General features: G+C 53.1%; 1 protein-coding gene across 3 annotated transcripts; it reads right to left on the bottom strand.

Annotated features, from left to right (window-relative positions):
- Positions 1–13,606: 13,606 nt before the first annotated feature.
- Positions 13,607–64,579, bottom strand: ARHGEF10L (Rho guanine nucleotide exchange factor 10 like). Of its 3 annotated transcripts, none has more exons than XM_056508037.1 (27): positions 64,443–64,579; positions 57,030–57,090; positions 55,798–56,010; positions 55,144–55,171; positions 54,507–54,592; positions 53,399–53,482; positions 50,082–50,266; positions 44,681–44,789; positions 39,048–39,154; positions 37,799–37,876; positions 37,444–37,623; positions 36,457–36,573; positions 36,285–36,377; positions 33,775–33,948; positions 32,801–32,946; positions 30,516–30,739; positions 29,565–29,680; positions 28,184–28,311; positions 26,862–26,917; positions 25,520–25,641; positions 24,775–24,861; positions 23,572–23,792; positions 22,607–22,761; positions 18,670–18,812; positions 17,717–17,891; positions 16,225–16,347; positions 13,607–14,679 (listed from the first exon to the last, which is right to left on the bottom strand). In XM_056508037.1, exons 2-27 carry the CDS (start codon positions 57,055–57,057, stop codon positions 14,189–14,191), a joined length of 3,669 nt encoding a protein of 1,222 aa, XP_056364012.1. In that variant the 5' UTR covers positions 57,058–57,090; positions 64,443–64,579; the 3' UTR covers positions 13,607–14,188. The 3 variants fall into 3 exon arrangements, with proteins under 3 accessions (XP_056364012.1, XP_056364011.1, XP_056364013.1); XM_056508036.1 differs by having other exon boundaries at positions 13,609–14,679; positions 26,862–26,962; XM_056508038.1 differs by lacking the exons at positions 44,681–44,789; positions 50,082–50,266; positions 53,399–53,482; ... (3 more) ...; positions 57,030–57,090; positions 64,443–64,579 and adding an exon at positions 41,159–41,331 and having other exon boundaries at positions 13,733–14,679; positions 26,862–26,962.
- Between the last annotated feature and the right edge of the window lie 6,758 nt (positions 64,580–71,337).

Genomic DNA, 71,337 nt, shown 5'->3' with positions numbered 1-71,337 from the left:
GCTCGGCTGGGATCGTGTCCTGGAGCCACCACGGGGCTCCCCGCGCTCTGACTCCGCCGCGATCCGGGACCGACGGCACCGATCCGGTCCCTGACCTGTCACGGAGCCTTAAAATCACCCGGGGGCGGCTCGGGGACACGGAATAATTGATGGGAGAGGATCCGGGAATGGGATGGGAGCGCTCACAGATCCCTCGGAAAAGGGGAGAGGTGGGAAAGGCTCGATGCTAATTAATTAATTAATTAAGATAAAAACGGGTTTGGCGTTGCTCTGCTTCACAGAGGTGTCCTTGTCTCCAGCCTTTCTTCCCATAAGGAAAATTCCCATGTTTTTGTAGGATTGTGAGGAATGGGGAGGTGGATTGCGAAAAAGAAAACCCAAAAAATCCCCCAAAAAGAGAGAGGAGACACTCAGCACAAGGCAGAGCAGGACCAGCCCTTATCAAGGGATTATTCCCAAAAACCACAAGATTTCAACCCAAATCTTCCCCAGACCCTCTCAATCCAGGAAAAGCCATGAAAATTCCACTTGGAACGGGAGGAAAACGGCCTCGAGTGAGGCTTTGCTTCTACTTGAGGGTTTCCCAAACTCACTGGAATTTATTTTTCCCATTTTCCCAGCAAATACAACCAGGAATGGCACAAATCCCAACCCAGTCCCAGTTTGGGACATGGGGATGGAATAAATCCCATCTCAATCCCAGTTTGGGATGAAACAAATCTCATTGCAATCCCAATTTGGGATACCACAAATCCCATCCCAATCCCAGTTTGGGACACAAGGATTCCATACTCTCTCTGAAAATTCCCGATTTTTTCTGAAAATTGCCTCCACGAAATTCCTTTTTCCTGTACAAAACTCCTTTTTCCTTTAGAAAATTCCTTATTCCTTGTGCAAAAATCCTTTTTCCTCGTGCAAAATTCCTTTTTTCTTTAAGAGATTCCTTAATCCCTCTGCAAACCCCCAGGGACACTCCATGGAGGGGCTCCAGCACTGAGAAAATTCCCATCTTTTCCCAAACTTGATGGTTCTGGAGACCTTTTCCAAGCTCTGTGTCTCCAGCAGGGAGCAATTCCCATTTCCCAGCGCCTGGAATTGCAGATAAGGACGTTTCCCTATTCCCAAGGCTCCTTGGCCGAGCTTTTCCTGCTGATAACAGGAATGGAGGAGTTTAATTTAATGCAACAATCCCTGCGTTTATTCCCTGCCAGAGCCTGGAAATGCCTGGGATGAGCAATTCCATTAAAATCAGAGGGAGAAAGGGGGAAAAAAAAAAGACGGAAAATCAGAAACGATGGCGGGTTTATGGTTGGATAAATCAGGAATTCATGGGAATTGGCTCCACCTGGATCTAAATATCCCTGTGCTGATCCAGCAGCCAGGAGAGAACATGGAAATCCCTGGAATAAAAAAGATAAAAACAGAAGAGGGAAAGCACAGAGGGGGATGGGGCTGGAAATGATTCCAACAATTTTCCCGGGGTTGGTGGAAGAATAAGAAATGAGGGAAAACATGGAAAAATCCAATTCTGGGGTGGGATTTGTGGATTGGGTGGGAAATTGAGAAGAGGGAGAAGGATTCCCAAAGTAACCAAATTCCATCCATCCCGGAGAATCCATAATTTACCTGCAGAGCTGGAATTTGGGGAGGCCAAAATCCGGCCTTGGGAGTGGGAGGCTCAGGGATCCTCATCCCATCCAGGAGCTGGAAAATTGGAGCCAAGCTGGGAAACTCTGGGATGGGAGGGCAGGAGAGAACAATTGGTGATTATCCTTCAAAAAATAGGAATTTACCCCAAAATATCCCCAAAATCAGGCTGGAATGGGAGGGCAGGGAAAGGAAATTCCAAAAATTGTAGTTGTCCTTCAAAAAACAGGGATTTATCCCAAAATGCCCTAAAATACCATAAAATATTCCAAAATACCCTAAAATTTCCTAAAAGCTAAGCTGGAATGGGACAGCAGGGAAGGGAAATTCCAAAAATTGTAGTTGTCCTTCAAAAAACAGGGATTCATCCTAAAATATGCCAAAATATCCCCAAAATCAGGCTGGAATGGGAGGGCAGGGAAGGGAAATGCCAAAAATTATTATTATCAACACAAAAAATGGGGATTTATCCCAAAACATTCCCCCTAAGCCAAGACCTGGAGTCAGGGGGATCCAGTCCCAGTTCTCCCAGTTCATCCCAGTATCTCCCAGTTCTCCCAGTTCCTGCTGCTGTTCCCTGCTCCGACTCCGCGGTTTTTTAGGGAAAAGGAGATTTCTGGATTTCCCTTTTCCTCCTTTGCAGCCTCATCCAGGCCTTATTCCTCGTGCAAAATTCCTTTTTCCTCGTGCAAAATTCCTTTTTCCTCTTGCAAAATTCCTTTTTCCTCGTGCAAAATTCCTTTTTTCCTCATGCAAAATTCCCTTTTCCTCATGCAAAATTCCCTTTTCCTTGTGCAAAATTCCCTTTTCCTTGTGCAAAATTCCTTTTTCCTCGTGCAAAATTCCTTTTTCCTCGTGCAAAATTCTTTTTTCCTCGTGCAAAATTCCCTTTTCCTGGTGCAAAATTCCCTTTTCCTGGTGCAAAATTCCTTTTTCCTGGTGCAAAATTCCCTTTTTCCTGGAGCAAAATTCCTTTTTCCTTTGCAAGATTCCCTTTTCCTGATGCAAAATTCCTTTTTCCTGATGCAAAATTCCTTTTTCCTTTGCACAATTCCTTTTTCCTTTGCAAAACTCCTCGTTCCCTCTGCAAACCCCCAGGAACACCCCAAGGAAAGGCTCCAGCACTATGAAAATTCCCATCTTTTTTCCCAAACTTGATGGTTTTGGAGGCCTTTTCCAAGCTTGGTGGCTCCACCAGGGAGCAATTCCCAATTCCCAATTCAAGATTCCCAAACTGGGAATGTGGCATTTTCCTCCTTTCCAGCCCTATCCAAGCTGGAATTTTAATCAGTGCAATATTCCATGGAATTTTTGTTCTGTTTCCTCCACCCCAGCAGGGTAAAAATGAAGGAAGAAAATGCGGATTTTTTGGTTTTTTTCCCCCAAATTCCCAAATTCCAGGTGTTTCACAGCTGTTGGTGCAATGCAGCACCAAAACTTCCCAAATTACTGCCCTAATTCCAGGCCCTGCTAATTAAAGCCCTTCCCAGGCCAGAGGAAATGGAGCAGATCCCAAATCCAGGACGCTGCTGGCGACCCCAAAAAAGATTTTTGGGACGTCAAAGGTGCCCCCAGGGAGGCGTCCCCCATTCCAGAGGCTTGGAAAAGCTCCAGGGCAGGTGGGATTTATGGAGCAGCACAAGGACAGGATGAAATCCCAGTTTGGGACACGGAAATGGCAAAAAACCATCCCAGTCCCAGTTTGGGGTGATAAAAATCCCATCCCAGTCCCAGTTTGGGGTGATAAAAATCCCATCCCAGTCCCAGTTTGGGGTGGCAAAAAAATCCCATCCCAATCCCAGTTTGGGGTGGTAAAAATCCCATCCCAATCCCAGTTTGGGGTGACAAAAATCCCATCCCAATCCCATTTTGGGGTAGCAAAAATCCCATCCCAGTCCCAGTTTGGGGTGGAAGAAATCCCATCCCAATCCCATTTTGGGGTGGCAAAAATCCCACCCCAATCCCAGTTTGGGGTGATAAAAATCCAATCCCAGTTTGGGGTGGAAGAAATCCCATCCCAGTCCCAGTTTGGGGTGATAAAAATCCCATCCCAATCCCAGTTTGGGGTGATAAAAATCCCACCCCAATCCCAGTTTGGGGTGGAAGAAATCCCATCCCAATCCCAGTTTGGGACATGGGCATGGAACAAATCCCATCCCAGCTGGGAATAGTCAAAAAAGAGGGAAATTGGGAAAAAATAAAGTGAAGATCCAAGAATAATGGGGAAATTTTAGGGAAGTAAAAGGAATAAAAGGTGGGGGAGAAATTGGTGGGAAGAGAGGGGAATTCCAGAAATAATGGGGACATTTTTTAAAAGGGGAAAAAAAAGGGCAAAAATGGAAAAAATAAAGGGAAATTCCATAAATAATGGGAATTAAAAAAAAAAAAAAAAAAAAGGAAAAAAAGGTGGAAATTGGAGAAATATAAAGGGAAATTTTAAAATTACTGGGAAAAAAATTTAAAATAAGAGGGAGAAGGGAAAATCAGGAAAATTAGGATAATAATGGGGAAATTGAAAAAAAATATGGAAAAGGGAGGGAAATTGGAAAAAATAAAGGGAAATTCCAAAAATAATGGAAAATTTAAGGAAAAACTTTAAAATTTAAATGGAAATTGCCCAAAGCAGCTGCTTCCTGCAGGAAAAAATCTCTTTTTTGGCTCCTTGGGGAAGGATTTGTGGCTCCTGCTGAGGTCAAAGCTGGGTTTAAACCCAGCCTAGGCCGAGCTTTACTCCCTGTCCCCATTTCCTGCTGCCAATTTTTTTTCCTTTAGAAAAGGTTTGAGTTGAAAGGATTTGGAGGCAGCTCCAAATCTGAGCATCCTAAAATCCTCTGGAATACAAAAATCTCCCCATGATGAAACTTCAGCACCCCAGAAATCCCCTGGGACGAAGAAAAGCAGGAAAACACAGAATTCCCAGGGGAGAAATGGATTTTTCTGTTTTCCCTCCTCTTGCAGAGCAGAACTTGCAAAATTTTCCAGGAATAAAGAGAAGGGGCTCAGCAGAGCCTGGATTTTCCTGGACACATCCAGAGGGAATTTTGGCCCATTTTTCCCAGACTGGCTCCTGGATGGAAATGGGAGAAAAACGGGAACAAATCGGTTGCAAAACAAGGAGTGGGATTTCCTCCCACGGCTCTTCCCTCCTCCCTGAGCGGCTCCAAAATCCAGGATCCATCCCAAATCCAGGCATTTATTCCTTATGAATCACCGTGGAGATGTTTAAGTGCTCGGCTGGCCGGGATTCAGGGGGAATTTTTAGCTTTTGTGGGGCTCTGGGGAATCCAGGGGAGGAGTTTTTTATCCTTGGATGGAGAAGGGGAACATCAAGGGTGGGGGAAATCCAGGGAGGGTCTCAAGGGAGTCCTGGAGAAGGAAAGTCCTTGGAATGAGGAAATCCAGGGCAGGAATATTTGAATTATATATTATAAATCAAGATTTAGATATGGATGGGAATAAATCCAGGAAGGAAAGGGGGATAAAACCAAAATTTTTAGGCAGAGGAGACCCCCCGCCCAAGGTACCAAACACATCCCAAAATTCCTTCTTTTATCCCAATCCATTGGGATTTTAGCTCCATCTTGGAGCCTTCAAAAGACAGAAAATCCTTTTTCTCATTATTTGCAGCTTTTCCTTTTCTCTCTTTTCTGGTAAGGCCCTGGATCCCAAATTTTCCCAGAAAAAAAAAAAAAGGAGGAAAGGGCCAGGAGCTTCCCCAAATGAAGGGAGTGGAAAATCTCAACATTCCCACTTTTTATTTTTTCCTCCCACAAAAGGGTTAATCCTGCTAAGAAATCGAGAAGGGATAAAAATCCACTCGAGCTGTTCCATCCCATAAATGCAGGAAAATTACCCGGAGCAGCTCCGTGACCCCGAGTTGTTTCCAGGCAATTTCGGGGGATAACGGTGATTTATGGGCAAGAACAAGGAAGGGCAAAGGATTCCAGATCCTGGATCCTGGATGCTGGAGCTGAGCCTCTCCTTCCACAGGGAATTCCAAACCTCTGGAATTATTCCCTCTGTTTAGAAATCTGGTGGGAAACCCGAGCCTTGGGCGTGAAGGGGGAAATTGCTGGAATTCTGGGGGGTTTGGGAATGTGTTTCCATGGATTGATTCCCTGAGCCAGACCCATTCCTCAGCTCCAGACCCAATTCTCGCTTTCCATAAAAATCAGCTTTTATTCCAAATCCCTTTTCCTGGAGAATTGAAGATATCAGGACTTTTTTTTTTTTTTTTCCCCTCTGGAAAACCCCTCTGTATCCAAGCCCAAGGAAATGGGAGAAGGTTGGGATGGGACAGGGAATACAGGAAGCCAAGGAAAACCTGGAATTTTGGAACACTGCCCCCTCCCCTCTCCTGCTTCCTCCAAATCCCCCACAGGGCCTCTCCTTTGGATGGTGGAATTCCCTCATCTCCCTATCCGAGGAATAATTTAATTAACTTGGAGAAACGTAATTAATTTTAATCGTGGGCGATAATTCATTGTTTCATGGGATATTAATAATTATATTTGGGAAATCTGAGTGTCTGGGAAGTGCCCTGGAACATCCTAATTAATGGCTCGGATGGGAAGCGTTTAATTGGAAACGTTGGGAAATTGGTTCTGCTCCTCAGGGCCGGAATCCGTGACCTGAGGCATGGAGAAGGAGGAGGGAGGAGATTGGGATTCTCCTGCTGCTCCCCAAATCCCAAATCCACCCGGGCTGGGCAGTGACACACCTGGATATCCATTTTTCCCAGGGTTTTTGGCTCCCAGCTGGGAATCCTGCATGTGGGAAAGGTTCTTTTTCCGTGTTTTTCTCACAACTGCCTCAAGCACCTGAATTTCCATCAAGGAATCACAGCCTCGGAATTTCCAGCAGCCTCAAAAGCCAGGAAGGGCCCCCGTGGAACTGGTGCTGTTCCTGCAGTGGGATCAGCCTCAGGAAGGATTTGTCCTCTAATTGCTCCACTTAGGGAAGATGTGATTCCAGCCAGGCCTTGGCTCAGGTTCTCCCATTCCTCCTTCATTTTTCTCCTGCCTGGGAGGAAAACTCCACAGTTCCAGGTCCTGATGTCTCCCTAATCCAGGATTGGGGTGCTCACACCCCCCAAATCCTGATGTCCCTTAATCCAGGACTTGGATATTTGGACAACTCCAGGTCCCAGAACCCAGAATCCCTCCAGGCCAGGGTTGGGATGCTCAGACTCCCGTGTCCCAATGTCCCCCCAATCCCAGTGTCCCCCCAGTCCAGAACCTGGATTTTTTGGCAGATCCCAGAATCCACCCCCCACCAGGCCAGGATTTGGATGCTCAGATCCCCCAGGTCCCAGTGTCCCCCCAAATCCCAATGTCTCCCCAAATCCCATTGTTCCCCCATCCCAGGACATGGGATGCTCAGACCCCCATGTCCCAACGTCCCCCCCAAATCCCAGTGTCCCTACAGTCCAGGACCTGCATTTTTGGACAACCCAGATCTCAGAATTCCCTCCCACCAGTCCAGGATTTGGATGCTCAGAATTCCCCCCCCAGGTCCCAGTTCCCCTAAATCCCAGTGTCCCCCCAAATCCCAGTGTCCCCCCAGTCCAGAACCTGGATTTTTTGACAAACCAGATCCCAGAATCCAACCCCCACCAGTCCAGGATTTGGATGCTCAGAATTCCCCCCCCCAGGTCCCAGTGTTCCCCTAAATCCCAGTGACCCACAAATCCCAGTGTCCCCCATCCCAGCACATGGAAGCTCAGACTCCCCACTCCCAATTTCCCCCCATCCCAGGACATTCAGGATATTCAGACCCAAATGTCCCAATGTCCCCCCAACCCAGAATTCAGTTGTTCAGACCCCTCCAATCCAAATCTTCCCCTCCCACCCAAGATTTGGGAGCTCAGACCCCCCCAGTCCCAATTTTCCCTCACAGACAATATTTGGATCCTCGGATCAGCCAGATCCCAATCCCATGGAAATGTCCCCAAAAATCAGGACGGGCCCCAGTCCCTTGGAGATCCCCCCAGAAATCAGGACCTGCTGTTCCCAAGCTGCAGAGCCAAACTGGGGACACAGGGCGACAATTTGGGCTGAGGATGGAATTCCCTGGACGTTTTTTCCAGCAGGGAACGAGGATTTGGGAATGGACAATTTGGGGTAGTGTTGCTGCACTTGGAAAAGTCATTGCTCCCAAGAACATCCATGAAATCCTCACTGGATTTGGGAAAAAACCATCCCCACCCTCCCTCCCCAGAGCCCCCCACGGCCAAGCCACATTCCATATGGAAGGGGGAAAATCCCTTAAAATCCAGTGGGGTGGTGGAAGAGCAGGATCTTGGTGGCTCCACCAGAGGCTCGTGGACACCTCCCAAATCCTCATCCATGGGGATGGGAATGGGATGGATCCATGGAGAATTGTAGGGATGGAGTTAAGGAAGGGGGGGAAGTCCCTTAAAATGCAGTGAAATAATGAGGGGATTGTTTTCCTTGGGAATGGGAGGAAAGTGGGAGCAGCAGGACACTGAAGGGACTTTTTGTCCTCAAGCTCCTTGAGGAATTCTGGCAGCTGTACCTGGGACTGATGGATCTGCCAGTGTCTGGACAGGCTGATGGATGCAGGACCGAGCAGTGGCTCCCAACTCTTGGGAATTCATCAAGGAAATCTGGGAATTGCTCCATAAACTCTTGGAGTCCCCAACAACAACAACAAAAATATTCACTGATGGCTCTGCTGTGTAAACACGGCCAAGAAAACCAGGATCGGGAATGGGGAGGGGGAAATGATCCCACATTGCTTTTGTTTTCCTGCTTTTTTCCCAGAAAACAGCCCCAAAAAACCCAGGGAAGGAGCGATGCCTTCCAGCCACATTCCAGCCTCATTCCAGCCACATTCCAGCCTCATTCCAGCCACATTCCAGCCTCATTCCAGCCACATTCCAGCCTCACTCCAGCCACATTCCAGCCACATTCCAGCCTCATTCCAGCCACATTCCAGCCTCATCCAGCCACATTCCAGCCTCATTCCAGCCTCACTCCAGCCACATTCCAGCCTCATTCCAGCCTCATTCCAGCCACATTCCAGCCTCACTCCAGCCACATTCCAGCCTCACTCCAGCCACATTCCAGCCTCATTCCAGCCTCATTCCAGCTCCGTCTCCCGCAGGAGAAAGGCGAGGGGGGTTTATCTGAAATCCCTCTCCTGCCCTAATCCATGTGACACTAATCAGGGATCCGGCCCCTCGGGAATCAATGATTAATGGAGTTAAATTTAGCGGGAGCTTGCCAGAGTAAAATTAGGCGCCATGCATAAAACATCAACGCTCCTCGTTAGGGCGGCTAATTACGCTAATGGGGGGCGCTCACGCGGCTGGAATTAGGGATGGACCTCCCGACCTCCCCCAGCTGCCCAAAGCCGGGAAAGAGCCCGGCCCGGAGCCCTAATGAGAAGGTAATTAGCGCACAATTAACGCTCAAGGGTGGGTGAGGGGGGCTCAGACATCCCGGGGGTCGCGGGTGTCCCACAGTGCCGAGGATTGGGATGAGGGCTGGTGCAGCACGTGGATCCTTGTCCCAGGCTGCTCCAAGCCCCGTCCTGCAGCATTCCCATGGAAACAGAGCCCTTGGAATGCTGCCCCAAATCCCAGGAAAGCCCCGAAGCCAAAACCAAGGAAACCACGGCCATTCCTATGGGATTTGTTTCCAACATCCCACCATTCCAACACCCACCATTCCAACACCCATCACTCCAATATCCATCATTCCAACACCCACCATTCCCACACCATCACTCCACCATTCCACCATTCCCACACCCCCATTCCCACACCCCCATTCCCACACCCACCATTCCCACACCCCCATTCCCACACCCCCATTCCCACACCATTCCCACATCCCCATTCCCACACCCCCATTCCCACACCCACATTCCCACATCCCCATTCCCACACCCCCATTCCAAACACTCACCAACCCCCATTCCAAACCCCCATTCCCACACCCCCATTCCCACACCCCCATTCCCACACCCCCATCCCACACCCCCATTCCCACACCCCCATTCCCACACCCCCATTCCCACACCCCCATTCCACACCCCATTCCCACACCCCCATTCCCACACCCCCATTCCCACACCCCCATTCCCACACCCCCATTCCCACATCCCCATTCCCACACCCCCATTCCCACACCCCCATTCCAAACCCCCATTCCCACACCCCCATTCCCACACCCCCATTCCCACACCCCCATTCCCACACCCCCATTCCCACACCCCCATTCCCACACCCCCATTCCCACACCCCCATTCCCACACCCCCATTCCCACACCCATTCCCACACCCCCATTCCCACACCCCCATTCCCACACCCCCATTCCCACACCCCCATTCCCACACCCCCATTCCACACCCCCATTCCCACACCCCCATTCCAAACCCCCATTCCCACACCCCCATTCCAACACCCACCATTCCAACACCCCCATTCCAATACCCCCATTTCCACACCCCCATTCCCACACCCCCATTCCCACACCCCCATTCCCCACCCCATTCCCACACCCCCTTCCAATACCCCCATTCCCACACCCCCTTCCCACACCCCATTCCCACACCCCCATTCCCACACCCCATTCCCACACCCCCATTCCCACACCCCATTCCCACACCCCATTCCCACACCCCCATTCCCACACCCCCATTCCCACACCCCCCATTCCCACACCCCCATTCCCACACCCACCATTCCCACACCCCCATTCCCACACCCCATTCCCACACCCCCATTCCCACACCCCCATTCCCACACCCCCATTCCCACACCCCATTCCCACACCCCCATTCCCACACCCCCATTCCAAACCCCCATTCCCACACCCCCATTCCCACACCCTCATTCCCACACCCCCATTCCACACCCCCATTCCCACACCCCATTCCCACACCCCCCATTCCCACACCCCCATTCCCACACCCTTCCAGCGTGGCCATCGCTGTCACCCCAGCCCAGCTCCCGGAATCCCGGAATCCCGCAGTTCCTGCCCCTGCTGCTTCCCCATCCCCTCCCAGCCCCTGGCCACTCATCAGCTCCAAGGGAAGCGATTTGGGGCCCAAACCCAGCAGGGGAGGGAGGAGCAGGTGAAGCCGTCAGCGTTTCCTCAATCCCGCACAGGAACACAAATCCAGCTGTAATTAATCCCATTATCCTGGGAAGAGGGAGCTGCGAGCGCTCCGAGGCTTGTCAGAAACTGGGAATCCGGCCGGGATCAGCCTCTGGGGGAGTTTAAGCTCGGACAGGCACCAGCTCTAAGCTGGTTTTGAGGGAGATGGGAGTGACAGGGAAATAAAGACAAGAAGACTCCGGCCTGGAGAAGGAAAATCCAGGAATGATTCATCCACCGCCCTTTTCCTTAAGGAATGAGACCAAAATAACCCAAAAGGACTCAGCAGCAGCTCCGGGTTGTTGAATTCCCTGCAAAGCTCATGGCAGTGGGCAGGAGTGGGACGGAATGTCAGCTGTCCAATGGAGTGTGGGATATCTGATGGAAAATCGGAGATCCAATGGAATTTGGGGTATCCAGAGGAATGTGGGGTATTCACGGAATGTGGGATATTCATGGAACATGGAATGTACCATGTCCATCTTTTCCATCCCAAATCCCACCACACCTGGAATGTTTCACATCCATCTTTTCCATCCCAGTTACCAGAACACCTGGAATGTTCCATGTCCGTCCTTTCCATCCCCAGTTCCCAGTGCATGGATGGAGTCAGAGAGGAATTTGCATGGAAGTGCTTCCTTGGGAAGAGCAGCCAGGAAGAAAACCCTTGGAATTTCCTCTGCATCCCTGGGGGAGAAATATTCCTAGATTTCCCCTCTAAAATTTGCTTTGCTTCCTGTGAACCCACACTGGAAACCCTGGGAAGCTTTTCCAAACGGGATGAGCTCCCACGAGTTACAGACACTCCAGTTTTCAACCTTTCCTCTTTGCATGGAATACACAGAAGTTCTGCCCACAGTGGGGGTGAAATATTCCTGAATTTCTTCCCTAAAATCGACTCCGCTCCCTGTTTACCCACACTGCAAATCCAGGGGAGGTTTTCCAAATGGGATGAACCCCCACAAGCCACCTGGAATGATGAACCCCCAACCTCTCCTCATGTGGAATATTAATGGATTTCACCTGCAGGATTGTTCCCTAGGAACCACCACTGTAAATCCTGGGAAGTTTTTCCAAACAGGATGAGCCCTCCTGAGTTATGGATGTGCCCCTGCCTTGCACGGAACGCACGGAAGTTCTGCCCATTTTGGGGGTGAAAAATTCCCGGATTTCTCCCCTAAAATACGCTCTGCTCCCTATTTACCCACATTGGGAATCCTGGGAAGTTTTTCCAAACGGGATGAGCCCCCAGGAGTCTCAATTCCAGCCCCTCATCCCAGGGGATTCCCAGGAGCCGCTCGTCGATCAGCCCCGGATGCAGCGAGCGTTGATTATTTTTAGCCGGGGCCGCTGCGGTGTTTGTGCTCAGGAATCAGACCATGAAATCCCTGGATCCGGAGCATTCCCGGCTCTCCAGCGCCCGGAGCAGCTCAGCTGTGCTGGGGGGAGATGTTAAAAGCCTCAGAGTGTCACTTGGTGCCACCTGATGTCCCCAAGGCGGGCGCCGGTGTTGAGGCAGGAGCGGGGCCTGCCCTGAAATCGACCTGGCCCAAATTCCCAGCCTGGAATGGGAAATCTGGGAGAAGAGGCGCTGGCCTCAGAAAATCCAGCTCGGTGCCCGGCTCGGAGAGAGTGGGAGCACAGAATCCGCTTTTCTTTGGGATCACTTCAGCCCCTGGAGCTGGACCAGCCCTGCAGGGGCAGTGGCTGCTCCATGGATCCCAAAGGTGCAGCAAGGGCTGGGACAAGGAGAGGAAAATATCCCTGAGAGATTTGGGATGAGGATGGAATATCCCTGAGAGGGTTGGGATGAGGATGGAATATCCCTGAGAGATTTGGGATGAGGATGGAATATCCCTGAGAGGGTTGGGATGAGGATGGAATATCCCTGAGAGAGTTGGGATGAGGATGGAATATCCCTGAGAGGGTTGGGATGAGGATGGAATATCCCTGAGAGAGTTGGGATGAGGATGGAATATCCCTGAGAGGTTTGGGATGAGGATGGAATATCCCTGAGAGGGTTGGGATGAGGATGGAATATCCCTGAGAGGGTTGGGATGAGGATGGAATATCCCTGAGAGAGTTGGGATGAGGATGGAATATCCCTGAGAGGTTTGGGATGAGGATGGAATATCCCTGAGAGGGTTGGGATGAGGATGGAATATCCCTGAGAGGGTTGGGATGAGAATGGAATATCCCTGAGAGGGTTGGGATGAGGATGGAATATCCCTGAGAGGTTTGGGATGAGGATGGAATATCCCTGAGAGAGTTGGGATGAGGATGGAATATCCCTGAGAGGGTTGGGATGAGGATGGAATATCCCTGAGAGAGTTGGGATGAGGATGGAATATCCCTGAGAGGGTTGGGATGAGGATGGAATATCCCTGAAAGGTTTGGGATGAGGATGGAATATCCCTGAGAGAGTTGGGATGAGGATGGAATATCCCTGAGAGGGTTGGGATGAGGATGGAATATCCCTGAGAGGTTTGGGATGAGGATGGAGTATCCCTGAAAGGTTTGGGATGAGGATGGAATATCCATCAGGAAGCTTCCAAGGCTCAGGAATATCCATCCCATCTCTGGGATGCTCCCCACAGAATCCCATTGGAGCCCATTCCAGGCAGGAATGGCAATGGATCCAGTCCTGGGATGAATTCCCAACTCCCGGGGATGGGATTTCTCTGGTGCCGATGGAGAGGGCAGAAGCAGAGGAAGGAGGGGAGGATTTTCCCTCCATCCCGCCCCATTCCTAGTGGGAAAAAAGGAAATTTTGGGGATTTAAACAGATTTTGGGATGTGCAGCTCCAGGGGAATGCATCAGAATCCCAGAATTCCAGGATGGGCTGGAATCATCTTAAAGCTCTCCCCATTCCATTGGAAATCTGCACTCCCAGGGCAGCAGAATCCTTGGAATGCTGCCCCCAAATCCTGGAAAAGCCCTGAAGCCACAAACCAAGGAAACCACGGCAATTCCTATGGGATTTATTTCCACGCTCCCCCTGTTTTCCTTTCCTTGGGAAGCCGAGCGGGCCCGGCTCCCAAATCCAGGGGTAATTCCACAAATTCCCAGTCGGGACTGGGAGGAGTGGATATTGCAGCCGGAGCCGCTTTTTCGGGAGCTGCTCCCGCTCTTCCCGGCATTCCCAATATATACAGATTCCTCCTTTTTACAGGTAATAATGTACAGCCTATTTATAACCCAGGGATTTCTATCTCTAGGGATTATCCACACACACACACACGCACACACAGAGGGAAACCGGGAAAATCCCGCCGCTCCCAACTCCAAATGGATTTAGGGGACAATCCCGCTTTTCCCCCAGTTTTTCTTTCCTCGCAGCGGCTGAGGCGGCGCCGCTCCCGGGAATTTGAGGGATTCCTGAGGTAGGAAATTCGGGAATTCCGGGCGGGCTCACAGCACCAGCGGGAGCTGCCAGATGAGCAGGGAGCTGTCGGCATCCCCGGAGCGGCGCGCGGATTCCGCCCGGAAATCCCGGTAGCCGCGGCCCCCGGAGACGATGGCCACGGAGGAGATTTCCTTGCGGGAAGAATCCCGGGAGCAGGGCCGGCTGCGCACCCACACGTCGGGATCGTCGGCCAGCTCGTAGATGGAGCCGTCCTCCTCGGCGTGCCCCGGCGTTCCCGGCGCTCCCGGCGCCGCCTCCCGCACGGAGAGCAGCTGGCCGGGCAGGTGCGCCGTGGAGCGCAGCCGGTACTGTAGCACAATCCCCTTTTTCCGCATTTCCTGCGGCGGGAGCCCCTCCGGGTCCGGCGATTTCTCCTCCTCGGCCTCGTCGGGCTCGTCCTGCTCGGCCCGGAGCGCGTCGGGGGCCAGAGTGCTGAGAGCCAGCGCCAGGAACTGCACGGGGCCGGCGTGGCCGTTCAGGGACACCATCCCCTTCCCTGGAAAACAGGGACGGGGTGGGAACGGGCCGGGAACGGGCCAGGAACGGGATGGGAACAGGATGGGAATGGGATGGGAACGGGATGGGAATGGAAACAGTGGGATTGGGATGGGAACAGGATGGGAACGGGATGGGAATGGGATGGGAACGGGCTGGGAACGGGATGGGAATGGAAACAGTGGGATGGGAACGGGATGGGAACGGGCCGGGAACGGGATGGGAATGGGATGGGAACAGAAACAGTGGGACTGGGATGGGAACGGGCTGGGAACGGGCTGGGAGCGGGATGGGAATGGAAACAGTGGGATTGGGATGGGAACGGGATGGGAACGGGATGGGAACGGGATGGGAACGGGATGGGAATGGGATGGGAACGGGCTGGGAACAGGCTGGGAATGGGATGGGAACAGAAACAGTGGGATTGGGATGGGAACGGGCTGGGAACGGGCTGGGAACAGGATGGGAACGGGATGGGAACGGGATGGGAATGGAAACAGTGGGATTGGGATGGGAACAGGATGGGAATGGGATGGGAACGGGATGGGAACGGGCTGGGAATGGGATGGGAACAGAAACAGTGGGATTGGGATGGGAACGGGCTGGGAACGGGCTGGGAACGGGATGGGAACGGGATGGGAACGGGATGGGAACGGGCTGGGAACGGGATGGGAATGGGATGGGAATGGAAACAGTGGGATTGGGATGGGAATGGGATGGGAATGGGATGGGAACGGGCTGGGAACGGGCTGGGAACGGGCTGGGAATGGGATGGGAATGGGATGGGACCGGGAACGGGCTGGGAATGGGATGGGAACGGGCTGGGAACGGGATGGGAATGGGATGGGATGGGAATGGGATGGGAATGGGATGGGAACGGGATGGGAATGGAATCAGTGGGAACGGGATGGGAACGGGCTGGGAACGGGATGGGAACGGGATGGGAACGGGCTGGGAATGGAAACAGTGGGAACAGGCTGGGAACGGGATGGGAATGGGATGGGAATGGGATGGGAATGGGATGGGAATGGAAACAGTGGGATTGGGATGGGAACAGGATGGGAACGGGATGGGAATGGGATGGGAACGGGATGGGAACGGGATGGGAATGGGATGGGAATGGGATGGGAATGGGATGGGAACAGGATGGGAACAGCCTGGGAATGGGATGGGAATGGAAACAGTGGGATTGGGATGGGAACGGGATGGGAACGGGCTGGGAACAGGCTGGGAATGGGATGGGAATGGGCTGGGAACGGAAACAGTGGGATTGGGATGGGAATGGGACTGTGAACGGGCAGGGAACAGGCCAGGAATGAGCTGAGATGGAAACAACAGGATCAGGATGGGAATGGGCCGGGAATGCACTGGGAACAGAAACAGTGGGATCAGAATGGGAATGAGACTGGGAATGAGACTGGGAATGGGCTGGGAACGAAAACAGTGGGACCGGGATGGGAACAGCCGGGAATGGGCTGGGAACAGCCGGGAATGGCGCCATTTTTTGGGAACGTCCCAGTTTTCCCGGGAAGGCTGCGGGACTCACCGGTGATTTTCGGGATGCCCTCCAGGCGCGGCACGGGCAGCAGGACGATGATTCCCAGGTCTGTCCCCACCCAGAGCGAGCCCTGGCACAGCAGGAGGCTGGTGACGTGCACGAGCTTCTGCCCTGCAGCGGGAAAAGCCGGGAAAAGCCGGGATCAGGGAGAGTCCCACGGCCCAACTCCCGGCTGGCCACGGGGTTTCCGTAGGGAACGGCCTCGGGAAGATCCCGGCAGATCCAGCGGGAAATGCTGGGGATGGAAAGGAGCTAAAGGAGGGGAAAGGAAAAGCGGGAGAAGAGAGAGATTCCAACAGGAAATGGGGATTTTATGGGAAGGAGTTAGCAGGAGTTGGGAAAGTGATCAACCCAGGGAAAGAGAGAAATCCAGGGAAAGTGATAAATCCACGGAAATCGGTAAATCCACGGAAATCAGTAAATCCATGGCGCTGCAGCACTGCCAAATTCGGCACTGCCAAATTCCAGAGGTTTGGGAGTTCAAATGGATTTAATCCCAGTGCAGGGATGGGAGGCACATCAGGACATCTGGACATGGGGATGTCACGATATTGGGATATCAGGATATTGGGATATTGGGATATCAGGATATTGGGATATAGGGACATGCCCAGAAAAAGAGGGAAAAAGGGGAAAAACCAGGGAATTACATGAGTCTGGTGCTCGGAACTAATGAAGGGACTATGGAACTGGAATGGGAATGGGAATGAGGCTGGAATGAGGGTGGGATCACCTGGAGAGGGACAGGGATGGCGGATGGGATCACAGAATAATTTGGGATCCAGGGATGCGCTCATGGGACACAATTCCTGCGGATCCTAGTGGGACCCCCTGGGCTGCCCCATCCCCTAATTCCCCCTGGATCCGCTAATTAATGCCCCTCATTAGTTATTAATTAGGATCTCACCAGGCAGCAGCAGGGTGGTCTCATTCCTTGATTCCCCATAGATTCATTAATTAATGACCCAAATTAGGGTTTTTAATCACTCATGAGGCTGCAGCAGGGTGATCCCATTCCCTGACTCCCTCTGGATTATTAATTAATGACCCAAATTAATCGGTAATTGCTCACCAGGCTGCAGCAGGGTGGTCCCATTCCCTCAGTCCCAGGGATCCATTCATTAATGACCCCAATTAGCGCTGCCAGTCGCTCACCGGGCTGCAGCAGGTCCCATTCCCCGATTCCCCCATGATCGTTAATTAATGACCCCAATTAGCGCTGCTAATCACTCACCAGGCTGCAGCAGGGTGGTCCCATTCCCTGATTCCCCCATGATCATTAATTAATGACCCCAATTAGGGCTGTTAATCGCTCACCTGGCTGCAGCAGGGTGGTCCCATTCCCTGATTCCCCCATGATCATTAATTAATGACCCTAATTAGGGCTGCTAATCGCTCACTGGCTGAAGCAGGGTGGTCCCATTCCCCGATTCCCCCATGATCACTAATTAATGACCCTAATTAATCTGCAGTCGCTCACCGGGCTGCAGCAGGGTGGTCCTGGTGGCCACGTTGATCTCCTGCAGGTGCTCGCGGGTCTCGGTGTGGAAGAGGCGGATGGAGGAGCCCTGTGCGAACGCCATCCACACGCCGCTGCCCGCGCGCACCATCCGCGTCACGGCCGCCGCGGGCTCGGGGTGCGCCTCGAAGCGGTGCTGGGGACGCAGGGGTTAACAGCGCTCCCGCTGCTCCCGCAGCTCCTGCTCTGGGATCACATCCCAGTCCTTCCCGCCGGAATCCAGCCCCGCTCCAACCCCTTCCAGGGCTTTTTCCCATTGCTGTTCCCCTTTCCATTCCCATTCCCATTCCAACTCCCCATATCCATTCCCAAACTATTCCCATTCCCAATCCTAATTCCTGTTCCTGTTCCCATTCCTAATCCCAATTCCCATTCCCATTCCTGTATCTGTTCCTGATCCTGTTCCCACTCTTGTTCCAATTGCCACCCCCATTCCCATTCCCATCCCCATCCCCACTCTCATTCCCAATCCCATTCCCATCTCCATTCCTATTCCCATTCCCATCCCCATTCCCATCCCCATTCCCAATCCCATTCCCATCTCCATTCCTATTCCCATTCCCATTCCCAATCCTGTTCCCATTCCCATTCCCAATCCCATTCCCAATCCTGTTCCCATTCCCATTCCTGTTCCCAATCCTGTTCCCATTCCCATTCCCACCCCCATTCCCATCTCCATTCCTGTTCCCGATCCCATTCTCCATCCCCATCCCCATCCTCATCCCCATTCCCATTCCCATCCCCATTCCCATTCCCATTCCCATTCCCGTTCCCATTCCCATCTCCATCCCCACTCATTCCCAATCCCATTCCCAATCCCGTTCCCACATTCCCAATCCCATTCCCACATTCCCATTCCCAATCCCATTCCCATTCCCGTTCCCGTTCCCGTTCCCGTTATTCCCGCTCCGTACCTGGCTCTGCAGCTCTGGAGTGCTCAGGACACTGACGAGGTTTTGGGAACTGGCCCAGAGCGACTCCTCGAGCGCCAGCAGCGCCCGCACGGGGCCCGGCCCCACCCGGAGCATCCGCACCGCGCCCGCATCCCACAGACCCTCTGGAACGGGATAACAGGAACGGATCAGAGCCTGACCCACCCACAGCATCCCATAGACCCTCTGGAACGGGATAACGGGAATGGGATCAGAGCCTGACCCACCCAGTGCATCCCACAGACCCTCTGGAACAGGATAACGGGAACGGGATCAGAGCCTGACCCACCCACAGCATCCCACAGACCCTCTGGAACGGGATAACGGGAATGGATCAGGGCCTGACCCACCCACAGCATCCCATAGACCCTCTGGAACGGGATAACAGGAACGGGATCAGGGCCTGACCCACCCACAGCATCCCATAGACCCTCTGGAACAGGATAACGGGAACGGGATCAGGGCCTGACCCACCCACAGCATCCCATAGACCCTCTGGAACGGGATAACAGGAACGGGATCAGGGCCTGACCCACCCACAGCATCCCATAGACCCTCTGGAACAGGATAACGGGAACGGGATCAGAGCCTGACCCACCCACAGCATCCCATAAACCCTCTGGAACAGGATAACGGGAACGGGATCAGAGCCTGACCCACCCACAGCATCCCACAGACCCTCTGGAACGGGATAACGGGAATGGATCAGGGCCTGACCCACCCAGTGCATCCCACAGACCCTCTGGAACGGGATAACGGGAACGGGATCAGAGCCTGACCCACCCACAGCATCCCATAAACCCTCTGGAACGGGATAACGGGAATGGGATCAGAGCCTGACCCATCCAGAGCATCCCATAGACCCTCTGGAACGGGATAACGGGAACGGGATCAGAGCCTGACCCACCCACAGCATCCCATAAACCCTCTGGAACGGGATAACGGGAACGGGATCAGAGCCTGACCCCATCTGGAACATCCCATAAATCCTCTGGGAATGGGATAACGGGAATGGGATCAGGGCCTGACCCATCCAGTGCATCCCATAAACCCTCTGGGAATGGGATAACTGGGAATGGGATCAGAGCCTGACCCACCCACAGCATCCCATAAACCCTCTGGAACGGGATAACAGGAACGGGATCAGAGCCTGACCCCATCTGGAACATCCCATAAATCCTCTGGGAATGGGATAACGGGAATGGGATCAGGGCCTGACCCATCCAGTGCATCCCATAAACCCTCTGGGAATGGGATAACTGGGAATGGGATCAGAGCCTGACCCACCCACAGCATCCCATAAACCCTCTGGAACGGGATAACGGGAACGGGATCAGAGCCTGACCCCATCTGGAACATCCCATAAATCCTCTGGGAATGGGATAACGGGAATGGGATCAGGGCCTGACCCATCCAGTGCATCCCATAAACCCTCTGGGAATGGGATAACTGGGAATGGGATCAGAGCCTGACCCACCCACAGCATCCCATAAACCCTCTGGAACGGGATAACAGGAACGGGATCAGAGCCTGACCCCATCTGGAACATCCCATAAACCCTCTGGGAATGGGATAACGGGAATGGGATCAGGGAACGGGATAACAGGGAAGGGGAAAACATGGAAAGGAGAAACAGCAACAGGGTAACAGGGAATGGGATAATGCAGAACAGGGTAACAGAACGGGATAACTGAATGGGATAATGGAACAGGGAATGGGGTAAAAGGAACAGGATAATGGAATGGGATAACAAAGAATGGGATAACAGGGAATGAGATAACAGAATGGGATAATTGAATGGGATAACAGGGAATGGGAAACGGGATAACGACAGGGAACAGGATAACTGGGATTGGGATAAAAGGGAACAGGATAACAGGAAAACATGGAATGCCCAGCACACATGGAATGGGATAATGGGAAAACACAGAACTCGGCACACATGGAATGGGTTAACAGGAAAACATGGAATGGGATAATGGGAAAATATGGAACTCAGCACACTCGGGAAGCTCCAGGTTCAGCCAAGCCCCCCAGGGGTCACCAGGAGGGTCATTCCCACTTCCCAACATTCCCAAAATTCCCTTTTCCCACCACACATGGCACTGAAGTAGTGAAGGAGCAGCCACCTCAACCCCAAGGCTCCTTGGAAAAGCCCAAATTCCATTTTTTTTCCAATCCTGAGGATCTGGGAGCAGCTGGATTGGGATCAATCCAATGCCAGAGGCTCCAATCCATCAGCACTTTTCTTCTTTTTTTTCCCAGTCAATTTTTTTATCCAAACCCTCAGATTCCAGGGATGAAGGAGCCTTTGGATGCTCCAAGCCCTGCTCCCAGCAAATCCTGATTTCCAGGGAAAAGGAGTAATTCCAGGGAAGCTTATTCCTTCTTCCTTTATCCTCCCAAAAAATCAGGATGAGGTTAAGAACTCCCCCCTGTGGCTGCTGTTTAATCCATTAAAATTAATTAAAGCCCTTAATTGGCTCCCACTTGGGAAGGGAGATGGGCACAATCCCAAAAATCTGAGTTTAGGGGGATTTGGTGGCTCGGGATTGAGCCAGGTGCTGCTTCCTGCAGCTTTTCTTGGAGAAAACTCGGAATTCCACCCCAAATTCCGCAGGATTCCCTGCTCTTTCCAACCCCCTAGTGATGAAAACAAGGAATTTCCCAGTCCAGGAAATTCTGGAAAAGAAGGATTGCAGCAGGATGGGACCTCAGCCTGAGCCAAATCCCGGGAAAATTACCCCAAAATCCAGGGAATAAAGGGATTTTTTCACATGGGGGAGTTGGGGGAGGAGACCAAAACCAAAATTTTGGGAAGGCAATTCCCATTCCTTGTACATCCCACCCTGAATCTTGCAGCATCCCCTTTCCAGGACCAACTTTTCCCAAAGTTTTCCCCCAAAATAAGTTTGTTAGAATCCACCACAGGGAAATTGGAATTTCCTGCTCTGGGGCTGCCAAGGGAAGGGGAAAATACCAGGAAAACAAAGGAAAAACAGGGATTTACCCCAGTGGGATATCCTGAATGGGGATTTACCCCAGTGGGATATCCTAAATGTGAATTTATCCCAGTCCCAGTGAGGATATCCTGAATGGGGATTTACCCCAGTGGGATACCCCGGATGTGGATTTATCCCAATCCATGTGGGATACCCCAGATGTGGATCCACCCCAGTCCCAGTGGGATACCCCAGATGTGGATCCACCCCAGTCCATATGGGAAACCCCGGATGTGGATCCACCCCAGTCCCAATGGGATACCCCAGATGTGGATTTACCCCAGTCCATATGGGATACCCTGGATGTGGATTTACCCCAGTCCCGGTGGGATACCCTGGGTGTGGATCCACCCCAGTCCATATGGGATACCCCGGATGTGGATTTACCCCAGTCCCAGTGGGATACCCTGGATGTGGATTTACCCCAGTCCATATGGGATACCCTGGATGTGGATCCACCCCAGCCCAGTGGGACACCCCGGATGTGGATTTATCCCAATCCATATGGGATACCCTGGATGTGGATTTACCCCAGTCCCAGTATCCCAGATGTGGATCCCCCCCAGTCCATATGGGATACCCCAGATGTGGATCCACCCCAGTCCCAGTATCCCGGATGTGGATCCACCCCAGTCCCAGATGGGATACCCCAGATGTGGATTTACCCCAGTCCCAATGGGATACCCCAGATGTGGATTTACCCCAGTCCCAATGGGACATCCCGGATGTGGATCCACCCCAGTCCCAGTGGGACACCCCAGATGTGGATCCCCCCCAGTCCAGCCCAGTGGGATACCCCAGATGTGGATCCACCCCAGTCCATATGGGATACCCCAGATGTGGATTTATCCCAGTCCCAGTGGGACACCCCGGATGTGGATCCCCCCCCAGCCCAGTGGATCCCACGGCAGGCTCACCCTGGCTCCGGGGGAAGGCGGCCACGTGCCCGTCCTGCAGCCCGGCCAGCAGCAGCTCGGGGCTGTGTCGGAGGCACAGGACGGGCGGCGAGCCGGGGACGCGGCAGCGCTGCAGGCACGGGGTGCCCGAATCCACCGCGCCGTACACCAGCAGGCTGGGGGGACACGGCATCAGCCCGGGGGGACACGGCATCAGCCCGGGGAGAGGGGAGGGGAGGGGAGAGGGGAGAGGGGAGAGGGGAGAGGGGAGAGGGGAGGGGAGAGGGGATAAGGGAGGGGAGATGGGATAAGGGATGGGAGATGGGATATGGGATGGGAGATGGGATATGGGATGGGAGATAGGATATGGGATGGGAGATGGGATAAGGGAGGGGAGATGGGATAAGGGAGGGGAGATGGGATATGGGATGGGAGATGGGATAAGGGATGGGAGATGGGATCTGCGATGGGAGATGGGATATGGGATAACGGGAGATGGGATTTGGGATGGGAGATGGGATTTGGAATGGGAGATGGGATTTGGGATGGGAGATGGGATTTGGGATGGGAGATGGGATTTGGGAGGGGAGATGGGATAAGGGGAGAAGGGATTTGGGAGGGGAGATGGGATCTGGGATGGGAGATGGGATTTGAGATGGGAGCCGGGATTTGGGATGAGAGATGGGATTTGAGATTGGAGTCAGGATTTAGGACTGGAGCTGGGATTTGGGATCAGAGCCAGGATTCAGGATGCGAGCTGGGATTTGGGGTGAGAGCTGAGATTCGGGATGGGATCTGGGATTTGGGATGGAAGATGGGATTTGAGATGGGATCTGGGATTTGGGACGGGAGGCAGGAATTCGGGATGGGAGCCGGGATTTGGGATGGGAGCCGGGATTCAGGATGGGAGGCAGGAATTCGGGATGGGAGGCAGGAATTCGGGATGGGAGGCAGGATTAGGGACGGGAGCTGTGCCTGGGTCTCACCTCCCGTCCTGCAGGCCCAGGCACACTGCAGGGTGGGGGGCGTTGGGCGCCGGCTCCGGGGCCGCTCCCGGCTGGGCGGGATCCGGGGGCTGCGGCTCCGGGATGAATTCCATGCACAGCACCGGGGCCGGCACCGGGAACGACTTGACGGTTCGGGGCACGGGGCGGTTCAGGGAGAAGATCTCCACCTGCCCCCCCGCCCCCTCCTGCCCCCCTCCCACCTGCAGGGAAACGGGAACAGCGGGAATGAGCACCCCGGGGTTCCAGCACAGCCATCCCAAAGAATCCCAAATAACCCAAAATCCCAAATAACCCAAAATCCCAAATAACCCAAAATCCCAAATCCCAGATATCTCCACCTGCCCCACTCCCACCCCCAGGGAAACGGGAACAGCGGGAATGAGCACCCCGGGGTTCCAGCACAGCCATCCCAAATATTCCCAAAGAATCCTAAAGAATCCCAAAGAATCCCAAAGAAACCCAAAGAATCCCAAATAACCAAAATCCCAAATCCCAGAGATCTCCACCTGCCCCCCTCCCACCCCCAGGGAAATGGGAACAGCGGGAATGAGCACCCCATGGTTCCAGCACAGCCATCCCAAATATTCCCAAAGAATCCTAAAGAATCCCAAATATTCCCAAAGAATCCCAAATAATCCCAAATATCCCCAAAGAATCCCAAAGAATCCCAAATAACCCAAAATCCCAAATCCCAGAGATCTCCACCTGCCCCCCTCCCACCTGTGGGAAAATGGAAACAGCGGGAATGAGCATCCCAGGATTCCAGCACAGCCATCACAAATATTCCCAAATAACCCAAAATAATCCCAAATAACCCAAAATCCCAAATCCCAAAGATCTCCACCTGCCCCCCTCCCACCCCCAGGGAAATGGGAACAGCGGGAATGAGCATCCCGGGGTTCCAGCACAGCCATCCCAAATTCCAAATCCTGAAAAATGCCAAATAATCCCAAATCCCAGGTAATCCCAAATCCCAGGATCCCCTGGGGTTGTGCTCACCTGGAGATCTCCCCCTGCCCCCCTGCCCCCTCCCATCTGCAGGAAAAGTGGGAATGAGGATCCCTTGGAAGGTGATTTCAGCCAGAGCCATCCCAAACCCCAAATCCCAACCCCCAAATAATCCCAAACCCCAAATCCCAACTCCCAAAAAATCCCAAATCCCGGAGTTTGGGCTTTGCTCACCCACAGGAAGCCCTGGGGCAGGGAGGTGCTGACAGCTGAGAATCCCAGGAGTGAGGAATGGACGGGATTGTGCACAGCAGCTCCGAGCTGGGGGAACCAAAAACTGGGACTGGGACACGGCCTGGCTGCAATTCCCAAATTTCCCCCCTGGATTTTCCCAGTTCCTGCCTTTTCCAACCCCTCCTACACTGTGGGATTTGTGCCTTTCTGGCCCAAAATCAAGGATATAAAGGAAAGGGGATGGAGAACCCAAATCACCCCAAGCAGGCAGGATATCAGTGCAGATCCCAAAATTTGGGATCCAGCTGCCATTCCTGATTTTCCCTCTTAGATTCCATCAATTCCTGCCTTCTTCAGCCCCTCCAGGATGGGATTTGTGCCTTTCCCACCCAGGTCCCAGGGTTTTTCAGTCCCTCTGGAACGGGATTTGTGATCCAAAATCATGGATGCAAAGGGAAAGGGGATGGAGAACCCACATCACCCCAAGCAGGCAGGATACTGGTGAAGACCCCAAATTTTGGAATCCAGCTGTTATTCCAAACTTTCCAGGCTGGATTGTCCCAATTCCTGCCTTTTTCAGCCCCTCCAGGATGGGATTTTTGCCTTTCCCATCTGGATCCAGTGATTTCCAGCCCCTCCAGGGTGGGATTTGTGCCTTTCCCAGCTGGATCTGAGGGATTTCCAGCCCCTCCAGGGTGGGATTTGTGCCTTTCCTGGACAGATCCAGGATTTTCCCAGCTCCCACCTGCAGATCCAAGGCTTTGGAGGAGAAGGCTGGAATGTGGCAGCACAGGATGGGGCACCAGAAGGGAGCTCTGCTCTTCCTGTCCTCGTCAGGGCAGAGCCAGCCCGGCTGGTTCTCGTCCCCTGCGGAAAACCGGGAAAACCGGGATCAGCCCCACCCCAAACTCCTCCCTTGGGATCCATCCCAGCCTCAATCCACCTGATTCCCATGGATTTGGGATTGCCTCATCCCCTTCTCACAATGATTGCAGTGTGGAGGGGAAAAAAACCCCGAAAAAAAAACAAATTTCTGGGAAAAAATTCCATCTTGAATTGCCAGGGTGGGATGGGGTGGGAGTTGTGGCTCATGGATATGGGATTGTCCCAGAATTTGAAAAAACAGGGAAAAGTAAATGGGATTAGCCCAGATTTAAAGAAAACACAGCAGGCAAAGGGAAAATGGGATTATTTCAGATTTTTTAAAAAATAGGGAAAGGCGAAAGGGATTATCTCAGATATAAAAAAAATGGGGAAAAGCAAACGGGATTATCCCAGTTTAAAAAAAATAGGGAAAAGCAAATGGGATGATCCCAGATTTAAATAAAAAAAAAAAGGAAAAGCAAATGGGATGATGCCAGATTTAAATAAAAAAAAAAAAGGAAAAGCAAACGGGATGATCCCAGATTTAAATAAAGAAAAAAATAAGGAAAAGCAAATGGGATGATCCCAGATTTAAAAAAATAAATAAGGAAAAGCAAATGGGATTATCTCAGACTTTCCCCCAGTCCCAGTTCCCCATCCCAGTTCCCCAGTTCCCAGTTCCCAATCCCAGTTCCCATTCCCAGTTTCCCCAGTTCCCAGTCCCAGTTCCCAGTCCCAGTTCCCCCATTCACAGTCCCAGTTCCCAGTCCCAGTTCCCCAATTCCCAGTCTCAGTTCCCAATCCCAGTTCCCATTCCCAATTCCCAGTCCCAGTTCCCCAGTCCCCATTCCCATTCCCATTCCCATTCCCATTCCCAGTTCCCAGTTCCCATTCCCAGTTCCCATTCCCATTCTCATTCCCATTCCCATTCCCATTCCCAGTCCCCATTCCCATTCCCAGTTCCCAGTCCCATTCCCAGTTCTCAGTCCCAGTTCCCATTCCCAGTTCCCAGTTCCCATTCCCAGTTCCCAGTCCCAGTTCCCATTCCCAGTTCCCAGTTCCCAGTCCCAGTTCCCATTCCCAGTTCCCAGTTCCCAGTTCCCATTCCCATTCCCATTCCCATTTCCAGTTCCCAGTCCCAGTCCCAGTTCCCAGTTCCCATTCCCAGTTCCCATTCCCATTCCCATTCCCATTCCCAGTCCCAGTCCCAGTCCCAGACTCACTCAGGCCGATCTTGGCCAGGTGCAGCCGGTTCACCCAGCAGATCTTGCTCAGGGGGCTGGGGGTGATGAACACCACCATGACACTGATGGGGCGGCCCGACCTGCGGGCACGCGGCCTTCAGCCTCGGCTCTGTGCTCATCATCCTCACCCTGCTCCTCATCCTCATCCTCTGCATCCTGCTCCTCATCCTCCTCCTCATCCTCCTCATCCTCATCCCCATCCTCATCATCTGCATCCTGCTCCTCATCCTCCTCCTCATCCTCATCATCCTCACCCTGCTCCTCATCCTCCTCATCCTCATCATCCTCATCCTGCTCCTCATCCTCCTCATCCTCATCATCTGCATCCTGCTCCTCATCCTCCTCATCCTCATCCCCATCCCCATCCTCATCATCCTCATCCTGCTCTTCATCCTCCTCATCCTCATCATCTGCATCCTGCTCCTCATCCTCCTCATCCTCATCATCCTCACCCTGCTCCTCATCCTCCTCATCCTCATCCACATCCTCATCATCTGCATCCTCCTCATCCTCCTCCTCTGCATCCTCCTCCTCATCCTCCTCATCCTCATCCTCTACATCCTGCTCCTCATCCTCCTCATCCCCATTCTGCTCCCCATCCTCATCATCCTCCTCCTCATCCTCACCCTGCTCTTCATCCTCCTCAATCTCATCCCCACCATCCTCAACATCACCCTCATCCTGCTCTTCATCCTCCTCCTCATCCCCATCCTCATCTTCATCCTGCTCTTCATCCTCATCCGGCTCCTCCTGCTCATCCCCATCCTTATCCTCCTTCATCATCTTCATCCTGCTCTTCCTCCTCCACCACAACCTTATCCCCAGCATCCTCATCATCATCTTCATCATCTTCACTGTCATCCTCCTCCTCATCCCCAGCATCCTCATCATCATCATCTTCGTCATTCTCCTCCTCCCCACCCTCCAGATCATCTTCATCCTGCTCTTCATCCTCTTCCTCATCCCCATCCTCATCATTTTAATCCTGCTCTTCATCCCCCTCCTGCTCCTCCTCATCCTTATCGTCCTCATCTTCATCCTGCTCTTCATCCTCTTCCTCATCCCCATCATCTTCATTCGGCTCTTCCTCATCCTCCTGCTCTTCCTCATGCTCCTCCTCATCCCATTCTCCTCCTCATCATCTTCACCCTTGTCCTGCTCCTTTTCTTCTTCTTATTCCTCCTCCTCCTCATCCTCCTCATTCTCCTCCACATCTTCCTCATCCTCATCCTCCTCACCATCTTCATCCTGGTCTTCCTCCTCCTCCTCCTCCTCCTCCTCCTCCCCACCCCCCTGCTCACTTGTCGGGTTTCCCGGGCAGCAGCAGCCGCAGCCGGCACTTGTTGGCCGAGTGGATTTCCTCCTCCTTCACCTTCATCATCCTCTGCAGGGCCAGGCACCAGTCCTGGGCCACCGCCATGTTCAGGTTCTGGGGAACAGCACAGCGGCCCCACATCATCCCAAATCCACCCACTGCTCCCAGGAACGGTCCCACAAAGCTGGGACATCCCAAATCCACCCACTGCTCCCAGGAACGGTCCCACAGAGACAGGATCATCCCAAATCCACCCACTGCTCCCAGGAACGGTCCCACAGGGCTGGGATCATCCCAAATCCCACCCAGCGTTCCTGGGAATGGTCCCACAGGGCTGGGATCATCCCAAATCCCACCCAGCATTCCTGGGAATGGTCCCACAGGGCTGGGACATCCCAAATCCCACCCACTGTTCCCAGGAACGGTCCCACAGAGACAGGATCATCCCAAATCCCACCCACTGCTCCCAGGAACGGTCCCACAGGGCTGGGATCATCCCAAATCCCACCCAGCATTCCTGGGAATGGTCCCACAGAGACAGGATCATCCCAAATCCCACCCAGCATTGAGGGAATGGTCCCACAGAGACAGGATCATCCCAAATCCACCCAGCATTCCTGGGAATGGTCCCACAGGGCTGGGACATCCCAAATCCCACCCACTGCTCCCAGGAACGGTCCCACAGAGACAGGATCATCCCAAATCCACCCAGCATTGAGGGAATGGTCCCACAGGGCTGGGACATCCCAAATCCCACCCAGCATTCCTGGGAATGGTCCCACAGAGACAGGATCATCCCAAATCCCACCCAGCATTGAGGGAATGGTCCCACAGAGACAGGATCATCCCAAATCCACCCAGCATTCCTGGGAATGGTCCCACAGGGCTGGGATCATCCCAAATCCCACCCAGCATTGAGGGAATGGTCCCACAGGGCTGGGATCATCCCAAATCCCACCCAGCATTCCCAGGAATTGTCCCCCAAAGCTGGGACATCCCAAATCCCACCCAGAGCTGCACCTAGCGGTCCCACAGGGCTGGGACATCCCAAATCCCACCCAGAGCTGAACCCAGTGGCCACCCAGAGCCGGGAGGATCCCAAATCCCACCCAGCATTCCTGGGAACAGTCCCCCAGAGCCGGGATGACCCCAAACCTTGCACTCCCGACCCCATTCCCACCCTCCCATCCCATCCCATCCCATCCCATCCCATCCCATCCCATCCCATCCCATCCCATCCCATCCCATCCCATCCCATCCCATCCCATGGATCCCATCCCATCCCATGGATCCCATCCCATCCCATGGATCCCATCCCACCCCATCCCACCCCATCCCATCCCATCCCATCCCCTCCCCTCCCACACCTGGTAGGTGCCGTGCAAGGTGCTGACGAGCAGCGTGATCTGCTCCACCACCGCCAGGTCCTTCTGCAGGTCCTGCAGCTCCTGGAAGAGCCGCGGGGGGCCCAGGTACACCTTGTCTGTGGGAAAAGGGATTTAGGTACACCTTGTCTGTGGGAAAAGGGATTTAGGTACACCTTGTGTTTGAGGGAAAAGGGATTTAGGTACACCTTGTCTGTGGGAAAAGGGATTTCAGCAGCGCCGTGGGATCCCCCCGGGGAGGCACCGACGGGCGCGGCCCGCCAGGCAGCACCAGGGACTCCCAGAGGGGTGAAACCCCTCAAATCCCCCAAACTCCTTAAAAACCCCAAATCCCCTAAAACCCCAAATCCCCTAAAAACCCCAAACCCCCCTAAAAACCCCCAAACCCCATTAGAACCCTCAAAACCCCCCAAACCCACTAAACCCCCAATACCCCCTAAAACCCCAAATCCCATAAAACCCTCCACATTCTCTAAAATCCCTAAACCCCCCTAAAACCCCCAATACCCCCTAAAACCTGAAATCCCTTAAAAGCCCCCAAAACCCCCAATACCCCCTAAACCCCCAATACCCCCTAAAACACCAAATCCCCTAAAAATCCCCAATACCCCCTAAACCCCAATACCCCCTAAAACACCAAATCCCCTAAAAACCCCCAAATCCCCTAAAACCCCCAAACCCCCTAAAACCTCCTGAATCCCTTAAAAACCCCAACTCCCCCTAAACCCCCAAACCCCGTAAAAACCCTCAAATCCCCTAAAAACCCCAAAACCCCCTAAAGCTCCCCAAATCCCCTAAAAACCCCAAAACCCCCTAAATCTCCCCAAATCCCCTAAATCTGCCAAACCCCACTAAATCCCCCAAACCCCCTACAGACCCCAAAACCCCATTAATCCCCCAAACCCCCCGCCCCAGCCGCCGTGGCTCACTCACTGTGCGCGGCCGGCCCGGCGGGCGCGGGGCCGGGGCCGTGGCCGAGCCGGCGCTGGCCCGCGGTGGCCGCGGTGGCCGCGGTGGCCGCGGTGGCCGCGGTGGCCCCGTCCTTGTCGCCGCCGTCCTGCCCCACCTCCAGCACCTGCACCTGCGGCAGCGCCGAGCTCCACTTGAGCACGTAGCGGGGGCCCAGCGGCACCAGGCTGCTGAGCTCCAGCTGGGCCCTGCCGGAGAGCACGGGGTGCACAGGGTTAAACACAGCACACGATTTACCCCAGAAATGTGGGTGTGAACAAAAAATGTGGGTGTGAGCAAAAAATGTGGGTGTGAAAAATATGGGTGTGAACAAAAAATATGGGTGTGAACAAAAAATGTGGGTGTGAACAAAAAATATGGGTGTGAACAAAAAATATGGGTGTGAACAAAAAATGTGGGTGTGACTAAAAAATATGGGTGTGAACAAAAAATATGGGTATAACCAAAAAATATGGGTGTGAACAAAAAATATGGGTGTGAACAAAAATATGGGTGTGAACAAAAAAATATGGGTGTGAACAAAAAATGTGGGTGTGAACAAAAAAATATGGGTGTGAACAAAAAATATGGGTGTGAACAAAAAATGTGGGTGTGAACAAAAAAATGTGGGTGAACAAAAAAATGTGGGTGAAACAAAAAATATGGGTGTGAACAAAAAAATGTGGGTGTGGACAAAAAATATGGGTGTGAACCAAAAAAATATGGGTGTGAACAAAAAATATGGGTGTGAACAAAAAATATGGGTGTAACAAAAAATATGGGTGTGAACAAAATAATGTGGGTTTAACCAAAAAATATGGGTGTGAACAAAATAATGGGTGTGACCAAAAAAATATGGGTGAAACTAAAAAATATGGGTTTAACCAAAAAAATATGGGTTTAACCAAAAATTATGGGTGAAACAAAAAAATGTGGGTTTAACCAAAAAATATGGGTTTAACCAAAAAAATATGGGTGTGAACAAAAAATATGGGTGTGGACAAAAAATATGGGTGTGAACAAAAAATATGGGTGTGAAGAAAAAATATGGGTGTGAACAAAAAAAATATGGGTTTAACAAAAAATATGGGTGTAACCCAAAAAATATGGGTGTGACCAAAAAAATATGGGTGTGAACAAAAAAATATGGGTGTGAACAAAAAAATATGGGTGTGACCAAAAAATATGGGTGAAACAAAAAAATGTGGGTTTAACAAAAAAAATATGGGTTTAACCAAAAAAATATGGGTTTAACCAAAAAACATGGGTTTAACCAAAAAAATATGGGTGTGACCAAAAAAATATGGGTTTAATAAAAAAATATGGGTTTTACCAAAAAAATATATGTTTAACCAAAAAAAATATGGGTTTTACCAAAAAAATATGGGTGTAACCAAAAAAATATGGGTTTAATAAAAAAATATGGGTTTAACAAAAAAATATGGGTTTAACCAAAAAATATAGATTTAACCAAAAAAATATGGGTTTAACCAATTTAACCCTTTTTCCCCCCAATAAACTTATTTTCCAAAAACCCAGTGGATTTTCAGAAAATCCTGATTTCCCCCAAAGAAGCAGCGGATGTGGAGGAAGAAGAGAATGAGGATGATGAGGAGGATAAGGGGGAGGAGAATGAGGATGGAGGATGAGGATGCTGAGGACAAGGAGGAAGAAGAGGAAGAAAGGGAAGGGGAAGGGGAAGAGGGAATGGGAGAGGGAGAGGGAGAGGGAGAGGGAGAGGGAGAGGGAGAGGGAGAGGGAGAGGGAGAGGGAGAGGGAGAGGGAGAGGGAGAGGGAGAGGGAGAGGAAGGCAAGGATGTCAAGGACGAGGATGAAAAGGAGAAGGAGGAGGAGAAAGAGGACAAGGAGAAGGAGGAGGAGGAGGATAAGGAGAAGGAGGATGAGGATGAGGGGATGAGGATGAGGAGGATGTGGAGGATGAGGAAGGGGAGGATGAGGATGAGGAGGATGAGGATGAGGAGGATAAAGATGAGGATGAGGATGAGGATGAGGAGGATAAGGAAGGGGAGGATGAGGATGAGGATGAGGATGAGGAGGATGAGGGGATGAGGATGAGGATGGGTGAGGATGAGGATGAGGATGAGGATGAGGATGAGGGGATGAGGATGAGGATGAGGGGATGAGGATGAGGATGAGGATGAGGAGGATGAGGATGAGGATGACGAGGATGAGGATGAGGAGGATGAGGATGACGACGAGGATGAGGATGAGGATGATGATGATGATGAGGATGAGGAGGAGGGCAGTACCGGAAGTTGGCGTTGGCGCACACCAGCAGGTCGCTGAGCAGGAACACCTTGCGCTCCTTGGACTTGAGCAGCTGCCCGCGCTCGCCGTACACCGTCTCGGTCAGCGTCTCGCACAGCAGCAGCTGCCGCTGCCCCGCCGCCAGCGCCTGCCGGGAGAGGGACTGAGCCAGAGTGACCACTGAGCCAGAGTGACCCCTGCCCTGAGCCAGAGTGACCACTGCCCTGAGCCCAGAGTGACCACTGCCCAAACAGAGCCAGAGTGACCCCTGCACTGAGCCAGAGTGACCACTGCACTGAGCCAGAGTGACCACTGCCCAAACAGAGCCAGAGTGACCCCTGCACTGAGCCAGAGTGACCACTGCCCAAACAGAGCCAGAGTGACCCCTGCACTGAGCCCAGAGTGACCACTGCCCTGCCGCCAGCGCCTGCCGGGAGAGGGACCGCTGAGCCAGAGTGACCACTGCACTGAGCCAGAGTGACCCCTGCACTGAGCCAGAGTGACCCCTGCATTGAGCCAGAGTGACCACTGCCCTGAGCCAGAGTGACCCCTGCCCTGAGCCAGAGTGACCCCTGCACTGAGCCAGAGTGACCCCTGCATTGAGCCAGAGTGACCACTGCCCTGAGCCAGAGTGACCCCAGCCCTGAGCCAGAGTGACCACTGCCCAAACAGAGCCAGAGTGACCCCTGGATGAGGAGGAGGACAAGGATGGTGAGGATGAGGAGGAGGAGAAGGAGAAGGAGGAGGAGAACAGGGATAGGGAAGACAAGGAGGAGACTAAGGAGGAGGCTGAGGATGAGGATGCAGATGAGGATGAGGAGGAGGATGAGGAGGAGGATGAGGATAAGGATGAAGATGAGGATAAGGAGGAGGAGGATGAAGATGAGGAGGAGAATGAGGATGAGGATGAAGATGAGGATAAGGAGGATGAGGAGTTCAAGGCTGAGGATGAAGATGAGGGTGTGAGGATCCCCACCTTGCTGAGGCCGCCGCGGTCGCCGATGCTCTTGCTGAGCTGCTGCATCTCCGCCAGCTGCTCGGCCACGCGCTTCTGCTCGTTGAGCTTCTCGGCCAGCGTCTCCAGCTCGGTGAGCGCCAGCTGCAGCGCCAGCCGGTCGCCGTGCCCGCGGGGCGTGTTCTTCAGCATGTCCTGCCCGCCAGAGCGGCAGCGCCGGTCAGCGCCGGTCAGTGCCGGTCAGCGCCGGTCAGCGCCGGTCAGTGCCGGTCAGCGCCGGTCAGTGCCCGGTCAGCGCCGGTCAGTGCCCGGTCAGTGCCGGTCAGTGCCGGTCAGCGCCGGTCAGTGCCGGTCAGCGCCGGTCAGTGCCGGTCAGCGCCGGTCAGTGCCAGTCAGCGCCGGTCAGTGCCGGTCAGCGCCGGTCAGCGCCGGTCAGCGCCCGGTCAGTGCCGGTCAGCACCGGTCAGCGCCGGTCAGTGCCGGTCAGTGCCCGGTCAGTGCCGGTCAGCGCCGGTCAGCGCCGGTCAGTGCCGGTCAGTGCCGGTCAGCGCCGGTCAGTGCCGGTCAGTGCCGGTCAGCACCCGGTCAGTGCCCGGTCAGCGCCGGTCAGTGCCGGTCAGCGCCGGTCAGCGCCGGTCAGTGCCGGTCAGCGCCGGGCAGTGCCGGTCAGTGCCGGTCAGTGCCGGTCAGTGCCGGTCAGTGCCGGTCAGCACCCGGTCAGTGCCGGTCAGTGCCGGTCAGTGCCGGTCAGTGCCGGTCAGTGCCCGGTCAGCGCCGGTCAGTGCCCGGTCAGTGCCGGTCAGCGCCGGTCAGTGCCCGGTCAGCGCCGGTCAGTGCCCGGTCAGTGCCGGTCAGTGCCCGGTCAGTGCCGGTCAGTGCCGGTCAGCGCCGGTCAGCGCCCGGTCAGCGCCCGGTCAGCGCCCGGTCAGTGCCGGTCAGCGCCGGTCAGCGCCGGTCAGTGCCGGTCAGTGCCCGGTCAGTGCCGGTCAGTGCCCGGTCAGCGCCGGTCAGTGCCGGTCAGTGCCGGTCAGTGCCCGGTCAGTGCCGGTCAGTGCCCGGTCAGTGCCGGTCAGTGCCGGTCAGCGCCGGTCAGTGCCCGGTCAGCGCCGGTCAGCGCCGGTCAGTGCCGGTCAGTGCCGGTCAGTGCCGGTCAGTGCCGGTCAGCGCCGGTCAGTGCTGGTCAGCGCCGGTCAGTGCCGGTCAGTGCCGGTCAGCGCCGGTCAGCGCCGGTCAGTGCCGGTCAGTGCCGGTCAGTGCCGGTCAGCGCCGGTCAGCGCCGGTCAGCGCCGGTCAGTGCCGGTCAGTGCTGGTCAGCGCCGGGGGGATCCCTGCCTGCATCCACAACTGAGCCCAAAGTGTCCCTGTGCTGCTGCTGCCAAAAGGGGCTTCTCCAGAACCTCCCAGAACCTTCTGCAGAACCTCCCCAATCCTTCTCCAGAACCTTCTCTAGAAACTCCAAAAATATTCTCCAGAACCTCCCAAAAATGTTCTCCACAATCTGCCCAAACTTTGTACAGAACCTTCTCCAGAACCTCCCAAAATCTTCTCCAGAAGCCCCTCAAAACTTCCCCAGAACATCACCAACCTAACCTAAAACCTTCCCAACCTTGCCCAAGACCTCCCAAAACCTCCCAGAACCTCCCTGATGTCTCCCAGAACATGCCCAAAATTTCTCCAGAACCCCCTAAACATCCTCCAGAACCCGCTAAATATCCTCCAGAACCCCCTGATGTCTTCCAGAACCTCCTCAAAACCTTCTCTAGAACCTCTCTAATGTCCTCCAGAACCCAGATCCCACAGATCCCAAATCCCTGATATCCCCCAGAACCTCCCTGATGTCCTTCAAAACCTCCCCAATGTCTCCAGAACCTCCCTGATGTCCTTCAAAACCTCCCCAATGTCTCCAGAACCTCCCTGATGTCTCCAGAACCTCCCCAATGTCTGCAGAACGTCCTTGATGTCCTCCAGAACCTCCTAAACATCCTCCAGCACCTTCCCAATGTCTCAGAACCTCCCCAATTCTTCTCCAGAACCTCCCCAATGTGTCAGAACCTCCCCAGTTCTTCTCCAGAACCTCCCCAGTGTCTCCAGAACCTCCCCAATTCTTCTCCAGAACCTCCCCAGTGTCTCCAGAACCTCCCCAATGTCTCAGAACCTCCCCAATGTCTCAGAACCTCTCCAATTCTTTTGCAGAACCTCCCCAATGTCTCAGAACCTCCCCAATTCTTCTCCAGAACCTCCCCAATGTCTCCAGGACGCCCCAATGTGTCAGAACCTCTCCAGTTCTTCTCCAGAACCTCCCTGATGTCTCAGAACCTCTCCAATTCTTCTCCAGAACCTTCCCAACGTCTCAGAACCTCTCCAATTCTTCTCCAGCACCTCTCCAGTGTCTCCAGAACCTCCCCAATGTCTCTAGCACCTCCCCAGTGTCTCCAGAATGTCCCTGATGTCTCCAGAACCTCCCCAATGTCTCAGAACCTCCCCAGTGTCCCCAGCACCTCCCCAGTGTCCCCAGCACTCTGGTCCCTCACCTGCAGCAGGAGGATGAACTGAGGGAACCTCTGGATGGGTTTCACCATCAGCCCGTAGAGCGTGACGCGGTCGGCGCTGGCCATCTGCCGCTTCTGCCGGACAAACGCCACCACGGGGCTGGGACACGCCACCGACAGAGGGACTTTGGGACAGCCAAGGGGCCACACTGACCTTGAGGAAGTCCAGGAAGGCAGGCTTGGTCAGACAGGCCTTCTTGATCAGGGACATGGCCGTGGTGAAGTTGTTGACGTAGTCGCTGTAGACGTCCAGCACCATGGACTTGGAGAACTGGGAGAGGGTGGGAGAGCGGGAATGGCGTGGGGATCCCAAAAAATGGGATAGGGAAAGTGCTGGGGGTGTCCCACCAACCCAACCCTCCTCCATCCATGGTGGGATCCCAAAGGATGTTTGGTGGTGATTCCCAGTCCCTGGTGGAGTCCCAGGGCAGGTTTGGTGGTGATTCCGATTTTTATCCTCCCAAAGCACCAAGGACTTGGAGAACTGGGAGAGGACAGGACAGTGGGAATGGCGTGGGGATTCCCAAAAAATGGAGTGGGCAAAGTGTCCCATCAAATCCACCCCCCCCCATCTTTGCTGAGACCCCAGGGGAATTTGGGGCCATTCCCAGTTATTTACGGGATCCCAGGGGGATTTGGGGCCATTCCCAGTTTCTGCTGCAATCCCAGGGGGATTTGGGGCCATTCCCAGATATTTATGGGATCCCAGGGTGATTTGGGGCCATTCCCAGTTATTTACGGGATCCCAGGGGGATTTGGAGCCATTCCTGATTATTTATGGGATCCCAGGGGGATTTGGGGCCATTCCCAGTTATTCATGGGATCCCAGGGGGATTTGGGGCCATTCCTGATTATTTATGGGATCCCAGGGTGATTTGGGGCCATTCCCAGTTATTTATGGGATCCCAGGGGGATTTGGGGCCATTCCCAGTTATTTATGGGATCCCAGGGGGCTCTGGGGCCATTCCCAGTTATTTATGGGATCCAGGGGGCTCTGGGGCCATTCCCAGTTATTTACGGGATCCCAGGGGGATTTGGGGCCATTCCCAGTTTCTGCTGCAATCCCAAGAGGGATTTGGGGCCATTCCCAGTTATTTATGGGATCCCAGGGGGCCCTGGGGCCATTCCCAGCTCTCCCCACCGAGGCCACGAAGAGGTCCCCGATCTTCTCGTTGGAGTCCCACTCGGCCACGCGCGAGGCCAGGGCGATCTGGAACATGGAGTGGCACTGCAGGATCTCCCTCAGCCGGAAGAACACCACCTGGCACTTGCGGGCGCTCAGCACCTTGGGCTCCATCTCCAGCAGCGGCTTGCGGTAATCCTGCGGGAACCGCGGCGCTGGCACCCCGGGACGGGCACGGGGATCCCGGTCCCGATCCCGGTCCCGATCCCGGTCCCGATCCCGGTCCCGATCCCGATCCCGATCCCGATCCCGGTCCCGATCCCGGTCCCGATCCCGGTCCCGATCCCGGTCCCGCCCGGGACGTGCCGCCCACCTGCAGGATGCGCTTCAGGGAATCCACGTAGCTGCGCTCGCTCTGCACGATGGAGCCCAGGATGTGCCGCCGCAGCACCTGCGGGACACGGCAAAGGGTGAGCCAAAATCCCACACCCCGAATCCTGGGACTGGGGGAACGGCCCTGATCCGCAAACCCCAAATCACAAATCCTGGGACTGGGGGAACAGCCCTGATCCGCAAACCCCAAATCACAAATCCTGGGACTGGGGGAATGCAGGAACAGCCCTGATCCCACAAATCCCAAATCCTGGGACTGGGGGAACAGCCCTGATCCACAAACCCCAAATCCCAAATCCTGGGACTGGGGGAACAGCCCTGATCCACAAACCCCAAATCCCAAATCCTGGGACTGGGGGAACAGCCCTGATCCACAAACCCCAAATCCTGGGACTGGGGGAATGCAGGAACAGCCCTGATCCCACAAATCCCAAATCCTGGGACTGGGGGAACAGCCCTGATCCCACAAATCACAAATAACAAATCCTGGGACTGGGGGAACGCAGGAACAGCCCTGATCCCAAAATCCCAAATCCTGGGACTGGGGGAATGCAGGAACAACCCTGATCCCAAAATCCCAAAACCTGGGACTGGGAGAATGCAGGAACAGCCCTGATCCTCAAAATCCCAAATCCTGGGACTGGGGGAATGCAGGAACAGCCCTGATCCCAAAATCCCAAAACCTGGGACTGGGGGAATGCAGACACAGCCCTGATCCTCAAAATCCCAAATCCCAAATCCTGGGACTGGGGGAATACAGACACAGCCCTGATCCAAAATCCCAAATCCCAAATCCCAGGATGGGGTAAACGCAGCCCCAGCCTTGTGCTGTGACTCCCCAACCCCAAATCTCAGGAAAGGGAAGCAGCCCCAGCCTGGCGGAAGCGCTGACTCAGCAGTGCTGTTTTTGCTGACTCGGCTTTTCCCCGTTGCTCAATCACGGGGCCCCAAGGAGGCTGTGACAACCCCAGACCTCAGGAAAACCCAATCCCAGGAAAGCCCCAATCCCAAATCCCGGGACAGCCCTGATCCCAGGAAAGCCCCAGTCCCAGGAAAGCCCCAATCCCGGGAAAGCCCAAATCCCTGATCCCACGAAAATCCAATCCCAAATCCCGGGAAAGCCCCAATCCCAGGAATGCCCCAATCCCAAATCCCAGGAAAGCCCCAATCCCAGGCAAGCCCCGATCCCAAATCCCAGGAATGCCCCGATCCCAGTCCCAGCCCCAGACCTGCTGCGGGCTCAGCCCCTGGGGCGCGGGGCCCAGCTCGGGCGGGGGGTGCCGCAGGTCGGACACGGTGACCTCCAGGAACCCGGTGTCCTCCTCCTCCGAGTCCCCTGCGGAGACAGCGGAACCCCACTGAGCCCGAGACTGCTCCGGTGATCCCGGTGATCCTGGTGATCCCAGTGATCCTGGTGATTCCAGTGATCCTGGTGATTCCAGTGATCCTGGTGATTCCAGTGATCCCTATGATCCTGGTGACCCCAGTGATCCTGGTGATCCCAGTGATCCCTATGATCCTGGTGACCCCAGTGATCCTGGTGATCCCAGTGATCCTGGTGACCCCAGTGATCCTGGTGATTCCAGTGATCCTGGTGATCCCAGTGATCCCAGTGATCCTGGTGACCCCAGTGATCCTGGTGATTCCAGTGATCCTGGTGATCCCAGTGACCTCAGTGATCCTGGTGACCCCAGTGATCCTGGTGATCCCAGTGATCCTGGTGATTCCAGTGATCCTGGTGATCCCAGTGATCCCAGTGATCCTGGTGACCCCAGTGATCCTGGTGATTCCAGTGATCCTGGTGATCCCAGTGACCTCAGTGATCCTGGTGATCCCAGTGATCCTGGTGACCCCAGTGATCCTGGTGATTCCAGTGATCCCTATGATCCTGGTGACCCCAGTGATCCTGGTGATCCCAGTGATCCTGGTGACCCCAGTGATCCTGGTGATCCCAGTGATCTCAGTGATCCTGGTGACCCCAGTGATCCTGGTGATTCCAGTGATCCTGGTGACCCCAGTGATCCTGGTGATTCCAGTGATCCCTATGATCTTGGTGACCCCAGTGATCCTGGTGATCCCAGTGATCCTGGTGACCCCAGTGATCCTGGTGATCCCAGTGATCCTGGTGATTCCAGTGATCCCTGTGATCCTGGTGATCTCTGTGATCCCAGTGTTCCTGGTGATTCCTGTGATCCCTGTGATCCCAGTGATCCTGGTGATTCCAGTGATCCTGGTGACCCCAGTGATCCTGGTGATCCCAGTGATCCCTATGATCCTGGTGACCCCAGTGATCCTGGTGATCCCAGTGATCTTGGTGATCCCAGTGATCTCTGTGATCCCAGTGATCTCTGTGATCCCAGTGTTCCTGGTGATTCCCAGTGATCCCAGTGTCCCGGTGATCCTAGTGTTCTTGGTGATCCCTGTGATCCCAGTGATCCTGGTTCTCCCAGTGACCCCAGTGATCCCGGTGTTCCCAGTGTTCCTGTGTCCTTCCAGAGCGCTCACCAGAAACTGGGATGAGCCAGGTAGGAGCGGGACTGGGACAGGGATGGGACAGGGAGGGGACAGGGACAGGTGAGGGGACAGGGAGGGGACAGGGATAGGGGACATGGGGACAGGGACAGGGGACAGGGAGGGGACAGGGAGGGGACAGGGAGGGTTCCTTTCCCAAAATCTGCTCAGGAACAGCAGGAACAGCGACTCGTCCTCACTCCAAACCAACGGGAAACAGGAAAAGGAGCCGGGAAAAGGAACTGGGAAATGGAGCTGGGAGCAAAGAAAAAACGGGAAGTGCTGGAGTGGGGACCAGGAAGGACAGTGGGGATGGGACAGGGATGGGACAGGGATGGGACAGGGATGGGACAGGGATGGGACAGGAGGGTCCCCATCCCAAAAATCTGCCCGGGAACAGCGGCTCATCCTCACTCCAAGACAGTGAGAAATGGGAAAAGGAGCCGGGAAAAGGAGCCAGGAGTGCAGGAAAATTGGGAAGTGCTGGAGTGGGGACCAGGACAGCAGGGAGGGAACAGGGGGGTCCCCATCCCAAAAATTCGCTCACTAACAGCGGGAACAGCACCTCGTCCTTGCTCCAAACCAGCGGGAATGGGAAAAGGAGCCGGGAAAAGGAGCCGGGAGCAGAGAAAAAATGGGAAGTGCTGGAGTGGAGACCAGGACAGCGGGGAGGGGACAGGGAGGGGACAAGGAGGGTCCCCATCCCAAAAATCCTCCTGGGAACAGCTCTTCATCCTCACTCCAAACCAGCAGGAGCCGGGAAAAGGAGCCGGGAAAAGGAGCCGGGAGTGCAGGCAAAGCGGGAAGCGCCGGAGCGGGCAGCCCTTACCCGAGGCCGAAGCAGCCGAGGAGGAGGAGGGCGAGCGAGCCAAGGAAAGCCTGGGATGAGCCAAGGAAAGCCCGGGATGAGCCAAGGAAAGCTCAGGATGGGAGCGCGGCCGCCGCCTCCACATGGCCCCGGCGCCATCCCGGGCCAGAAACCCGGGAAGGGGAAGGGGAAGGGGAAGGGAGGGAGGGAGGGAGGGAGGGAGGGAGGGAGGGAGGGAGGGAAGGAGGGAGAGAAGCGCTGCGGGACCTTTTTCCTTCCCTAATTTCGGCTCCTCCCCCCGGGGATGCTCGCCCGGGATTGCCGCGCCCCAAAGCTGCGCTGGCCGTGCGGGAACGGCGGGAGCGATCCCACGGGAAGCTGCGAGAATGCTCTGGGAATGCCAGGAACACACAGCCAATCCCATGGGAATGCTCTGGGAATGCCAGGAACACACAGCCAATCCCATGGGAATGCTCTGGGAATGCCAGGAACACACAGCCAATCCCATGGGAATGATATGGGAATGCCAGGAACACGCAGCCAATCCCATGGGAATGCCGGGAACACACACAGTGGATCCCATGGGAATGCCCTGGGAATGCTGGATACACAGCAGATCCCATGGGAATGCCCTGGGAATTGGGCACACACACACAGCAGATCCCATGGGAATGCTCTGGGACACACACACAGCAGATCCCATGGGAATTATCTGGGACACACACGCAGCAGATCCCATGGGAATGCTCTGGGAATGCTGAACACACAGCAGATCCATGGGAATGCTGAACACGCAGCAGATCCCATGGGAATGCTCTGGGAATTCTGTGACACACACAAAGCAGATCCCATGGGAATGCCGGCACACACACAAAGCAGATCCATGGGAATGCTCTGGCACACACGCAGCAGATCCCATGGGAATGCTCTGGGAATGCTGAACACACAGCAGATCCCGTGGGAATGCTCTGGCACACACACAGCAGATCCCATGGGAATTATCTGGCACACACACAGCAGATCCCATGGGAATGCTGGGACACACACACAGCAGATCCATGGGAATGCTTTGGCACACACGCAGCAGATCCCATGGGAATGCTCTGGGAATTCTGTGACACACACAAAGCAGATCCCATGGGAATGCCGGCACACACACAGCAGATCCCGTGGGAATGCTCTGGCACACACGCAGCAGATCCCGCGGCTCCGCCCCGCTCCCGGGATCCATCCTACCTCCCCTGGGCTGCTCCGGGGACAGCCGGGAGCTCCGGCGGGAGCGCGGCGCCCGCTCGGCCTCGGCCGCGCCCCTCCTGCGCTCCCCCTCCCCTGCGGGACACGAGAATCCCAGGGAAACCTGGGAACTGGGAACCCGGGGCACTCCAGAGGGAACAAATCCCAGGGAAAACCTCCTGGGAACCCGGGGCACTCCAGAGGGAACAAATCCCAGGGAAAACCTCCTGGGAACTGGGAACCCGGGGCACTCCAGAGGGAACAAATCCCAGGGAAATCCTCCTGGGAATTCAAGGGCACTCCAGAGGGAACAAATCCCAGGGAAAACCTGGGAACTGGGAACCCGGGGCACTCCAGAGGGAACAAATCCCAGGGAAATCCTCCTGGGAACTCAGGGGCACTCCAGAGGGAACAAATCCCAGGGAAATCCTCCTGGGAACCCGGGGCACTCCAGAGGGAACAAATCCCAGGGAAAACCTGGGAATTGGGAACCCGGGGCACTCCAGAGGGAACAAATCCTAGGGAAATCCTCCTGGGAATTGGGAACTCAGGGGCACTCCAGAGGGAACAAATCCTAGGGAAAACCTCTGGGAACTCGGGGCACTCCAGAGGGAACAAATCCCAGGGAAAACCTGGGAATTGGGAACCCGGGGCACTCCAGAGGGAACAAATCCCAGGGAAATCCTCCTGGGAATTGGGAACTCAGGGGCACTCCAGAGGGAACAAATCCGAGGGAAATCCTCCTGGGAATTGGGAACTCAGGGGCACTCCAGAGGGAACAAATCCCAGGGAAATCCTCCTGGGAATTGGGAACTCAGGGGCACTCCAGAGGGAACAAATCCCAGGGAAAACCTCCTGGGAATTGGGAATTCAGGGGGAAATCCTCAGGGAAAAATCCTAGTGAAACACTCATCTTGGAGAAATCAGGATTTTAGTTAAAAGTTAGAAAAGCTGGACTTGAAATAGTTATTCGAAACTTAAATAATTAACCGCCTGTCATTTTATGTTTGCTCAGCTGTGCTTGCAATGGGAAAAGATGAAACACAAACAATGCAACCAGAAACTTATTCTCTGAAAACTGGAATTGCCCCAAAAGCCATTTGTATTGTCATTGATAGAAAAGGTCGAGAGTTCAGGGTGAGGAAGACTCACCTTACCTCCTCTTTTTAAGACCCCTCCCCACAAAAACGACCCCAGACTTAATTCAAAAAGCCAACCACACATTCTTAATAGCCAATCAAGCTAATTAGCATAAGAAACGAGGAATGGGAGGGGCTGTTGTTATGAACATGTATTTGTTTGAATCCTTTGTCAATAAATAGACTCTGTGATCACCTGTGATTTTGCAGTGGGTATTAGAGGATTACTTCACCCTGCTGCCCAGCACTGAATAAACATAAACTGTCTAAATTTAAATTGTTAGAGAGTCTTTTGTCCATCACAGTCGAGTGTTGGCATTAGACCAATACTCTTACTTTGGTAAATCACAAGGGAATCCTCCTTGGAATTGGGAGTTCAGTGAAAAAAATCCCGAAGGAAAAACCCTGAAGGGAAAGCCCCTGGGAATTGGGAATTCAGGGGAAATTCCAGAGGGGAAAACATCCAAGGAAAACCTCCTGGGAATTGGGAGTTCAGGGGAAAAATCCTGAGGGGAACAAACCCTGAGGGAAAACCCCCCCGGACACTCCGGGCCTGTTTTATCCTCTGCGGACAAAAGGAGGGAGGTGGAGCTTGCCAAGAGCCCCGAGGAATAACGGCGGGAACTGGGGAGGTGCTGGAACTGTCTGGGATTCCTGCACTGCTCTCACCTGGGCTGTCCCCCTCACCTGGGCTGTCCCTCACCTGGGCTGCTCCCTCACCTGGGCTGCTCCTCTCACCTGGGCTGCTCCTCTCACCTCATCTGGGCTGTCCCTCTCACCTGGGCTGCTCTCCTCCCCTCACCTGGGCTGCTCCCCTTACCTGGGCTGTCCCCCTCACCTGGGCTGTCCCTCTCACCCGGGCTGTCCCCCTCACCTGGGCTGCTCTCCTCCCCTCACCTGGGCTGTCCCCCACTCACCCGGGCTGTCCCTCCCCCGGGCTGTCCCTCTCCCCTGGGCTGTCCCCTCCCCTCCCCGGGCTGTCCCCTCCCCGGGCTGTCCCCTCCCCGGGCTGTCCCCCGCTCACCCGGGCTGTCCCCCTTGCTCCCCTGAGCTGTCCCCTCCCCTCCCCGGGCTGTCCCTCTTGCTCACCTGGGCTGTCCCCCCTCCCCGGGCTGTCCCCTCCCCTCCCCGGGCTGTCCCCTCCCCTCCCCGGGCTGTCCCCGTTGCTCACCTGGGCTGTCGCGGCGCTGCAGGAAGGTCACCCTGCGCAGCACCGCCATGCGCGTGCGCTCCAGCCCGTCCTTGGTGCCGCTGCGCGCCGCCCGCATCAGCTGGGACACCTGCCGGGACAACGGGGTCAGAGCTGGGACAGCAAAGGGATCACCTGGGTCACAGCTGGGGTCAGAGCTGGGACAGCAAAGGGATCACCTGGATCACAGCTGGGGTCAGAGCTGGGGTCACCTGGGTCAGAGCTGGGAGAGCAAAGGGATCACCTGGATCACAGCTGGGACAGCAAAGGGATCACCTGGGTCACAGCTGGGGTCAGAGCTGGGACAGCAAAGGGATCACCTGGATCACAGCTGGGGTCAGAGCTGGGGTCACCTGGGTCAGAGCTGGGAGAGCAAAGGGATCACCTGGATCACAGCTGGGACAGCAAAGGGATCACCTGGATCAGAGCTGGGGTCAGAGCTGGGGTCACCTGGGTCAGAGCTGGGACAGCAAAGGGATCACCTGGATCAGCACTGGGATCAGAGCTGGGGTCAGAGCTAGGAGCAGCACAGGGATCAGAGCTGAGATCAGAGCTGGGATCAGCACAGGGATCAGCACTGAGATCAGAGCTGGGATCACCTGGATCACCACTGGGATCAGAGCTGGGATCAGCACTGGGATCAGAGCTGAGATCACCTGGATCAGTGCTGGGATCACCAGCATCAGCACAGGGATCATAGCTAAGATCAGAGCTGGGATCAGCACAGGGATCAGCACTGAGATCAGAGCTGGGACCAGAGCTGGGGTCACCTGGATCACCACTGGGATCATAGCTGGGGTCAGAGCTAGGAGCAGCACAGGGATCAGAGCTGGGATCAGCACAGGGATCAGCACTGAGATCAGAGCTGGGATCACCTGGATCAGCACTGGGGTCAGAGCTGGGATCACCTGGATCAGCACTGGGATCAGCACTGAGATCAGTGCTGGGATCCCTGGAATCAGCAGGATCAGTGCAGGGATCAGCACAGGGATCACAGATGGGATCAGCACTGGGATCACTGGGATCAGTGCTGAGATCACTGGGATCAATGCTGGGATCAATGCTGAGATCACCAGGATCAGCGCTGAAACCACTGGGATTACCAGGATCTGTGCTGGGATCACTGGGATCAATGCTGAGATCACCAGGATCAGTCCTGGGATTACCAGGATCAGTGCTGGGATCACTGGGATCAGCACTGGGATCAGCACTGGGATCAGCACTGGGATCACTGCTGGGATCACTGGGATCAGCACAGGGATCACTGGGATCTCAGGGAGCACAGGGATCAGCATGGGGATCTTAGGAGAGCACAGGGATCAGTGGGATCAAAGGGATCATGACAGGAGTCACAGGGATCACTGGGATCATCACAGGAATCACCAGGATCATCACAGGGGTCACCAGGATCATCATGGGGCTCACAGGGATTGATGGGATCATCATAGGGATGACAGGGATCACAGGGATCATCACAGGGATCGCCAGGATCATCACAGGGATCCCAGGGATCATCACAGGGATCACTGGGATCATCCCAGGGGTCACAGGGATCACCGGGATCATCACAGGGATCACAGGGATCATCCCGGGGCTCACAGGGATCGGGATGCCCCAGGATCCCATCCCAGATCCAGCCCCTCAGGAACATCCATGGAGTGCCTTCCCTGTTTTCCCACACAGCCACGTGGCCAGAGCTCTGGGATCCCTCTGGATCTCTCTGGATCCCTCTGGATCCTGCCCAGGGGTTGGCAGCAGCTGGAGGGGATCGTGCAGCGCAGCCAAGCGGGGCTGGGAAGGGACGGGAGCGGGTTGGGATGTGTGAGGCAGGAAAAGGGGGACTGGCCCTTCCCACCCCAAATCCTGGCCTTTCACCCCAAATCCTGGCCTTTCACCCCAAATCCTGGCCTTTCCCCCCAAATCCTGGCCTTTCCCACCCCAAATCCTGGCCTTTCCCCCCAAATCCTGGCCTTTCACCCCAAATCCTGGCCTTTCCCACCCCAAATCCTGGCCTTTCCCCCCAAATCCTGGCCTTTCCCACCCCAAATCCTGGCCTTTCCCCCCAAATCCTGGCCTTTCACCCCAAATCCTGGCCCTTCCCACCCCAAATCCTGGCCTTTCACCCCAAATCCTGGCCTTTCCCCCGAAATCCTGGCCTTTCCCCCCAAATCCTGGCCTTTCACCCCAAATCCTGGCCTTTCCCACCCCAAATCCTGGCCCTTCCCACCCCAAATCCTGGCCTTTCACCCGAAATCCTGGCCTTTCAACCCAAATCCTGGCCTTTCACCCCAAATCCCAACATTTCTACCCCAAATCTGAGAGTTTTAACCCAAATCTGGGAGTTTTGCCTCGAATCCCAGCATTTCATCCCAATTCCTGGGGTTTTGGGGGGTTTACCCCAAATCCCAGAGTTTCACCCCAAATCCCAGAATTTCACCTCAAATCTGGGAGGTTTACCTGAAATCCCGGGGTTTTACCCCAAATCCCAGCGTTTTACCCCATGGAAAGCCAGCTGGAATGGGGTGGGAAAGGCTCTGCCCTGAGGTTCCACAATTCCCAAAATTCTTCTTCCTTGCTTCTTAAATTCTTCCCTTCCCTCCTGGATTCCTGAATTCCTTCCTCAATCCTTGAATTCCCAAATCCCTTCCTGAATTCCATCCTTCCTCAATTCCTGAATTCCTTCCTGAGTTCCTTCCTAAATTCCTAAATTCCCAAATTCCTTCCTGAATTGCTTCCTGAATTTCTGAATTGCTGCCTGAATTCTTCAATTCCTTCCTAAATTTCTGAATTCCTTCCTGAATTCCAGAATTCCTGAATTCCTTCATTCGTCCCTGAATTCCTTCCTCAATTCCTGAATTCCTTCCTAAATTCCCAATTCCTGAATTCCTGAATAGCTTCCTGAATTCTTCAATTCCTTCCTGAATTCCTGAATTCCTTCCTTCATTCCTGAATTTCTGAATTCTTGAATTCCTTCATTCCTCCCTGAATTCCATCCCAAATTCCTGAATTCCTTCCTCAATTCCTGAATTCCTTCCTGAATTCTTGAATTCTTTCCTTCACTTCTTCCCTCCTGAATTCCTGAATTCCTGAATTCCTGAATTTTTTCCTTCCCTCCTCAATTCCTTCATGAATTCCTTCCCAAATTCCTGAATCCCTTCCCGAACCCCTGAATCCCTGGGCAGCTCCAGACTGATTTTTGGGATGGGAATGGGATGAGCCCAGCCTGGATTCATTCCACGATGGGAATTTTATCCCCCCCATACTGGGAATTTTGGGAATTTTGGGAATTTCGGGACGGGATCGGTACCTTCCAATCGGATTTGTGCTTCAGCTCCTGCATTTCCTTCCCCCCAACTCTCAGAGCCAGGAGCTCCCTCTTAGTCCTGGCGCATTTTTCCTTGAGTTTTTGGAGGTCTGGAGAGAGCTGAGCCCAAAGCAAAGCGGGAGAGCGGCAGGAGCAGAGATCCAGGGAAGCAGCAAAGGCAAAAACACAGGAGAGATCATCCCAAAGGAGCAGAGAACAGCAGCAGCAGCCCGGAATTCCGGCTGGGAATGTAGGAGCAGCAAGGAGAAAAATCCCAAAAATCCTAAAATTCCGTCTGGAATGGAGCAGGAGCAGGGAAAGCAGCACAGAGCAGGCAGCAGCATCCCAGAATTCTGGCTGGGAGTGAGCAGGGAGTGCAGGAGCAGCAGGGAAGGCCCCAAAAACAGGAGAAATCATCCCAAAAATCCTGCAATCCCAGCTGGGATGGAGCAGGGAATGCAGCAAGAGCAGGGAAAGGCAGGGAGAGGGTGAAAAATGGGAGGAATCATCCCCAAAATCCTGAAATTCCAGCTGGGATGGAGCAGGGAAAGGCAGGGAGAAGCTCCAGCAGAAGGAAAATTAAGCAGGAAGGAGGAAAATGGAAAGAAAATGGAAAGAAAATTCCAGGGAAAACACGGCAGGGTCTGTGGGATGCTCTGGTGCCTCCAGGCAGGACAATGCCAGGAAAAGCTGGGATGAGGATTCCAAAGGAAGGATGAGGATTCCAAGGGATGGATGGGAATTCCAGAGGGATGGATGGGAATTCCAAGAGATGGATGAAAATTCCAGAGGGAAGGGTGAGGATTCCAGAGGAATGGATGGAATTCCAGAGGAATGGATGAGAATTCCAGAGGGATGAGATGCATACCTTGGGCTGGAGGGATCAGGATTCCAAAGGGATGGATGAGAATTCCAGAGGGATGGATGAGAATTCCAGAGGGATGGGATGCACACGCTGGACTGGACGGATGGGAATTCCAGAGGGAAGGACAGGAATTTCAGGGGAAGGACAGGAATTCCAGGGGGACAGGAATTCCAGAGGGACAGGAATTCCAGAGGAACAGGAATTCCAGAGGGACAGGAATTCCAGAGGGACAAGATCCCAGGGAAGGAATCCCAGGGAAGCAGAGATCCATACCCAGGGCTGGAAGGACAGGAATTTCAGTGGAAGGACAGGAATTCCATAGGGACAGGAATCCTAGGGAAGCAGGCTCCTACCCAGGGCTGGAAGGACAGGAATTCCATAGGGACAGGAATTCCATAGGGACAGGAATTCCAGAGGAACAGCAGTCCCAGGGAAGCACAGGAATTCCATAGGGACAGGAATTCCAGAGGGACAGGAACCCCAGGATGCACGCTCCTACCCGGGGCTGGAAGTACAGGAATTCCATAGGGACAGGAATGCCAGGGAAGCACAGGAATGCCATAGGGAAGCACAGGAATTCCATAGGGACAGGAATTCCATAGGGACAGGAATTCCCTAGGGACAGGAACCCCAGGATGCACTCTCCTACCCGGGGCTGGAAGGACAGGAATTCCATAGGGACAGCAGTCCCAGGGAAGCACAGGAATCCCATGGAAGCACAGGAATTCCATAGGGACAGGAATTCCATAGGGACAGGAACGTCAGGGAAGCACAGCAGTCCCAGGAAGCAGGCTCCTACCCGGGGCTGGAAGGACAGGAATTCCACAGGGACAGCAGTCCCAGGGAAGCACAGGAATCCCATGGAAGCACAGGAATTCCATAGGGACAGGAATTCCATAGGGACAGGAACGTCAGGGAAGCACAGCAGTCCCAGGATGCAGGCTCCTACCCGGGGCTGGAAGGACAGGAATTCCATAGGGACAGGAACCCCAGAGGAACAGGAACCCCAGGATGCAGGCTCCTACCCGGGGCTGGAAGGACAGGAATTCCAAAGGGACAGGAATTCCAGAGGAACAGCAGTCCCAGGGAAGCAGGCTCCTACCCGGGGCTGGAAGGACAGGAATTCCATAGGGACAGGAATGCCAGGGAAGCACAGGAGTCCCATAGGGACAGGAATTCCATAGGAACAGCAGCCCCAGGATGCACGCTCCTACCCGGGGCTGGAAGGCCGCCCGCAGCCTGGCGCGCTCGCTGTCCCGCTCGCTGTCCCGCCGCGATTCCGGCCGCGATTCCTCCCCGGAGTCGCTGTAGCTCTCGAAGTCGCTGGAGCTCCAGCCCAGGTCCTGCCCCAGGCGCGTCCCCTCCCCGCGCTGCACCTCGGCGTAGATGAGCCCCGCGCCTGCAACGCACAGCGCACACTGCAGAGAGAGCATCTCGGGGAGAACAGCGCGGAGAGAACAGCGCAGGGAGAACAGTGCGGGGAGAACAGTACAGAGAGAGCATCTCGGAGAGAACAGCGCGGGGAGAACATCTCAGAGCAAACACCGCAGAGAGAACAGTGCAGAGAGAGCATCTCGGAGAGAACAGCGCGGAGAGAACAGTGTGGGGAGAACATCGTGGGGAGAACAGTGCAGGGAGAACAGTGCAGGGAGAACAGTGCAGAGAGAACAGTGCGGGGAGAACAGCGCGGGGAGAACAGTGCAGAGAGAACAGTGCGGGGAGAACAGCGCGGGGAGAACAGTGCGGGGAGAACAGTGCGGGGAGAACAGCGCGGGGAGAACAGTGCGGGGAGAACAGTGCAGAGAGAACAGTGCAGGGAGAACATCGTGGGGAGAACATCGTGGGGAGAACATCGTGGGGAGAACAGCGCGGGGAGAACAGTGCGGGGAGAACAGTGCAGGGAGAACAGTGTGGGGAGAACAGTACGGGGAGAACAGCGCGGGGAGAACAGCGCGGGGAGAACATCTCAGAGCAAACATCGCAGAGAGAACAGTGCAGGGAGAACATCGTGGGGAGAACAGTGCGGGGAGAACAGTGCGGGGAGAACAGTGCGGGGAGAACAGCGCGGGGAGAAGAGTGCGGGGAGAACAGCGCGGGGAGAACAGTGCAGAGAGAGAGAACAGCGCGGGGAGAACATCTCAGAGAGAACAGCGCGGGGAGAACAGTGCGGGGAGAACAGCGCGGGGAGAACATCGTGGGGAGAACAGTGCGGGGAGAACAGTGCGGGGAGAACAGTGCGGGGAGAACATCTCAGAGCAAACACCGCAGAGAGAACAGTGCAGGGAGAACATCGTGGGGAGAACAGTGCGGGGAGAACATCTCAGAGAGAACAGCAGGGAGAGCGGGGAGAACATCTCAGAGCAAACATCACAGAGAGAACAGTGCGGGGAGAACAGTGCAGAGCGTCCCAGCGACTCCTGATGGGGCCCTGCTCAATTCCTGCTGGATCCCTGCTGGATTCCTGCTCAATTCCTGCTCAATTCCTGCTCAATTCCTGCTGGGTTCCTGCTCAATTCCTGCTGGATCCCTGCTGGGTTCCTGCTCAATTCCTGCTCAATTCCTGCTGGGTCCCTGCTCAATTCCTGCTGGGTTCCCGCTCAATTCCTGCTCAATTCCTGCTCAATTCCTGCTGGGTTCCTGCTCAATTCCTGCTCAATTCCTGCTCAATTCCTGCTGGGTTCCTGCTCAATTCCTGCTCAATTCCTGCTGGGTCCCTGCTCAATTCCTGCTGGGTTCCTGCTCAATTCCTGCTCAATTCCTGCTCAATTCCTGCTGGGTTCCTGCTCAATTCCTGCTCAATTCCTGCTGGGTCCCTGCTCAATTCCTGCTGGGTTCCCGCTCAATTCCTGCTCAATTCCTGCTCAATTCCTGCTGGGTTCCTGCTCAATTCCTGCTCAATTCCTGCTCAATTCCTGCTCAGTTCCTGCTGGGTTCCTGCTCAATTCCTGCTCAATTCCTGCTCAATTCCTGCTGGGTTCCTGCTCAATTCCTGCTCAATTCCTGCTCAATTCCTGCTCAATTCCTGCTGGGTTCCTGCTCAATTCCTGCTCAATTCCTGCTCAATTCCTGCTGGGTTCCCGCTCAATTCCTGCTCAATTCCTGCTCAATTCCTGCTGGGTTCCTGCTCAATTCCTGCTCAATTCCTGCTGGGTCCCTGCTCAATTCCTGCTGGGTTCCCGCTCAATTCCTGCTCAATTCCTGCTCAATTCCTGCTGGGTTCCTGCTCAATTCCTGCTCAATTCCTGCTCAATTCCTGCTCAGTTCCTGCTGGGTTCCTGCTCAATTCCTGCTCAATTCCTGCTCAATTCCTACTGCATTCCCAACAATTCCTGTTGGATTCCTGATGGGTTCCCGCTCAATTCCTGCTCAATTCCTGCTGGGTTCCTGCTCAATTCCTGCTCAATTCCTGCTCAATTCCTGCTGGGTTCCTGCTCAATTCCTGCTCAATTCCTGCTCAATTCCTGCTCAATTCCTGCTGGGTTCCTGCTCAATTCCTGCTCAATTCCTGCTCAATTCCTGCTGGGTTCCTGCTCAATTCCTACTGCATTCCCAACAATTCCTGTTGGATTCCTGATGGGTTCCCACTCAATTCCTGTTTAATTCCTGCTGGGTTCCTGCTCAATTCCTGCTGGGTCCCTGCTGGATCCCTGCTGGGTTCCCACTCAATTCCTGTTTAATTCCTGGTGGATTCCTGCTGGGTTCCCACTCAATTCCTGTTTAATTCCTGGTGGGTTCCCACTCAATTCCTGCTGAATTCCCACTGGATTCCTGCTCGATTCCCACCGATTTCCTGCTGAATTCTTGCACAATTCCCCCTGGATTCCTGCTCAATTCCCACTGATTTCCCGTTCAATTCCCGCAGATTTCCTGCTCAATTCCCACCCAATTCCTGCTCAATTCTCACACAATTCCCACTGAATTCCTGCCCAATTCTCCTCTTCTGGAACCCTCAGAGTCCTGCAGCCCCTCTGGCAGTGGCTCCATCCCTCCCAAATCCCGGGATTTCCCAGGATTCCCATCCCATTCCCCGGTTATTCCTTCCTCCTGGAGGACAGGATTCTCCTTCTTGATGGAAAATGGGACGGGAGGGCCCTGGAAAACCAGGAAGAGGCGGTTCCTGGATGGAAAACCAGGAGGAGGTGATTCCTGGATGGAAAACCAGGAAGAGGCGGTTCCTGGATGGAAAACCAGGAGGAGGTGATTCCTGCTGGAAAATGGGATGGGGAGGGGGGCCTGGAAAACTGGGAAGAGGCAGCTCCTGGATGGAAAATGGAATTGTGGGCTCTGGAAAACTGGGAAGATGAAAATGGGATCGTGGACCCTGGAAAACCAGGAGGAGGTGATTCCTACTGGAAAATGGGATGGTGGCCCCTGGAAAATTGGGAAGAGGTGATTCCTGCTAGAAAATAGGTCATGGACCCTGGAAAAGCGGAGGAGGCTGTCGGATGGAAAGCGGGAGGGGCTCTGGAAAAGCGGGAGGGGCTCTGGAAAAGCGGGAGGGGCTCTGGAAAAGCGGGAGGCGCGTCCGTACCATCCTGCTCCGCGTCCAGGCCCTCGCAGGGAACGTCGTCGTAGATCACCTCGTCCTCCACGGCCGGGAAGGAGAAACGCTCCCCTGGAAACACCGGGATCGGCATTGGGATCAGGGAATGGGATCGGGAATGGGATCAGGGAATGGGATCGGGAATGGGATTGGGAATGTGGGATTGGGAATGGGATCAGGGAATGGGATCGGGAATGGGATCAGGAATGTGGGATCGGGAATGTGGGATTGGGAATGGGATCAGGGAATGGGATCGGCATTGGGATCAGGAATGGGATCAGGAATGGGATCAGGAATGGGATAGGGAATGGGATCAGGAATGGGATAGGGAATGGGATCAGGAATGGGATCAGGAATGGGATCGGCATTGGGATCGGGAATGGGATCAGGAATGGGATCAGGAATGGGATCGGGAATGGGATAGGGAATGGGATTAAGAATGGGATCGGGAATGGGATCGGGAATGGGATCAGGAATGGGATCGGGAATAGGATCGGGAATGGGATCGGGAATGGGATCGGGAATGGGATCGGGAATGGGATCAGGAATGGGATCGGGAATGGGATCGGGAATGGGATCGGGAATGGGATCGGGATTGGGAATGGGATCGGGAATGGGATCAGATTGGGATTGGCATTGGGATCAGATCGGGACTGGGATCACAGTCAGGACTGGGATCACAGTCAGGATTGGGATGGGATCAGGACTGGAATCGGGATCAGGATTGGAATCAGGATTGGGATCAGGATCAACATCCTGGGATCCAATCATGATGGGAAGTTATTCCAGGGGTTACCCAGAGGTTATCCAAAGGTTTGCCCAGGGGTTATCCCAAGATAATCTGAAGGGTTATCCAGGGGTTACCCAGAGGTTATCCAGGGGTTATCCCAGAGATAATCCCAAGGGTTATCCAGGGGTTACCCAAAGGTTAGCCCAGAGGTTATCCCAGAGATAATCCCAAGGGTTATCCCAGGGGTTATCCAGGCGTTATCCAGGGGTTATCCAGGTGTTATCCCAGGGTTATCCAGGGGTTATCCCAGGGTTATCCAGGGGTTACCCAGGGGTTATCCCAGGGGTTATCCCAACTTTTCCCCACCTCTGCAGATGCTCTCCCTCTTCCAGGTGCGGTTCCGGATCTGGGAATCTCCTCCGGCCTCGCCGTTGCTCACCTGAGCTGGGATCCTGCAGGAGCAGGGTCAGGGAACATTCCAGGGAAAAATCCCTGGATCAGGGCCAGATTCCCCAGGATCACACCCTCCCAAAGCTCCCACCCCCTGTCACCCCCATTCCCACAAAATCAGGAATTTTTTTAAGGAATTTCCCTCCATTCCACCCTCCATTTGCTCCTTGGGATCCCCTTAGGGTCATCCCACATTTTTAGGGATGTCCCGCCAACACACTCAGGGATGATGGAAAAAATCACAAAATCCCAGAGTTCTCCTGCTTGGAGCTCCTTGGAAAGGGGAGAACTTGGGGGAAACTGAGGCACAGCAGCAGCTGTGACGTCACATGGAGGGGACAGATCCCAAAAATCCATCACAGGACCCAAAATCCTGCCAAGACTCCTGGAATTCCCACCTAAACCTCCTGAAACTGCCCCAAATCCCACACAACTCCCTGAAATCCCATCAGAATCCCCAAAATTCCATGGAAATCCCACAAAATGTCCCAAATCCCATCAGAATCCCCAAAATTCCATGGAAATCCCACAAAATGCCCCAAATCCCACTCACCCTTCCTCAGTCTCTGGCTCCAGCCCCTCTGCAGGGAAGGAAACAAAGAGAAACTATGTCAGCACCCCCAGGATCCACCGGGAATATCGGGAATTCCACATTGGGAATACTGGGAATTCCACACTGGGAGTGCCTGGGAATTCCACACAGGATCAGGAATTCCACACAGGAATACCTTGAATTCCACACTGGGAATACTGGGAATTTCATACTGGGAATACTGGGAATTCTATACTGGGAATGAAGAGGATTTCCATAATCCGAATACTGGGAATTCCACACAGGAATATCAAGAATTCCACACTGGGAATTCTATACTGGGAATATCAGGAATTCCAGATTAGGAATGTCTGGGAATTCCACACAGGAATACCAGGAATTCCATACTGGGAATACCGGTAATTCCACACCGGGAATACCGGGAATTCCACACGGGAATACCGGGAATTCCACACTGGGAATATCGGGAATTCCACACTGGGAATATTTGGGAATTCCACACAGGAATACTGGGAATTCTACACCGGGAATTCCACACTGGGAATATCGGGAATTCCAGATTAGGAATGTCTGGGAATTCCACACAGGAACACTGGGAATTCCACACAGGAACACTGGGAATTCCATACTGGGAATACTGGGAACGCTGCTCACCGGAGCTGGGCGGGCGCCGGCGGCGCGGGGGCGCCTGGAGAGCCCCATCGGCTCCAGGATCAGGGCAGGGATCAGGGCAGGGATCAGGGCAGGGATCAGCTCCTGAATCCTCGTCTTCCTCCTCCTCCTCCTCCTCCTCCTCGCTGTCCTCGAAGCTGAAGGCCTGGCCCAGCTCCTCCATCCCCCCGGGCACCGGCGGCTCCGGCGGAGATCCTGCACCGGGAACGGGAACACGGAACCGGGGGTGGGGAGGGATGGGGGTGGAAAAGGGGATGGAAAAGGGGATGGAAAAGGGGATGGAAAAGGGGGATGGAGGAGATGGAGGACAAGAGGGATGGAGGGGGATGGAGGAAGAGAGGGATGACGAGAGATGGAAAAGAGGGATGGAAAAGAGGATGAAGGAGACGGAAAAGGGGGATGGAAAAGGGAGATGGAAAAATATATGGAGGAGATGGAGGAGATGGAAGAGATGGAGGAGATGGATGAGATGGAAGAGATGGAGGAAAAGGGGGATGGAAAAGGGGGATGGAGGGGATGGAAAAGAAAAAGGAGGAGATGGAAAAGGGGGATGGAGGAGATGGAGGAAAAGGGGGCAGGGTTGGAAGAGGAAAAGGGATGGAGATGGAATCGAAGGGGGATGGAGATGGAGCGGGAGGGAGAAGGGGGATGGAGGCAGAGGAGGAGGAGGAGGAGGAGGAAGGGAAAGGGGAGGGAGGTGGAGGAAGGGGAGGGAGAAAAAAGGGGATGGAGAAGGAGAATAGGGATGGAGAAAAAAGGGGATGGAGATGGAGGGAGAAGGGGGAACAGGGAATCATTAGGGAACAAGGGACAGGGAATCAGAATCATAAGGGAAGAGGGAATCAGGGAATCAGGGAACAGGAATCAGAGAATCAAGGAATCAGGGAACAGGGAATCAGGGAAGAGGGAACTAGGGAATTAGGGAAGACGGAACAGGGAATCAGGGAATAGGGAATCAGGGAACAGGGAATCAGGGAAGAGGGAATAGGGAATCAGGGAACAGAGAATTAGGGAATAGGAATCAGGGAACGGGATCAGCATCCCCCAGACCCAAGGACCCACCAGCCCTCCAAGCTCCCCCAATCTCAAGAGGCTCCAGCCAGGATATCCAGGATACCCCGGGAGCTGCTCCCTCCTTCCCACCCTGGGCTGGGTGTCCCAAAATTCCCAACGTTCTCAAAATCCCCAAATTCCAACCCCCAGGCTGACAGTACCTACTGCAGGCGGGGGGGGCGAGGCCATGGCGGAGGGGGCCCGGCTGCTCCAGGGGCGTTCCTGCAGAAAACAGGGAAAAAAAAGGGTTGGGAAAGGGGAAAAGGGCTGGGAAAGGGTAGAGAAAGGGTTGGGAAAGGGAAAAAAGAGCTGGGAAAGGGGAGAAAGGGCTGGGAAAGGAAAAAAAAGAGTTGGGAAGGGGGGGAAGGAGAAAGAAGGTTGGAAAGGGGGAAAAGGGCTGGAAAAGGGTTGGAAACGGGGAAAAGGGATTGGAAAGGGGTGAGAAACAGGGCAAAAAGGATTGGGAAAGGGTTGGGAAACAGAAAAAAGGGTTGGAGAGAGGTTGGGAAAGGGGACAAAGGTTTGGGAAAGGGGGGAAGGAGAAGGGTTGGGAAACGGGAAAAAAGGTTGGGAAAGGGTTGGAAAGGAGGAAATGGGTTGAAAATGGGTTGGAAAGGGGGGGAAAAGGGTTGGAAAGGGAAGAAAAAAAGGTTGGAAAGGAGCGAAAAGGGTTGGAAAGGAGGGGAAAAAAGGTTAGAAAGGGTTGGAAAAGGGTTGGCAAGGGATTGGAAAACAGGGAAAAAAGGGAAAAGAGAAAAAGTGCCAGTCCCAGCCCCGGAAAGGACCCGGCGGCTCCGGCTCGGGCAGGGAGCTGGGAATGGCTCTGGAGAAGCTCTCCCAGGAACTGCAGCTCCTGCTGCCAGGGAGGGAGGCAGGAGCACCAGGAGCGCCGGGATCGATGCCGGATCGATGGAACATCCGCCCGGAAACCGGGAGCGCCGCAAGGTCGGAGCCCGGGATCGTCCCCTGGGATGGGCCCGGGAAAAGAACTGGGAAAGGCTGGGAGCTTCCCTGCTAGAGAACCCAGAAATGGCAGAAATCCAGGAGAAAAATCCACTGAAAACCAGGAGATCAATCCCCAGAACCCAGGAGATCAATCCTCAGAAAAACAGGAGAAAAATCCCCAAAAAAAAAAGGGGAAGAACCTCAAAAAATAGGAGAAAAATCCCCCAAAACCGGGAGAAGAATCCCCAAAAGCTGGAGGAAGAATCCCCAAAAGCTGGGGGAAGAATCCCCAAAAGCTGGGGGAAGAATCCCCAAAAACTGGAGAAAGAATCCCCAAAAGCTGGAGGAAGAATCCCCAAAAGCTGGGGGAAGAATCCCCAAAAACTGGAGGAAGAATCCCCCAAAACTGGGAGAAGAATCCCTAAAAATATAGAAAAAACCCTGAAAACCAGGAGATCAACCCACAAAAAATGGGAGATGACTCCTCAAAAAACAGGACAAGAATTTCCAAAACCCCAGGAGAAGAATCCACAAAATCCCAGGAGAAGAATCCTCAAAAATCCAGAAAAATCCCTGAAAACCAGGAGATGAATCCACAAAATACAAGGAGCTCAATCCACAAAAAAATGGGAGACGGATCTCCAAAAAACAGGATAAGAATTTCCAAAATCCCTGAAAATCAGGAGAAGAATCCCACCCCCCCCACAAAAAAAGAGAAAAATCACCAAAAACTGGGAGAAAAATGCACAAAAACTGAGAGATGAATCCTCAAAAACCAGGATAAGAATCCCCAAAAATCCCAGGAGAAGAATTCCCAAAAACCTGACAAGTTCCAGAGCCGGGCGCTCCCAGCACACCAAGAATTCCCAGATTTTGCAGCTCTGGAAAAAGCCTCAAATTTGGGAATCCTCAGGAAAAACCCCAGGATCAGGGTCCAGCCCTTCCTGACAGATCCAGGTCCTTCTCCCATCCCAATTTTATCCTGGGAAAAGGTCGCTCCCGTTTGGAGCGCTGACCTCAGCCCCATCCCCATCCCAGATTTATCCCAGCGCCAGATTTATCCCAGGTCTCCAAAATAATCCTGGGATTGGGATTGGTCCAAGGGAAAAAGGGATTTTTCCTGGAGATTTTCATGAAGTCGGGGTGGGAATTCCCCATGGGATGAGGGAAAAATGGGATCAGCACAGCCAGGATCTGTGGGAATGCACAGGGAGGGGAAAAGTGGGAAAATCCAGGGAATCATCCCTGGGAATGGGGGTTCCTGGGAGCTGCTGGGGAGGAAAAATGGGAATTAGGAGAGGAAAAATGGGAATCAGGAGAGGGAAAATGGGAATCAGGAAAGGGAAAATGGGAATCAGGAAAGGGAAAATGGGAACTAGGAGAGGAAAAATGGGAATCAGGAGAGGAAAAATGGGAAGCAGGGATCCATGGAAATAAACTGGGAGAGGAAAAACGGGAATCAGAGATCCATGGAAATAAACACGGACAGGAAAATTGGGAATCGGGGATCCATGGGAATTAAGTGGGATGGGAGAACAGGAATCAGGGAAGGCCAGGCTGTGGGATGGGATCATTCCCAGCTCCAGGAGCAGGACCCAGCCCTGCCCTGCCCGGCCTCTCCCCATCCCATCCCATCCCATCCCATCCCATCCCGTCTATTTTTATCCCGGGATATTTTTATCACTGGCACTGTGGCTGGGGGAGCCGCTCCTGGATCCATCCCAGGATCCATCCCCACCAGGATCATCCCCTGGGACCATCCTGAGCCCTTCCCACAGATCCAGATCCACCCTGGGATCATTCAGGGATCCAGATCCACACCAGGATCATCCCGGGATCATCCCAGGGATCCGGATCCATCCTGACCCTGATGGGATCGGATCAGGGATTTGGAACAGCAGGAGGAGATCCAGGATCCATCCCAGGGAGAAATCCAGGATCCATCCCCCTGGGAATTCTGGGATCCATCCCAGTGAGAAATCCAGGATCCATCCCAGGGGGAAATCCAGGATCCATCCCAGGGGGAAATCTGGGATCCATCCCAGGGAGAAATCCAGGATCCATCCCAGGGGGAAATCTGGGATCCATCCCAGGGGGAAATCTGGGATCCATCCCAGGGGGAAATCCAGGATCTATCCCAGGGGGAAATCCAGGATCCATTCCCCTGGGAATTCTGGGATCCATCCCAGGGGGAAATCCAGGATCCATCCCAGGGGGAAATCCAGGATCCATTCCCCTGGGAATTCTGGGATCCATCCCAGGGGGAAATCCAGGATCCATCCCCCGGGAAATCTGGGATCTATCCCAGTGAGAAATCCAGGATCCATCCCCCTGGGAATTCTGGGATCTATCCCTCTGGGAATTCTGGGATCTATCCCAGGGGGATTTGCTGGGAATTGGCCCCACCCAGCTGCGAATCCCAGGAATAAATAACCAGGAATGAATAACTGGGAATAAACAACCAGGAATAAATGAATCATCTCCCCAAGAAATCCCTTTCCTTTGTCCCAAACTCCCTTCCTTTGTCCTCAAATTCCCCTTTCAATTGTCCCCAAAATTCCCCTTTTATTGGCCAAAAAATTTCCTTTCTTTAAAAAAAGAACAACCCTCCTCTTGCCCAAATTCCCCTTTCATTAGGCCCTAAAATTCCCTTTATTTTTCCCCAAAATTTCCTGTATTTTCCCCAAAATTCCCTTTCCTTAGGGCCTAAAAGTCCCTTTATTAACCAAAAAAAAAATTCCTTTATTTGTCCCAAAAAGCTCCCTTTCCTCTGTCCCAAAATTCCTTTTATTTTTCCAACAAAATCTACACCAGGAGATGCCCCCATGGATTTGAGATTCCCAAAATCCCAGACGTTATTCCTGGTTTTATTCCAGCACAAAACATTGGGAATTTTCCCCCTGGAACCACTTTCCTTGTGTTTTTCTTGGAATTTTTGGGAAGATCCCATTGTTCCTTCCCACCTGTTTACTCTCCCTAAACACCAATTCATTCCTTTAAAAATAAGGAAAAATTAAAAATAAGGAAAAGTGGGAAAATTATTCCAGAAGTTCCATCATTGTGGCTTCCCAAAAAATCCCTAAAAGTGGGAAAAGCGCCGGGAATTTGGGGTGGGAATGGGAATTTGGGGTGGGAATGGGGATTTGGGGATGGATCCAGGGATTTGGGGTGGGAATGGGGATTTGGGGCTGGATCCATGGATTTGGGAGTGGATCCATGGATTTGGGGCTGGATCCAGGGATTTGGGGATGGATCCAGGGATTTGGGGTGGGAATGGGGATTTGGGGGTGGATCCAGGGATTTGGGGTGGGAATGGGGATTTGGGGATGGATCCAGGGATTTGGGGTAGGAATGGGGATTCCAGGTGGATACAGGGACTCCCGGGTACCTCCCTGGATTTGGAGGCGGATTTTTGGGAAGAAGGAGCAGGAAAAGCAGGAACGGCCGTGACAGGAGGGAGAAGCAGGAGGGAAAAACTCTGAATCTGGGAATTGGGGGTGGGAATGGGAATTCGGGGGGCACCCGGGGATTCGGGGGGGATTTTTGGGAATCAGGGGCAGGAAAGCGGGGAGCAGCAGGGAGGAGCGGGGCCGGGGCCGGGTTCGGGGATTTTGGGGATTTTGGGGAGCGGGAAGCGCTGACCTGGGCAGGCCGCGGCCGCCGCGCCGGGTCCGCATGGGCCGGGCCGGGGCTCCCGGCTGGATCCCGGCGGGAATCGCCGCCCGCGGGTCCCGGATCCGCCGGGGCTGTCCCGGGGCCGATCCCGAGCTCCCGAATCCCGGGGCAGCGCCGGGCCCGGCCCGAGCCGCCTCCAGCGAGCGAGGGATGCCGGGATTTGGGAATCCCTCCTCCCCTTCCTCCTCCTCCTCCTCCTCCTTTCCTGCTTCTCCCGCTTATCCTGATTTTCCTGATTCTCCTTTTCCTGCGCTTCCTCTTCCTGCTTCTCCTGCTTTTCCTGCTTCTCCTCCTTTTCCTTCTCCTCCTCCTTTTCCTTCTCCTCCTTTTCCTTCTCCTCCTCCTTTTCCTTCTCCTGCTTTTCCTTTTCCTGCTTCTCCTTCTCTTTTTCCTGCTTTCCCTTCTTCTATTTCTCTTCCTTCTCCTCCTTCTCCCGCTTTTCCTTTTCCTTCTCCTCCTCCTTTTCCTTCTCCTGCTTTTCCTTCTCCTCCTCCTTTTCCTTCTCCTGCTTTTCCTTTTCCTGCTTCTCCTCCTTTTCCTTCTCCTCCTCCTTTTCCTTCTCCTCCTTCTGATTTTCCTTTTCCTGCTTTTCCTTCTCTTCTTTCTCCTCTTTTTCTTGCTTTTCCTTCTTCCACTTCTCTTCCTTCTCCTCCTTCTCCCGCTTTTCCTTTTCGTGCTTCTCCTCCTTTTCCTTCTCCTCTTTTTCCTGCTTTTCCTTCTCCTCCTTCTCCTGATTTTCCTTTTCCTTCTTTTCTCCTCTTTTTCCTGCTTTTCCTTCGCCCGCTTCTCCTCCTTTTCCTTTTTCTTCTTCTCCTTTTCCTCCTCCTCCTCTTCCTTCTTCTTTTTCCGCTTTTCCTCCTCATTTTTTTCCTGCTTTTTCTTCTGCTTTTTCTTCTCCTTTTCCTCCTTTTCCTGCTTTTCCTGCTTTTTCTCCTTTTCCTGCTTTTCCTTCTCCTCCTTTTCCTTTTCCCACTTCTCCTCCTTCTCCTGCTTTTCCCGATTTTCCTGCTTTTCCTTCCCCTCTTTTTCCCGGAATTCCCAACTCAGGATTTCTCCCCTCTGCCTCCAACCTCAGCCCAGAATTGCCCAGAAAATTCCTCTAAAAACTCCCAAAAAATCCAACAGGGAGCCAAACAGAAAAACAACAAAAAACCCACCAGGATTTAAAGCACCCTGTGCATGGATTCTTTATTTTTCACCAAAAAAAAAAAATCCCTTTCATTTGGTCCCAAAATTCCCTTTTTATTGGCCAAAAAAATTCCCTTTATTTTCCCCAAAAAAATCCCTTAATTTTCCCCAAAAATCTCTTTTATTGGGCCCCAAAATTCCCTTTATTTGGCCTCAAAAATTCCCCTTGTTTTTTTTTTTTTTTTTTTTTTTTTTTTAATTCCCTCAATTTCTCCCAAGTTTCCCTTTCTTTGCCCTAAAAACTCCCTTTATTTTCTCCAAAAAAATCCCATTTCTCTTCCCCAAAGTTTTTTATCCTGGGATTTAAAGTGGTTTTTCCTGATTTTTCCTCTGGGAATTCAAGTGATTTTTCTGGAGGTTTTTTTCTGGGAATTAAAGTGAATTATCTGGAGCTTTTTTTCTGAGAGTTAAAGTGCTTTTTCTGGAGTTTTATCCTGGGATTTAGAGTGATTTTTCTGCTGTTTTATCCTGGGATTTACATCGAATTTCTGTGACTTTCCAAGAGATTTTTTGGGAATTCAAGTGACTTTCACAGATGTTTTTTTCCAAACCTTATTTCCAACCCCTGGCAGGATGTGAGAACACTCATCCCAAAAATTCACCTCTGGAAGGAGCAGAGTGCACCAGGATTTTTGGGATGAGCCCTGATTTTTGGGATGGCTCCTCCCCTTGGAAAAATCCTGGAATTCCAGACCTTGGATGCTCCATCCCAAGGGATCAGCCTTGAGATCCAGCCCTTTCCTGGGATTTTTTGGGATCCAAACCTTTCCCATAGATATTTTCTGGGGGATCCAACCCTTTCCTAGTGATTTGATTTTTTTATCCAGCCCTTTCCTGTTTTTTGGGATCCAGCCCTTTCCCACAGATATTTTTTGGGGGATCCAACCCTTTCCTGATGTTTTGATTTTTTTATCCAGCCTTTTCCTGGGATTTTTTGGGATCCAAACCTTTCCCACAGATATTTTTGGGGGATCCAACCCTTTCCTAATGTTTTGATTTTTTTATCCAGCCCTTTCCTGGGATTTTTTGGGATCCAAACCTTTCCCATAGATATTTTCTGGGGGATCCAACCCTTTCCCACAGATATTTTTGGGGGATCCAACCCTTTCCTAGTGATTTGATTTTTTTATCCAGCCTTTTCCTGGGATTTTTTGGGATCCAAACCTTTCCCACGGGTATTTTCTGGGGGATCCAACCCTCTCCTAATGTTTTGATTTTTTTATCCAACCCTTTCCTGTTTTTTGGGATCCAACCCTTTCCCACAGATATTTTTGGGGGATCCAACCCTTTCCTAGTGATTTGATTTTTTTATCCAGCCTTTTCCTGGTGGTTTTTTGGGATCCAAACCTTTCCCATAGATATTTTCTGGGGGATCCAACCCTTTCCTGATGTTTTGATTTTTTTATCCAACCCTTTCCTGTTTTTTGGGATCCAACCCTTTCCCACAGATATTTTTGGGGGATCCAACCCTTTCCTACTGTTTTGATTTTTTTATCCAGTCCTTTCCTGGTTTTTTGGGATCCAGCCCTTTCCCACAGATATTTTTGGGGGATCCAACCCTTTCCTAGTGATTTGATTTTTTTATCCAGCCTTTTCCTGGGATTTTTTGGGATCCAGCCCTTTCCCACGGGTATTTTTTGGGGGATCCAACCCCTTCCTGGTGTTTTTCTGGGATCAGGGACGCGCAGAGCCCACACCCGCCCCTCCCCACCGCATCCCCGAACCATTCCCGGATTTCCAGCCTCCCCATCCCGAACAAAGCTCACCTGGGCCGGGGGAGCGGGACCGCGCGGGGAATTTCCCTCCGGAGCCGCGGCGGGGCCGGGCTCGGGCGGGGCCGGGCGGGAGCGGGGCCGGGCTCCGGCCGAGCCTGAAATTCCAGGGATTCGGCCGAGCGTCCCGGGATGCGGGGATGCGCCGGGAATCCATCGCACCCGGGATTCCTGCACGGAAAACCAACCGGGAATTGATGAACCTGGGCATGTCCGGGATCGGGATCCCCGCGGGAGCGGCTCCGCGGCACAAGCAGGAAACGATCCCAAAAATCCACCCGGGAGCAACGGTCCCAGGGGTTTTCCAGGGGGGTTGGACAGCTCCTGGCTTGGGAAAAAATTCCAGAGAAGTTCAGCGAGGTGGGCTGGAAAAATTGGGAATGGAGAGTCCGGGATGGGGTCAGGACACGGGGATTGGATCCAGGGAAAATTGGGAATGGAGAGCCTGGGATGGGGTCAGGACACAGGATTGGATCCAGGGAAAATTGGGAATGGAGACTCCAGGATGGGGTCAGGACACGGGGATTGGATCCAGGGAAAATTTGGAAGGGAGAGCTTGGGGTGCGGTCAGGACACAGGACTGGATTCCTCCTATGGATCCTGGATCCAGAGAAAACTGGGAATTCTCAGGCCAGGATGACGTCACAGGGTTAGGATCCCATTTATGGGATTCAGGGAATATTGAGGATGCAGAGTTCAGGATGGGATCCCGGAATTCCCCGGGATGTTGGGAATGGGGTCCCGGGGATGGGATCCCGGACTTTCCCGGGATGTTGGGAATGGGGTCCCGGGGATGGGATCCCGGAATTCCCCGGGATGTTGGGAATGGGGTCCCGGGGATGGGATCCCGGACTTTCCCGGGATGTTGGGAATGGGGTCCCGGGGCCGGGATCCCGGAATTCCCCGGGATGTTGGGAATGGGGTCCAGGGGATGGGATCCCGGAATTCCCCGGGATGTTGGGAATGGGGTCCCGGGGATGGGATCCCGGACTTTCCCGGGATGTTGGGAATGGGGTCCCGGGGCCGGGATCCCGGAATTCCCCGGGATGTTGGGAATGGGGTCCAGGGGATGGGATCCCGGAATTCCCCGGGATGTTGGGAATGGGGTCCCGGGGATGGGATCCCGGACTTTCCCGGGATGTTGGGAATGGGGTCCCGGGGATGGGATCCCGGAATTCCCCGGGATGTTGGGTTCCCATCCCTGCCCTGCCCTTGCCGCTCTCCTGCTCCCCTGGGAACGGCTGCTCCGGGATGCAGATGGATGCAGTTATATGCAAATGTATGCAAATGTATGCAAATGTATGCAAATGAGGCTCGGCGGTGCCGTGAGAACCGCCCGGACCGGTCTGGGAGGGATCCGGGAGGAGCCGGGAACGGGAAATATCCGGGAGGGGCCGGGCGGGACCCGCACCACAGAACCACGGAGTGAATCACTGAACCACAGAGATCACTGAACCAGAGAAATCACAGAGTCACAGAAATCACAGAGTCACAGAAATCACAGAATCACAGAAATCACAGAATCACACAGTCACAGAAATCACTGCATCACGGGAATCACTGCATCACTGAATCAGAGAAATCACTGAACCACAGAGATCACTGAACCAGAGAAATCACAGAGTTACAGAAATCACAGAGTCACAGAAATCACAGAGTTACAGAAATCACAGAGTCACAGAATGAATCAGTGCATCACAGAAATCACAGAGTCACAGAAATCACTGCATCACGGGAATCACTACATCACAGTCACAGAAATCACAGAGTCACAGAATGAATCACTGCATCTCAGAGCCACACAATCACTGAATTACAGAAATCACAGAATCACAGAAATCACAAAAAATTTTTAAAAACCCACAAAAATCAGAATAATCACTAAAATCACTAAAATCACTAAAATCACAGAATCACGGAATGACAAAAATCACTGAATCACAAAATCACACACACTCACACACAATTACACACACACAATCACACAATCACACACACAATCACACACAATCACTCTGCATCCCAAATTTTCCCTGGATCCAGAATCCATAGGTTGGATGTGACCCCTGTGACCCCACCTTGGCCTGAGCATTCCTGCATTTCCCTGGATTCACCCCAAGCTCTCCATTCACAATTTTCCCTGGATCCAATCCCTGTGTCCTGACCCCATCCCAGACTCTCCATTCCCAATTTTCCCTGGATCCAATCCCTGTGTCCTGACCCCATCCCGGACTCTCCATTCCCAATTTTCCCTGGATCCAATCCCCGTGTCCTGACCCCATCCCAGACTCTCCATTCCCAATTTTCCCTGGATCCAATCCCTGTGTCCTGACCCCATCCCAGACTCTCCATTCCCAATTTTTCCAGGGTGATCCAACTCACCTTGCTGAATTTCTCTGGAATGTTTTCCCAAGCCTGGAGCTGTCCAACACCCAGGAAAACCCCAGGGCAGGAGTCACCTCCCTGGTGCTGCCCATGCTGCAGTTTTCCTACCCTCATGTACAGCTCTGACTGCTCCAGCACCTTCCTGCCCCTCAGTTCCTGGGGCAGTAAATAAACAGCACTGACACATCCAGCACATCTCCTGTTCTAGGACAGTAAATAAACAGCACTGACACACCCAGCACATCTCCTGGAGAACAGTAAATAAACAGCACTGACACATCCAGCACATCTCCTGTAGAACAGTAAATAAACAGCACTGACACACCCAGCACATCTCCTGTAGAACAGTAAATAAACAGCACTGACACACCCAGCACATCTCCTGTAGAACAGTAAATAAACAGCACTGACACATCCAGCACATCTCCTGTAGAACAGTAAATAAACAGCACTGACACACCCAGCACATCTCCTGTCCTAGAACAGTAAATAAACAGCACTGACACACCCAGCACATCTCCTGTTCTAGAACAGTAAATAAACAGCACTGACACATCCAGCACATCTCCTCTAGAACAGTAAATAAACAGCACTGACACACCCAGCACATCTCCTGTCCTAGAACAGTAAATAAACAGCACTGACACACCCAGCACATCTCCTGTTCTAGAACAGTAAATAAACAGCACTGACACATCCAGCACATCTCCTGCTCTAGAACAGTAAATAAACAGCACTGACACACCCAGCACATCTCCTGTAGAACAGTAAATAAACAGCACTGACACACCCAGCACATCTCCTGTAGAACAGTAAATAAACAGCACTGACACATCCAGCACATCTCCTCTAGAACAGTAAATAAACAGCACTGACACACCCAGCACATCTCCTGGAGAACAGTAAATAAACAGCACTGACACATCCAGCACATCTCCTGTTCTAGAACAGTAAATAAACAGCACTGACACACCCAGCACATCTCCTGTTCTAGAACAGTAAATAAACAGCACTGACACACCCAGCACATCTCCTGTTCTAGAACAGTAAATAAACAGCACTGACACATCCAGCACATCTCCTGTTCTAGAACAGTAAATAAACAGCACTGACACACCCAGCACATCTCCTGTCCTAGAACAGTAAATAAACAGCACTGACACACCCAGCACATCTCCTGTCCTAGAACAGTAAATAAACAGCACTGACACATCCAGCACATCTCCTGTTCTAGAACAGTAAATAAACAGCACTGACACATCCAGCACATCTCCTGTTCTAGAACAGTAAATAAACAGCACTGACACATCCAGCACATCTCCTGTAGAACAGTAAATAAACAGCACTGACACACCCAGCACATCTCCTCTAGAACAGTAAATAAACAGCACTGACACATCCAGCACATCTCCTGTAGAACAGTAAATAAACAGCACTGACACATCCAGCACATCTCCTCTAGAACAGTAAATAAACAGCACTGACACATCCAGCACATCTCCTCTAGAACAGTAAATAAACAGCACTGACACATCCAGCACATCTCCTGTTCTAGAACAGTAAATAAACAGCACTGACACACCCAGCAGATCTCCTCTAGAACAGTAAATAAACAGCACTGACACACCCAGCACATCTCCTGTTCTAGAACAGTAAATAAACAGCACTGACACATCCAGCACATCTGTTCTAGAACAGTAAATAAACAGCACTGACACATCCAGCACATCTCCTGTTCTAGAACAGTAAATAAACAGCACTGACACATCCAGCACATCTCCTGTTCTAGAACAGTAAATAAACAGCACTGACACACCCAGCACATCTCCTGTTCTAGAACAGTAAATAAACAGCACTGACACACCCAGCAGATCTGTTCTAGAACAGTAAATAAACAGCACTGACACATCCAGCACATCTCCTCTAGAACAGTAAATAAACAGCACTGACACACCCAGCACATCTCCTGTCCTAGAACAGTAAATAAACAGCACTGACACATCCAGCAGATCTGTTCTAGAACAGTAAATAAACAGCACTGACACACCCAGCACATCTCCTGTAGAACAGTAAATAAACAGCACTGACACACCCAGCACATCTCCTGTTCTAGAACAGTAAATAAACAGCACTGACACACCCAGCACATCTCCTGTTCTAGAACAGTAAATAAACAGCACTGACACATCCAGCACATCTCCTCTAGAACAGTAAATAAACAGCACTGACACACCCAGCACATCTCCTGTAGAACAGTAAATAAACAGCACTGACACACCCAGCACATCTCCTGTCCTAGAACAGTAAATAAACAGCACTGACACATCCAGCACATCTCCTCTAGAACAGTAAATAAACAGCACTGACACATCCAGCACATCTCCTCTAGAACAGTAAATAAACAGCACTGACACACCCAGCACATCTCCTGTTCTAGGACAGTAAATAAACAGCACTGACACACCCAGCACATCTCCTGTCCTAGAACAGTAAATAAACAGCACTGACACATCCAGCACATCTCCTGTTCTAGAACAGTAAATAAACAGCACTGACACATCCAGCACATCTCCTGTTCTAGAACAGTAAATAAACAGCACTGACACATCCAGCACATCTCCTGTAGAACAGTAAATAAACAGCACTGACACACCCAGCACATCTCCTCTAGAACAGTAAATAAACAGCACTGACACATCCAGCACATCTCCTGTAGAACAGTAAATAAACAGCACTGACACATCCAGCACATCTCCTGGAGAACAGTAAATAAACAGCACTGACACATCCAGCACATCTCCTCTAGAACAGTAAATAAACAGCACTGACACACCCAGCACATCTCCTGTTCTAGAACAGTAAATAAACAGCACTGACACATCCAGCACATCTGTTCTAGAACAGTAAATAAACAGCACTGACACATCCAGCACATCTCCTGTTCTAGAACAGTAAATAAACAGCACTGACACATCCAGCACATCTCCTGTTCTAGAACAGTAAATAAACAGCACTGACACACCCAGCACATCTCCTGATCTAGAACAGTAAATAAACAGCACTGACACATCCAGCACATCTGTTCTAGAACAGTAAATAAACAGCACTGACACATCCAGCACATCTCCTGTTCTAGAACAGTAAATAAACAGCACTGACACACCCAGCACATCTCCTGTCCTAGAACAGTAAATAAACAGCACTGACACATCCAGCACATCTCCTGTTCTAGAACAGTAAATAAACAGCACTGACACATCCAGCACATCTCCTGTTCTAGAACAGTAAATAAACAGCACTGACACATCCAGCACATCTCCTGTAGAACAGTAAATAAACAGCACTGACACACCCAGCACATCTCCTCTAGAACAGTAAATAAACAGCACTGACACATCCAGCACATCTCCTGTAGAACAGTAAATAAACAGCACTGACACATCCAGCACATCTCCTGGAGAACAGTAAATAAACAGCACTGACACATCCAGCACATCTCCTCTAGAACAGTAAATAAACAGCACTGACACATCCAGCACATCTCCTGTTCTAGAACAGTAAATAAACAGCACTGACACACCCAGCACATCTCCTGTAGAACAGTAAATAAACAGCACTGACACACCCAGCACATCTCCTGTTCTAGAACAGTAAATAAACAGCACTGACACACCCAGCAGATCTCCTCTAGAACAGTAAATAAACAGCACTGACACACCCAGCACATCTCCTGTTCTAGAACAGTAAATAAACAGCACTGACACATCCAGCACATCTGTTCTAGAACAGTAAATAAACAGCACTGACACATCCAGCACATCTCCTGTTCTAGAACAGTAAATAAACAGCACTGACACATCCAGCACATCTCCTGTTCTAGAACAGTAAATAAACAGCACTGACACACCCAGCACATCTCCTGTTCTAGAACAGTAAATAAACAGCACTGACACACCCAGCAGATCTGTTCTAGAACAGTAAATAAACAGCACTGACACATCCAGCACATCTCCTCTAGAACAGTAAATAAACAGCACTGACACACCCAGCACATCTCCTGTCCTAGAACAGTAAATAAACAGCACTGACACATCCAGCAGATCTGTTCTAGAACAGTAAATAAACAGCACTGACACACCCAGCACATCTCCTGTAGAACAGTAAATAAACAGCACTGACACACCCAGCACATCTCCTGTTCTAGAACAGTAAATAAACAGCACTGACACACCCAGCACATCTCCTGTTCTAGAACAGTAAATAAACAGCACTGACACATCCAGCACATCTCCTCTAGAACAGTAAATAAACAGCACTGACACATCCAGCACATCTCCTCTAGAACAGTAAATAAACAGCACTGACACACCCAGCACATCTCCTGTAGAACAGTAAATAAACAGCACTGACACACCCAGCACATCTCCTGTCCTAGAACAGTAAATAAACAGCACTGACACACCCAGCACATCTCCTGTCCTAGAACAGTAAATAAACAGCACTG

The sequence above is a fragment of the Oenanthe melanoleuca genome, chromosome 21 (genome assembly GCF_029582105.1).
Source record: "Oenanthe melanoleuca isolate GR-GAL-2019-014 chromosome 21, OMel1.0, whole genome shotgun sequence".
Taxonomy (NCBI): domain Eukaryota; kingdom Metazoa; phylum Chordata; class Aves; order Passeriformes; family Muscicapidae; genus Oenanthe; species Oenanthe melanoleuca.
The sequence above is the reverse complement of the archived record's forward strand: the minus strand, read 5'-3'. Positions and strand labels throughout refer to the sequence as shown.

Bases quoted from the DNA above. Each gene is read 5' to 3' on its own strand.
- ARHGEF10L (XM_056508036.1), bottom strand. From the start codon at position 57,057: ATGGCCTCGCCCCCCCCGCCTGCAGTAG. The intron at 53,483-54,506 runs GTGGGGAAAAGT...CGGTGTTTCCAG, and splicing joins GAGGGAGAGCATCTGCAGAG to GGGAGCGTTTCTCCTTCCCG. The intron at 32,947-33,774 runs GTGGGGATCCTC...CTCTCCCGGCAG, and splicing joins ACCGCGGCGGCCTCAGCAAG to GCGCTGGCGGCGGGGCAGCG.